We start from the raw sequence: 72,089 nt of genomic DNA on the forward strand, positions 1-72,089 counted from the left end.
TGTATAAAACGTTGGTGAGGCCACATTTGGAATACTGTGTCCAATTTTGGTCACCACACCACCAGAAGGAAGTGGAGACTTTGGAGAGAGTACAGAAAATGTTTACCAGGATGTTGCTTGGTATGGAGGGTATTAGCTATGAGGAGAGATTGAATAAACTGGGATTGTTCTCCCTGGAAAGACGGAGGCTGAGAGGCGACCTGGTAGAAGTTTATCAAATTATGAGAGATATAGATAGGGTGAACAGTTGGAAGCTTTTTCCCAGGGCAGAAATGACAATTACAAGGGGGCACAAGTTCAAGATAAGGTGGAAAGGTTCAGTGGAGATATGTGGGGAAATTTTTACACGGAGGGTGGTGGGGGCCTGGAATGCACTGCCAAGTGAGGTGGTTGAGGCTGTTACGTTAGCCACATTTAAGATTTATCTTGATAGACATATGAACAAACGGAGAATAGAGGGATACAAGCGGTTGGTCTAGATAGGTAAATGTAATCGGCAAAGGCTTGGAGGGCCGAAGGGCCTGTTCCTTTGCTGTACTGTTCTTTGTTCTTTATGATTAGAAGGCAAAAAAACTCATTACCAATTTGGATGATGCTTGACTGTTAGCCAAACAGACTTTTATCCCCATTTTCAATATTTTTACATCTGGTAAAGAGAAATATTCAAAGAAAATTACAAAAAAATCTTTTAAATGCCGCTATGATTTTTCTCCATAGTTGTTCAGAATTTAGTCCTTCCTGGAGATTGACCTTCAATTCTTAAAGACTCCACGCCAATCCTGGAGGGTTGGCAGCCCTACCAGTGTTCTGTGTGCTGTATTGATAGCATATCCATGGAGCCATGGTAGGAAGCTGACTTCAGACCCTTTGATTTTGAAGGTAGGATTCTTAGACTTTAAAGGCCTAGCATACATTTTCCTCTTCTAACATTGGTGTCACCCTTCCAGCAAACTGGCATTGTGAATAGGTGTGTAAATCAGCTTTGTCAAGAAAATTGATTGTTACTTGAACTCAATAAAAGCAGTGAGAACCAAATTAGGACTAATTAACTCCTGAAATGAACATTGGCCTCAGTATCTGGAGGAACACAAATATAAAGCTATTTCCTAACATGTTGGTGGAGAATATTGCAAATTGGTGGCATGGTAGCACAATGGTTAGCACTGCTGCCTCACAGTGCCAAGGACCTGGGTTCAATTCCTGCTTGGGTCACTATCTGTATGTTGTTCGCGTGGGTTTCCTCCGGGTGCTCCGGTTTCCTTCCACAGTCCGAAATTAAGCTGGTTAGGTGCATTGGCCATGCTAAATTCTCCCCCAGTATGCCCGAACAGGCACTGGAGTGTGGCAACTAGGGGATTTTCACAGTAACTTCACTGCAGTGTTAATGTAAGCCGACTAATAAATAAACTTTAATATATCTACCTGCACACATGAATCACACATGTGCTTTAAAGAATGAAATTCTTAAAGTTCAAATCTTGTTGAAATGCTACATCATTTTCCTACCATACCTGTATAGTTTCATGTGTATAAATTGATCATGATGTGGGACAAAACCAGAGCAACTGGAGGAAACCCACGTGGACACAGGGAGAACATGCAGACTCCGCACAGACAATCACCCAACCTGGGAATTAAACCCAGGTCCCAGGAGCTGTGAGGCAGCAGTGCTAATCACTGTGCCACCATGCCACCCCATACTGCACCTATATGAAAACAAAGTCCAAAGATCTGCAGGTTAGGGGTATTAACCATGGGATCATTGGCGGTCCATTAGCGGGAAGTCAATGAGGACATCAGCCTGGAGCTACGGGGTATTGCATGGGGCTGGGCCTGGGTAAGATGCTCTTTCAGAGAGCCAGTGCAGGCTCAATGGACTGAATGGCCTCCTTCTGCACTGCAGGGATTCAATGGATGCTGGAAATCTGCAGAATTCATTGCATTTATATAATTTGTTTCACTGCTTCTGGACATCCGAAAGCACTTTACAGCTTTGTGAGGCAGCAGTGCTAACCACTATGCCATATTTAAGAGAGATAAAGAGAAATTAGATGATGTAAGTTTTCAGTTAACATTTTCAATTTACCTTTCTCGTAGCCTTATGAACAAAATTTAATTGTGAGAAATAATGTTGTTCAATGCAGTGCTTTCAGGCCTGTTTGTGCAACCAGCAGCCAATTCACAGCACTTAACTTTTGGACAATGCTGGTGCCCGGTGGGACCGTCTATTGTGCGTGCCATGGAGCAGTAGGGCACAGATCCAGCCCATGATTCACTTCCTGAAGGGGCTTTGAGTCTTCACTGTGCCATCTGTGAAATGTGCTGGGCAGACACAAAGCCCACACCAGAGGAGGGATGAGGAAGTGAAGGGCAAGTCAACAATCCAGTCTTGTGAGCCTGGCATTAACCATCTCACGAAGAGTATTGGCAGAGGCCTGACAGCTGCTGTTTTTCATCCACTGTCAAGAAAGAGCTAAGGAGAGAAAGTAATTAGTAAATAATAAAAACAATTATTGCCAATTTTCAGTGTGTATATGTCAATCAGTGTGATCTACGTAAAGTAGAGATATTTGACAATACGGTAACGTTGAAAAGTGCTGATAATCTATAATCTGCTACCTTCCAGGGAGGTCTGGATGTTGACACACTTGTAGGGCTGATCAGTTGCTTCCCATATTTCAGCAGGATTCGGAGAGAGGAACAAATGTGCTCCCACATAACTAAAGAGCTAGCCTCCATGAGGCCCTCCCATTGGAGCCTGTGAACTGGAGCGAGCATAGCCATGGGTGAAATTCCAGTGTAGCTGCCAAGAATGCACTCCTTTAGATATTGAAAGCTCTGGTGTTTATATGTGTGTTGAAAACCGGCTGCTATTTCACAATAATTCAAGGATATCACACAGGGGATTGCAATCAAGGTGCCTGAGAAAAACAATAATATAAGTTATGATTTTCCCCCCTTCCCTGAGCTCTCATCTTGTTAATTGAAAACATTTCATGTGCTTTAAATTTAAATTAGCAATAATCTGAATGAAGTAATGTATTCAGCAGCATAGTGGAATTTAATACCAAAAGATTTGAATTATATCTGCATAGGAACATAAGAATTAGGAATAAAAGTAGGCAAATTCAGCCCTTCGAACCTGCTCCAACATTCAATCAGAACATGGCTGATCTCTCCCTGGTCTGAAATCCACCTCCCCACCTGTTTCCCATATCCCTCTTTCCCTTTTGTTAATCGAAATATGTCCAGTTCCCTCTTGAAACCATTCAACGATTCAGACTCCACTGCGCTATGGGGCAATGAGTTCCACAAATTCACCTCCCTCTGCGAGAACTAGTTTCTCCTCATCTCAGTGTTAATTCTACCACCTCTCAACCTATACATGTGACCTACTTCAAAGGATGGGGCTACATTATACAGAAATGATTTAAAAGTAGCACATTGTATTAACGTGGCAATTTTACTGCAAAACAAAATATAACTGTTAAATTTTTTAATTCATTTATGGGATTTTGGTGTCACTGGCCAGGCCAGCATTTATTGCCCATCCCTAATTGCCTTTAAAAAGATGGGCGGGGGGGATGGGATGAGCTGCTTTCTTCAGCCGCTGCAGTCTGTGTGGTGTGGGTGTACCCACAGTGCTATTAGGAAGGGAATTGCAGGATTATGAACCAGTAACAGTGAAGGAACGGCAATATATTTCCAAGTCAGAATGTTGAGTGACTTGGAGGGGAATCTACAGGAAGTGGTGTTCCTATGGTGGGTTTAAAAAGGGCTTACCTTGGAGGTTTCAGCCTCATTGTTCCACAGGAGCAGGCTGAGGGTAAGAGACTTTGCTTCGAGACTTGATTTAATTATTTATTTTTCTGTGATTTTTTTGTGTTTAAAATCGGAGGTTTTTTTCCCGAAACTGGAAGTAGGCCCAGGAGAAACCTGGGAAGGTTTTTTTTTGGTGGGTTTAAAAGCAGGCCGAACTTTTGAGCAGGCAGTGGAGTAAGCAGGGAGCAGAGTGAGAGCTATAAGGGCTGTGGCTCACAGGGCTTCGGCGAAAAACAGGCAGAGGCAAGGAAGGTTGTTGTTATTTTTCCAAAACTATAAAGGAAATGGCAGGTATGAGTGAGAGGCCATGTCGCTGCATTCGGTGTGGGATGTGGGAGATCCTGGAGACAACGTGCCTCCCGGAGGTCCATATCTGTGCTAGGTGCATGGAACTGCAACTCGTGAGTGACCGTGTAAGGGAGCTGGAGCTGCGGCTCGATGACCTCAGTTTAGTCAGGGAAAATGAGAAAATAATAGATAGAAGTTATAAGCAGGTGGTCACACCGGGGCCTCAGACGGAAGACAAGTGGGTCACAGTTCGGAAGGGGAAAAGTCATAAGGGTGTTGTACCAGAAAGTACCCCAGTGGCAGTCTCCCATTATGAGCACTTTGGTGACAGTGATCACAATTCGATTACGTTTACTTTAGCAATGGAAAAGGATAGGTATATACCAAAGGGCAAGAGTTATAGCTGGGGGAAAGGAAATTATGATGAGATTAGGCGAGATTTAGCTGGCATAGGTTGGGGAAGGAAACTGCAGGGGATGGGCACAATTGTAACGTGGAACTTGTTCAAGGAACAGCTACTACGCGTCCTTGGTAAATATGTACCTGTCAGGCAGGGAGGAAGCAGACATGTGAGGGAACCGTGGTTTACTAAGGAGGTTGAATCTCTTGTGAAGAGGAAGAAGGAGACTTATGTTAAGATGAGACGTGAAGGCTCAGTGAGGGTGCTTGAGAGTTACAAGTTAGCCAGGAAGGATCTAAAGAAAGTGTTAAGAAGAGCCAGGAGGGGACATGAGAAGTCTTTGGCGGGTAGGATCAAGGAAAACCCTAAAGCTTTCTATAGGTATGTCAGGAGTAAAAGAATGACAAGGGTAAGATTAGGGCCATTCAAGGACAGGAGTGGGAAGTTGTGCGTGGAGTCTGAAGAGATAGGAGAGACACTAAATGAATATTTTTCATCGGTATTCACACTGGAGAGGGACAGTGTTGTTGAGGGGAGTACTGAGATGCAGGCTGTTGGACTGGATGGGATTGATGTTCATAAGGAGGAGGTGTTAGCAATTCTGGACAGGGTGAAAATAGATAAGTCCCCTGGGCCGGATGGGATTTATCCTAGGATTCTCTGGGAGGCTAGAGAGGAGATTGCAGAGCCTTTGGCTTTGATCTTTGTATCGTTATTGTCTACAGGAACAGTGCCAGAAGACTGGAGGATAGCAAATGTTGTCCCCTTGTTCAAGAAGGGGAGTAGGGACAACCCTGGTAATTATAGACCGGTGAGCCTTACTTCTGTTGTGGGCAAAGTATTGGAAAGGATTATAAGAGATAGGATTTATAATCACCTAGAAAGGAATAATTTGATTAGGGATAGTCAGCACGGTTTTGTGAAGGGGAGGTCGTGCCTCACAAACCTTATTGAGTTCTTTGAGAAGGTGACCAAAGAGGTGGATGAGGGTAAAGCGGTTGATGTGGTGTATATGGATTTCAGCAAAGTGTTTGATAAGGTTCCCCATGGTAAGCTTCTGCAGAAAATACGGACACATGGGATTGAGGGTGATTTAGTGGTTTGGATCAGGAATTGGCTAGCTGTAAGAAAACAAAGGGTGGTGGTTGATGGGAAATATTCATCCTGGAGTTCAGTTACTAGTGGTGTACCGCAAGGATCTGTTTTGGGGCCACTGCTGTTTGTCATTTTTATTAATGACCTGGATGAGGGCGTGGAAGGATGGATTAGTAAATTTGCGGATGACACTAAAGTCGGTGGAGTTGTAGACAGTGCGGAGGGAAGTGGCAGGTTACAGAGGGACATAGATAAGCTGCAGAGCTGGGCTGAGAGGTGGCAAATGGAGTTTAATGCGGAAAAGTGTGAGGTGATTCACTTTGGAAGGAGTAACAGGAATACAGAGTACTGGGCTAATGGTAAGATACTTGGTAGGGTGTGGATGGACAGAGGGATCTGGGTGTCCATGTGCATAGATCCCTGAAAGTTGGCACCCAGGTTGATAGGGTTGTTAAGAAGGCATACGGTGTGTTAGCTTTTATTGATAGAGGGATTGAGTTTCGGAGCCAGGAGGTCATGCTGCAACTGTACAAAACTCTGGTGCGGCCGCATTTGGAGTATTGCGTACAGCTCTGGTCGCCGTATTATAGGAAAGATGTGGAAGTGTTGGAAAGGGTGCAGAGGAGATTTACCAGGATGTTGCCTGGTATGGTGGGAAAATCGAATGAGGAAAGGCTGAGGGGCTTGAAGTTGTTTACGTTAGAGAGAAGAAGGTTAAGAGGTGACTTAATAGAGGCATACAAGATGATCAGAGGATTAGATAGGGTGGATAGTGAGAGCCTTTTTCCTCGGATGGTGTTGGCTAGCACGAGGGGACATAGCTTTAAATTGAGGGGTGAGAGATATAGGACAGATGTTAGAGGTAGGTTCTTTACTCAGAGAGTAGTAAGGGCGTGAAATGCCCTTCCTGCAGCAGTAGTGGACTCGTCAACATTAAGAGCATTCAAATGGTTATTGGATAAACATATGGATGATATTGGAATAGTGTAGATTAGAGGGGCTTTAGATTGGTATCACTGGTCGGCGCAACATCGAGGGCCAAAGGGCCTGTACTGCGCTGTAATGTTCTATGTTCTATGTTCTATAATAGCAAGGACTGGGCAACAGATGGGAGAGGGGAAGGGAGTGAGCAGTCAGTGGAGGGATCCCCTGTGGTTGCCCTCCAAAATAGGGATATTGTTTTGGATTCCGTGGAGGGCGATGACCCTCCAGGGGTAAGCCACGAGGACCAGTTCGCCTGCACAGAGACAGGCTCAGATGCCCAGAAGGGGATTAGGAGAGAAATAGTGGTGGGGGATGCGATGGTGAGAGGCACGGACAGGCGGTTCTGCGGGCACGAACGAGACTCCAGGATAGTAGTCTGCCTCCCTGGTGCCGGGGTACTGGATGTCTCCGAGAGGGTAGGAAGCATATTAAAAAGGGAAGGTAATCAAACAGATGTAATTGTACACATTGGTGAAAATGACGTAGGTAGAAAGAGCAGGGGGGTCATACATAAGAACATAAGAACATAAGAAATAGGAGCAGGAGTAGGCCATCTAGCCCCTCGAGCCTGCCCCGCCATTCAATAAGATCATGGCTGATCTGACGTGGATCAGTACCACTTACCCGCCTGATCCCCATAACCCTTAATTCCCTTACCGATCAGGAATCCATCCATCCGCGCTTTAAACATATTCAGCGAGGTAGCCTCCACCACCTCAGTGGGCAGAGAATTCCAGAGATTCACCACCTTCTGGGAGAAGAAGTTCCTCCTCAACTCTGTCTTAAACCGACCCCCCTTTATTTTGAGGCTGTGTCCTCTAGTTTTAACTTCCTTACTAAGTGGAAAGAATCTCTCCGCCTCCACCCTATCCAGCCCCCGCATTATCTTATAAGTCTCCATAAGATCCCCCCTCATCCTTCTAAACTCCAACGAGTACAAACCCAATCTCCTCAGCCTCTCCTCATAATCCAAACCCCTCATCTCCGGTATCAACCTGGTGAACCTTCTCTGCACTCCCTCCAATGCCAATATATCCTTCCTCATATAAGGGGACCAATACTGCACACAGTATTCCAGCTGCGGCCTCACCAATGCCCTGTACAGGTGCATCAAGACATCCCTGCTTTTATATTCTATCCCCCTCGCAATATAGGCCAACATCCCATTTGCCTTCTTGATCACCTGTTGTACCTGCAGACTGGGCTTTTGCGTCTCATGCACAAGGACCCCCAGGTCCCTTTGCACGGTAGCATGTTTTAATTTGTTTCCATTGAGATAGTAATCCCATTTGTTATTATTTCCTCCAAAGTGTATAACCTCGCATTTCTCAACGTTATACTCCATTTGCCATATCCTCGCCCACTCACTCAGCCTGTCCAAATGTCTCTGCAGATCTTCTCCGTCCTCCACACGATTCACTTTTCCACTTATCTTTGTGTCGTCTGCAAACTTCGTTACCCTACACTCCGTCCCCTCCTCCAGATCATCTATATAAATTAGGAGAGCAATTCAGGGAGATGGGTGCTAGGCTAAAAAATAAGGCCTCTCGGGTAGCAATCTCTGGACTGCTCCCAGTGCCTAGTGCTAGTGAGGCCAGGAACAGGGAGATTCTACAATTGAACACGTGGCTAAAGGACTGGTGCAACAGGGAGGGTTTCAAATTCAAAGATCATTGGGAAGTCTTCATGAGAAGATGGCACCTGTAGGGAAAGGATGGGTTACACCTTAACTGGAAGGGCACAAATCTCCTGGCTGGGAGTTTTGCTAGAGTGTTTCGGCAGGGTTTAAACTAGTGTGGCAGGGGGGTGGGGATCAAATCAGTAGGTCAGTAAGTACTGAGGCTGGGGTCGAGCTGGGGGCCAGGGCAAGGCTAGCTAAGAAGAAGAGCATTCTGGAGCAGGATGACCTGAGTGGGCCTGGAGGTCTGGAGTGCATCTGCTTCAATGCGAGGAGCATAACGGGTAAGACAGATGAACTTAGGGCCTTAATGCTTACGCGGAATTTGGATGTGGTTGCGGTGACGGAGACATGGTTAAAAGAAGGACAGGACTGACAGCTGAATATTCCGGGGTATAAGTGTTTTAGGCGAGACAGAGGAGGGGCTAAAAAAGGTGGGGGAGTAGCAGTATTAGTTAGGGAGCATATTACAGCGGTGCAGAGGGTGGACAATTTAGAGGGGTCATGTAATGAGTCGCTGTGGGTGGAGCTCAGAAACAGGAAAGGTGCAATCACTATGCTGGGGGTATACTACAGGCCACCCAACAGCCCACGGGAAGTGGAGGAACAGATATGTCAGGAGATTCTGGATATGTGCAGAAAAAATAGGGTTGTTGTAGTGGGAGACTTCAATTTCCCTGGTATAGACTGGAAAGTGCTTAGGGCTGGGGGTCTGGACGGGGAGGAATTTGTAAAATGCATACTGGAAGGTTCTTTGGAACAGTATGTAGATAGCCCAACTAGAGAGGGGGCTATACTGGAAATAGTTCTGGGAAATGAGCCCGGTCAGGTTGTCAAAGTTTCGGTAGGGGAACATGTGGCAAATAGTGACCACAACTCTGTTAACTTTAAGATAGTAATGGACAAGGACGAGTGTTGTCCTAAGGGTAGGGTGCTAAATTGGGGGAAGGCTAACTATAGCCGGATTAGGCAGGAATTGGTGGCCATTGATTCGGAGAGGCTGTTCGGGGGTAAGTCCACGTCTGGCATGTGGGAGTCTTTTAAGGAACAGTTGATAAGGCTGCAGGATAGGCATGTGCCGGTAAAAAGGAAGGATAGGAAAGGTAGGATTCGAGAGCTGTGGATAACCAGGGAAATTGAGGATGTGATCAAAAAGAAAAGAGAGGCGTACATTAGGTCCAGGCAACTGAAAACAGATGGAGCTCTGGAGGAATACAGAGAGAGTAGGAAAGAACTCAAACGGGGAGTTAGAAGGGCAAAAAGAGGTCACGAAATGTTCTTGGCAGACAGGATTAAGGAGAACCCTAAGGCATTTTATTCATACGTTAGGAACAAAAGAGTTGTCAGAGAAAAAGTCAGACCTCTCAGGGACAAAGGAGGGGGATTATGGGGGAATAGGGGAGATCCTAAATGAATACTTTGCATCGATATTCACAAAGGAGAGGGACTTGTTGACTGGGAGTGTCTCAGAGGGAGGTGTTGACCCGTTAGAGAGAATCTCCATTACAAGGGAGGAAGTGTTAGGTTTTTTAGGTAACATTAAAACTGACAAATCCCCAGGGCCTGATGGCATCTATCCTAGACTGCTCAGGGAGACAAAAGATGTAATTGCTGGGCCTCTGACGGAAATCTTTGTCTCTTCGTTGGATACAGGTGAGGTCCCTGAGGATTGGAGGATAGCGAATGTGGTACCGTTATTTTAGAAGGGTAGCAGGGATAACCCGGGTAATTATAGGCCAGTGAGCTTGACGTCCGTGGTAGGGAAGTTGTTGGAGAGGATTCTTAGAGACAGGATGTATGCGCATTTAGAACGGAACAATCTCATTAGTGACAGACAGCATGGTTTTGTAAGAGGGAGGTCGTGCCTTACAAATTTGGTGGAGTTTTTTGAGGAAGTGACAAAAATGGTTGACGAAGGAAGGGCCGTGGATGTCGTCTATATGGATTTCAGTAAGGCATTTGACAAAGTCCCTCATGGCAGGTTGGTTAAGAAGGTTAAGGCTCATGGGATACAAGGAGAGGTGGCTAGATGGGTAGAAAACTGGCTTGGCCACAGGAGACAGAGGGTAGCAGTCGAAGGGTCTTTTTCCGGCTGGAGGTCTGTGACCAGTGGTGTCCCACAGGGCTCTAGAGTGGGACCTCTGCTATTTGTGATATATATAAATGATTTGGAAGAAGGTGTAACTGGTGTTATCAGCAAGTTTGCGGATGACACGAAGATGGCTGGACTTGCAGATAGCGATGAACATTGTCAGACAATACAGCAGGATATAGACAGGCTGGAAAATTGGGCAGAGAAATGGCAGATGGAATTTAATCCAGATAAATGCGAAGTGATGCATTTTGGAAGAACTAACGTAGGGGGGAGTTATACAATAAATGGCAGAGCCATCAAGAGTATAGAAACACAGAGGGACCTATGTGTGCAAGTCCACAAATCCTTGAAGGTGGCAGCACAGGTGGAGAAGGTGGTGAAGAAGGCATATGGTATGCTTGCCTTTATAGGACGGGGTATAGAGTATAAAAGCTGGAGTATGATGTTGCAGCTGTATAGAACGCTGGTTAGGCCACATTTGGAGTACTGCGTCCAGTTCTGGTCGCCGCACTACCAGAAGGACGTGGAGGCGTTAGAGAGAGTGCAGAGAAGGTTTACCAGGATGTTGCCTGGTATGGAGGGTCTTAGCTATGAGGAGAGATTGGGTAGACTGGGGTTGTTCTCCTTGGAAAGACGGAGAATGAGGGGAGACCTAAAAGAAGTGTACAAAATTATGAAGGGTATAGATAGGGTGAACAGTGGGAAGTTTTTCCCAGGTCGGAGGTGACGATCATGAGGGGTCACGGGCTCAAGCTGAGAGGGGGGAGGTATAACTCAGATATCAGAAGGACGTTTTATACACAGAGAGTGGTGGGGGCCTGGAATGCGCTGCCAAGTAGGGTGGTGGAAGCAGACAAGCTGGCATCGTTTAAGACTTACCTGGATAGTCACATGATCAGTCTTGGAATGGAGGGATACAAACGAATGGTCTAGTTGGACCAAGGAGCGGCACAGGCTTGGGGGGCCGAAGGGCCTGTTTCCTGTGTTGTACTGTTCTTTGTTCTTTATCAGTAGTTGCTGATGTAGTTTTGCCTTTCTTTATCATGATATGTAAAGTACATGTTTTAAAATATCATTCATGCTAAAGCCAGGTGATTAGGCCTAGTGCTTATGAATCTGCAAATGTTTGTTGATTGGAAGTATTGTGGTATGAGAATGAGGATATTGATGAACTGTAGAGGATTGGGATAGGAGGAGCAATGATTGTTTTGGCACTAACAGTTTCATGTAATATGAGCAGATCTGTCAAGTTTAACAGGTTTTCCTAGAGACTAAAAGATTGGGTAGGGGTGTGTTTCAATTCCAACTGCCTCCTACTCATATCCCATATTAACAAAATGGTTAAAAATCTTTATTTTCCATTACATTACATCCTTCTTTCTCTGCTATGTTTTCCATCCTCTCTTCCTCTCCTAAAGACTAGGAGTCTACTTCATATGACTCGTTTCCACAGCTGGCTTACTGGCAATGCACCCACAGTGTCCACGCTTACTGACTGAGCCTAAACTGTACATGCACACAATCATCTCACTTTAGACCCTGCCAGAATGGCATTGCATGTTAGAGTTTAGAACCGAACTTCCTCAAATATACATCTGGCTCCTGCTCCTTACCAGAGCAAACCAATGAGAATCATAGAATCCTACAGTGCAGAAGGAGGCCATTCAGCCCATTTGAGTCTGCACCGACTACAATCCCAATCAGGTCCTATCCCCATAACCCCATATATTTACCCTAGCTAGTCCCCCTAACACTAAGGGGTAATTTAGCATGGCCAATCCACCTAACCCACATATCTTTGGACTGTGGGAGGAAACTGGAGCACCCAAAAGAAACCCATGCAGACACAAAGAGAATGTGCAAACTCCACACAGACAGTGACCCAAGCCGGGAATTGAACCCGGGTCCCTGGTGCTGTGAGGCAGCAGTGCTAACCACTGTGCCCATGTGCCACCCCTTGCCAGCTTTCCTTTGACCAATTTGAGAGGGTGGGTGGGATGATGAGAGGCGATGGCCGAGTGGTATTACCGCATTCTATTAATTCAGAAACCCAGTTAATCTTTTGGGGACCCAGGTTCGAAACCGGCCAAGGGAGAAGGTGGAATTTGAATTCAATAAATAAGTATCTGGAATCTACTGATGGCCATGAAACCATTGTTGATTGTTGGACAAACGCATCTGATTCACTAATGTCCTTCAGGGAAGGAAAGCTACCATCCTCACTTGGTCAAGCCTACATGTGACTTCAGTGCCACAGGAATGTGGTTGACTCTCAACAGCCTTTGGGCAACTAGGGATGGGCAATAAACGCTGGCTTGCCAGTGATGCCCATGTCCCATGAATGATTTTTTTTTAATTGTCAAAGGAATTATTTCTAATAAGAGAGATGGTGGTGTAAGTTACAAAGGTACAACAGCAATTAGAGTTTTGAAGCTGCTGCAACAAAAGCAATGGAGGAGCTGCCCCCAGGTCTTTCACTCTTGCTTGGAGGTCTTGCTGCAGGCTCTGAGGCATTGGCAGCAAAGTGAGCTCTCCCAAGGCAAGAGGAAGAGGACAACCTCTCCAACTAAGAAGGCATGGTGGAAGTTACCGAGGAAGACAGCTGCAGGAGTGCGGTTTCTTCTAACCTTGAGACAAAGCACCAGGAAGATCTAGGACCACAGGAAGGCAAACCAGTTGAGTGGGAGAACACTTTCAGATGTGGAGATCCACACTTTGCTTTGCCTAGCATCTTCTGCACAGATGCCTCGGGTGGGCACACCTTGTGGGTCCACTCATTCCTCTCCCTGCACATTTCACATCCCCCTCTGCATTGCCAACACTCACCCTCAGCCTATTGCCCTCTCACACTGATGCCTTACATTTCTTCACAAATTGTGTCCTTCCCTCCTCTCCACACAAGCCATCACAAGCACTCGCACTGCTTTCTCACCTTGCAGAAGACAGCACACAACTTAATGAGAGACAGACACAGTGAGGAGTAAACAGTCGGTGCTGTTGTTTGATGTTGTTGCTGTTCTTTTTTAATTCTGTGCCTATGTGCTTTGCATTCTATGGCAATAAAGATAAATAAATAAATATTTTGCTTCAGATAATCAATATCAGTACTGAAGAAGAATGGAGCACAATATACTTAAACCATATATTGCACCAAGACTATAATATGGAATTCATCAACCAGTGGTCCAAGCAGTGGACTGAAAATATTAAGTGTTAAAAGCACGGGATTGAGTATAATGCAGCTTTAGCTTTGCAGAAAATCCCTTCATGGAAATGAAAATTGGCAATTTTTATAAAGTTGATCACAATTGGAGTTTCACACTTGATTGAAATTGGCAAACCAACCTTGATATATCTGGGTAGTGTTTGCGTCGAAGTGTTTAAATATCACTGAGATGATGCGGGTGCTGGGACAATCCTGAAATGAAATTGTGTTTCTTGACAACAGCGTACATCTATACAGTGCCTTTAATGCCGTTGAGTTTTCCCAAAGTGTACCACAACAGAGTTCTCAACCAAACTCTGCACTTGGTTACACAGTGAGATATTAAGACTGATTACCAACAATTTGTCAACAAGGTAGGTTTTAGCGAGTGTCTTAAAGGAGGAAAAGTAGAAAAAATCATCTTGTGAAAGCACCAGCAGAGAATGTCGAGATTTTTGCTGCTGTTGCCATTTGGATCCCTGTGGAACCCAACCCGTGCACATGCAGGGTATCTATCTGGGAATTTCAAGCTTCCAGTGAGTAGAATTATGCTGCCAGGTGCAGCGCCAGGGTGGTGTTTCTTGTCATCATTATCATTCTCCTCTCCCTCTTCCTCCTCCCGCTGGGTGGCCTGCTCCCTAGTGACACCAGGCTGGTCAGCCTCCACATTCTCCTCCTCAAAAAGGTCACTTCACTGCTGTGCACACCACCACAATGCGGGACGATATCAGGGGGCTATATTGGAGGACCCCGCCAGAGTGGTCCAGGCACCTGAACCACATTTTGAGGAGCCCTATGCACTGCTCCACTATTGAACGGGTGGCAATGTGGGCCTCACTGAACTTTGACAAAGGGTCATCTGGACTCGAAACATCAGCTCTTTTCTCTCCTTACAGATGTTTCCAGACCTGCTGAGATTTTCCAGTGTTTTCTCTTTGGGCCTCATTATATCGGGTCTCTGCACAGGCATCATCAGCCAAGTCTGAAGCGGGTACCCCATGCCCCCCACAAGCCACCCCTGCACTCTGGGCTCCCCCTCAAAGACATCCAGAACATCAGAACTCCTCAGTGTGAAGCTGTCATGCATGCTACCGAGATGTCTGGTGCAGATGTGCATGATATTCAGCTGATGGTCACACAGCAACTGCCCATTTATTGAATGGAAGCCCTTTCTGTTCATAAATCTTCCTGGATTCTTCACCGGGGTCTTGAGGGCGACATGGCATCCCTGCAATGGCTGCGAATCCTGCAGCCCGAGCTTCCTGCTGGGCCTGATGTAGGTCAAATTTAATATACTGGCCAGCCCGGGCAAACAGGGCAGCCATGATCTCCTTGACACACTTGTGGATGAATGGTTGAGAAATGCCACAAAGGTCTCCACTGGCGATCTGGAAGGACCTGGTGGCGTAAAGGTTTAAGGCGGCCATCACTTTCACAGCCACCGGGAGTGGGTGCCTCCCCATGCTCCGAGGTGCCGGTCCTGCAACAAATGGCACAAGTGTCACACTGTCTCCATTCGGAGCGGTCGGTGGCACGTGATGTCCAACAGTTGTTCAAAGGACACTTGTTTGCGGAACTGCTGGAGTCTCTGCTCCCTCCTTCTCATGCCCCTCCCTCAGGACGAATGGTGGCCACATTCTGTCTCCGACAGCTGTCTCTCTCTATTCCTGCGAGTGGTAAAGCCTGGGCCTCCTCTGCCCACAATCCATCCTCCTGCTCCTCCTCCTCAGCTCCAGCAACAACCAAAAGAACAGCAAGATCAATGGGTTGCATCGCAAAAGCCATCTCGCCAATCTGACGGGGGGGGGGGGGGGGGGGGGGGGAGGTGGCGGGCGGGGGGGAGTGGAATTTGGGGAAGGGGAGAGACAGATGGAGAGGTTAAAGAACTCTGCTCCCCCGCCCCCCACCCTGCCCAGGCCAGCAACACACACTCCCCATACACCCCCACAGACCTCCCAAACAACGCACATTCTTCATAGCGCCCCACAGACTCCCAGCAACACACACTCCTCATACCCCCTTCACAGACCTCCAGCAACACACCTTCTCCATACCCACTCCACAGACTCCCAGCAACACAAACTTCCCATGCCCCCTCACAGACCTCCAGCAGCACATCTTCTCCATACCCACTCCACAGACCTCCAGCAACACACACTCCCCATATTACCCCTCCCACAGTTCCCAGAGTGGCAACACAGCCGCCCATATTCGCTCATCCCCACTCACAGACACACAGCCAGAACCCATGCTGTAGTGGCTGCAGACAGTGCTGCTGGACAAGTCCTGAGGCTGCGGCACTGCCACTTCAGAAAGTTTCCAGCCCATCCCCCACTTGCAACAGGACTAGGACCCAGAGTCAGCGCTAAGACCTGAAGTCAGTGCTCTGACCTGGGTCCGTGCTGAGAGTCTGAGGTTGGACCCCGTGAGCATCAACAACACCCCACCCACACACATACTCGCAGGCCCCCTCGACCCAAAACACCAACATGGCCACCACAAAACAGTCCTCTCTGAGCAGCACGGAGCAGTTTGAACAAGGAGACCTACCTCCTCACTCACCCTCACTGATCAAGTGCCTAAATCTAACTTTTATAGAGGAGGTGTTTTCCTGACCAATCTGGCTGCAGTGACTGAGATCGTTAAGGTAGGTGAGATCGGGAGGGAAGCTCAATAATTACATTGTGATGAATGCAAAAAAAATGCAAATTGACATTTTGCCCGTTTTGATCGTGCTGATTCTTTTTCTCGGTAAAATGTGAATGGGCGCAAAAACTGGCGCCATTCCCACTAATCGCATCACGCCTGACTTTATGACATTTTCACGCCGCAAAACAGGTGCGATGAAGTCGTAAAATTCTGCCCATTATGAGTGGAACTTAACGTTCAGAACAATGGGCCTGTCACCAGCAGCAGAGTCAATGGAAACTCCATCGCAGACATTCCACACCCCAGAGCTGATTTACTGCCACTCAGACTTTTATCTAGTTGGAGTTGAGGCCCTCATCATCCTCAGGATAATTTTCCATCCTTCATCTTCCACTTTCCATTTTAAAGAATCCAACTTAAAATTTATTCCAGGTCTCACTAAACTGAAAGGGCAACCAATTTTTCTTTGGAGTTTGAGTAACAAACAGAAAAAATAACAATATAATATATTTTGGGACAGTCCCAAAGATAGCTTCATTTTAGAGTACAGTCTTCGAGACAATTCATAAAATGGACATTTGTCTTCCGAGGGCTACAACAAGAGACATCTTCCTTGGGGTGGGACTGTAACCCTAGCCCCCCACAACAGTATGCCACCTTCGCAAGTCATCTCCATCCTCTTTTGTTGGTTGGGCTTAAGCAGCTCTGACTTCTCATACTGCCACCCTTGCACGACCATTTTCTTTGACAATACTGGGTCTCTTTCTGTCATGATTTGGAGATGCCGACGTTGGACTGGGGTAAACACAGTAAGAAGTCGAACAACACCAGGTTAAAGTCCAACAGGTTTATTTGGTAGCAAATGCCACAAGCTTTCGGAGCGTTCCAATCCTTTGTCAGGTGGAGTGGGATGAAGGGGCAGCAGGAGCAGCGCTCCGAAAGCTAGTGGCATTTGCTACCAAATAAACCTGTTGGACTTTAACCTGGTGTTGTGAGACTTTTTACTCTCTTTCTGTCCACATCCTTATGTATTTCGCTGAGATTGTCAAAATCTTTATCATATGGAGTGTAAAAACTATTTTTGCGGAATTGGTGGTGATGCCAGTCTCTGTGGTAGGAGCAACCTGCTGAGCCCATCCACATTTGTGTCCCTGGGCAATGCTGAAAAGTATAATTGTACGCAGCCAATAACAGATTCCACCCCTGCAGTCTGGTTGAAGTAATTGGTGGCACTGGCTTATCTTCTCTGAATAAGCCCAGCAATGGCTTGCGGTCCAAAACTATGGGTAAATGCCGACAGTAAGTGTGTTGATGAAACTTTCTGACTGCATATGTGACCATCAAGCTTTCCTCATCTACCTGGGAATATTTATTTTCTGCAGCTGACAATGTTCTTGAGGCAAAGGCAGTTGGCCTTTCTGCTCCATCAGGCATTCTGCGGGACAAAATTGTTCCCATTCCATATAGCGATGCATAACCCTTTTTGTTGCACCTGAAAGAAGCATAATTTTTACATGGGTCAGCTTCTTGGTGTGTTTTCCCCCAAACTGAAAATAAGATTCTGCCCTCAATGCTGCATCCCTTATATTGGACTCTTCAGTAATCACATTCAGGTTATCCTTCATAATAACTATTTCCCGGCACAAGCAGTTTAACTCATTTGGCGTGCCTTGTAACTCTCTTACACCATGTTCTGCACATTTATTCACCTGGGACCAGCTCTACAACTTTTTCTGGAGAGATTTTGTCTCAGCCAATTACATCTTTTGTATAATTAGACTGTTTATGCCCCAGACCAAACGGTCCCTTAACATTTCTCCTAAAGCTGGGTTGAATTCACAATGCTCTGCTAATCCTTTCAACCTGGCCATGAAGCCTGTCACTGTCTCCAGTGGCTTCCAGACTGCTGAGTGAAATTTGTACCTCAACATAATGATTGAAGGTCAAGGGTTGAAAGGCTCGACTATCTGGTCAAATTACTTAGTGTCAGGCGATGTTAAACTTCTGATTCAAGTATGTCTGTGGGCCACAAATGGTGAGCTGAATAACGTTCTGCTTTTCTTCATGTGTTATCTCATTTGTTGCAAAGAAGTAGCATAGCCTTTCAATATACTGCCCTCAGTTTTCTACTTCGGGGTTAAATTCTTCTAATTTCTCAATCACAGACATTGTGACATGCGCCTGTACCTTGCTTCTTCTTATTTTTGATGTCCCAATCTCTCCCCCCTTTCACTGTGCACTGCGATCCCCAAGGAGTTTGAAAGTTTTTCCTCCTAATCAGTGTAATAATTAGAGCGCAACTTGATGAGCCTAGAGAATATAAGACTTTATTGCGAACGAACAAAGAATTATATTTGCAACAGGATCAGACAGAATAACGATGCACCTGTACACTACTCCTTCCTGGCTCCAACTGCAGATCCTCCCCCGGTCCGTGGTACGCCCCCTCACACTTGATTGGCTCAGCTTCCCACCTTGACACTCCGTAGGGTCCAGCCTGACCATGTGGCCCTTAGGGAACGTCCCCTAACAGGGGCCATGCAACCACAGAAGAAGAATTTACCTTGTTCCTTGTTAATGAATCTGCAAATCCTTTCACTTCTTCATACTGTTCTCCAAGAGTGTAAAAGGTACAAAAATCAACTACCCCCATTTATGTGAATGTCATTGCTACTTTCCAGTGAAGAGCGAATTCTCGAAAACAAGACATTATTGCAGCCAGCATGAGCTCTGTGGATGTGCAATAAAACTTTCCAGAGAACCTTGGCAGAAAATCAAGGCTGATATTTATGAGCTATTTTTATGACTTAAAACTCGATTGAAAGCTAAAAAAAAAGAAAAAGTAGTGCAACCATAGAGTACAATCTGGTTGTAATAAACTTGTTCTTAGCATGTGTTGCAAGAAGAATTGACATTGTGGCAATCTTGTTGCAAGGGAGCTTAATAAATGTCCCAGGGGTCTGATGTCATACAGAGCTGTTCTTCTAAGGCTGAAATTGAAAAGCATTATGAAGACAATCTTGGGGATTGGGGAGGTGGGGGGTGGAGAGATTAGTGGGGTGGGGGTATGGGGGGGGGGGGGGGAGGTGGGGGGTCTTTGTGTATTCAATCTGACCTGTGATTAGAAACATGTTGAATTGAGGTGACTGAAATAAACTGCCGGACAGCTTAATGTCTTTACGGAGGCGAGCGATGGTAATATTCAATGTGAATCTGACACAAAGCTAAAATTTAAATATTTTATATTTAAATATCCCTCACGTTGCCACACCCCCTGAACATTTTATTCAGGTGAGGAACTTAATTCTCCCAACCAACCATCAGTTTAGAGGTGGGGGCATTTAATTGGGGGGAGTGGGGTGGGGGGGGGGGGGGCGGATGGTGGCAGGGGGAGGGGATGATTGGTGAGGATGCCGCCTTGCTGCACCCAGCCATGGCACAGTCGTTAGCACTGCTGCCTCACAGCACCAGGGACCTGGATTCAATTCTGGCCTCGGGTTGCTGTCTGTGTGGAGTTTGCACATTCTTCCCCTCTCTGTATGGGTTACTTCAGGGCGCTCCAGTTTCCTCCCACAGCCCAAAGATGTGCAGGTTCGGTTGATTGGACTTGTCAAATTGCCCCTTAGTGTCAGGGGGGCTAGCAAGGTAAATACATGGGGTTGGGAGATGGGGACTGGGTGGGATTGTTGTCAATGTAGGCTCAATGGGCCGAATGGCCTCCTTCTGCACTGTTGGGATTCTATGATTCTATTCTATGATTCCACTTCATGGTTGAAAGGATCTTGGACTGCTGGTTTTCAGCCAGCAATGGGCATCAGAAAAGGGGGGACGCTGCTAAGAGATACACCCCTGACCTTCTTCTGACTGCCCTCCCTGCAGCCAGCCACCCCCTTCTCAATAACCCTGGCCCGCCCTCACTAGCCTGTGGCCCTGACTCCCTCATTAATTTTAGACCTCTGGTGCATTACCAGCAGCATCCACCATTGATGGGCAACTGAGAACAGTTGTCCTCTGGTTGGCTGCAGTGTGCAGTGGGATGGATTTCTACCTCAAGGTTCTAAATCCCGAGAAAGACACTCTGCTGGTGAGCAGTTAATTCCATTGTGCCTTCATGATGGAGGTGTCATGGGGCTCCGGTCAGTTCTCCAGCTGGTGATAAAAGCCCCGTTGCGGTCCACCCCACATCTCTGTAGCTAGTGATGTATTGTAAGAGTTTTAACAACACCAGGTTAAAGTCCAACAGGTTTATTTGGTAGCAAATGCCATTAGCTTTTGGAGCGCTGCTCCTTCGTCAGATGGAGTGGATATCCACTCCACTCCACTCCATCCAGATATCCACTCCATCTGACGAAGGAGCAGCGCTCCGAAAGCTAATGGCATTTGCTACCAAATAAACCTGTTGGACTTTAATCTGGTGTTGTTAAAACTCCTACTGTGTTTACCCCAGTCCAACGCCGGCATCTCCACATCATGGCTAGTCATGTATCCCAGAGACTGGTATTTGTGGAATCTAATGAAAGAACAGTAAGATTCAGTAAGAATCATTCAGAATCATAACTGCATGTGTTATTAAAATATGGATTCCTTTATTCCTTTATTCGGCCCATTGAGCCTACATTGACAACAATCCCTCTGCAGTTTTATGAGTATGGTAGCCTTACAGTTGGTAAAATGCACGATGCAATTTTCAATACAATATATCCTTCCCCTTCTTAATAAAGCGAGGTGTAGCGTGTTTCAATTATTTGTTTCCAAAAGGGTATACAATAAGCCTGATCATAACTTGAACAGTCAACTTCACCAGTGACACTATTACAGGCGCAAAGCTTTGTGTTAATTTAACAATGAACTCAGTCATGCAGCAAGATGAAATCACCAACTGAAAAGAGTTCATTTTGCAATACAATCACTTAAATATGGTGGACATTTTCCCTCTCATGAGTAGGATATCATCTGACATCAGGTATGGTCATTTTAAATCATGATCTTCATCTGAGATGTCAATGTCTGTGTGAGACTGATGCTTTGAAGAACGATGCATTTCCTGTGATGATTGGCAAACCATGCTTAGCAGTGATCATTAATCCTTTTGTGTGGTCACACAAATGGCTGGGTTTCATAGACGGTTGTTTGCTTTCCAACCCGGCCATCGCGTTTCACAAGCACCTTTATCGGGCTTTGGTGGTGTAGCTCGAAATGTCATGTTCTGTTGCATTTATTACTTCTACGATGAAACTGTGCCTTTAAACAATGTATTTTAATCATGCTCCTTTGCAGAATCGGCACCGTGTTGTCTGAATCCAGTGTCCTCTAATTGTTACTGAAATAATATAATGGCTATCATGCTGATTTTAATCTGTACTAATGCAGTGTTCTGTGTCTAATGGTCCTTTGGGGATTGCTGAGTAGAGCTTGATTGGATTGATTGACAGTTTATGTCATGTGGCTCGGGACAGCTATGCTTCAGAGAAAAGTCCAGTTTTAATTTCATTTCTCAGTAATTGCTGGAAGCTGGTGGAAGAAGGCAGTGTCTCTCTCTCTCTCTCTGTCTCCAGAAGCTTGCTGAAAGTTCCAGGACTGGGAAGCCTCAGAGATTTGATCCAACATTCAAAGGATCAATTCACATGGTAAAAGCTGCAAAATCCAGCATCACGTGAGTGTACTTGTTTCTATGTCAAGGCTGAAGAAGGGGGTGTGTCTGTGGGATGGTGCAGAGATAGCTAGCTCTTAGCAGCCATACTGGGTCATGTTTAATTTTTCTAATTGATAAAAGTTATATTAAATTTTTTTGTTATATTTTAACTGTGTTCTTAAATAAACATTGTTTGATGAAAGCTTCCTAGTGGGTCACTTGAATCATACCTAGAGTGAAACACCTTATGAGGGTGGCATGGTAGCACAATGGTTAGCACTGCTGCCTCACAGCACCAGGGATCTGGGTTCAATTCCTGACTTGAGTCACTATCTGTGTGGAGTTTGCACATTCTCCACGTGTCTGTGTAGATTTCCTCCGGGTGTTCCGATTTCCTCCCACAGTTTAAAGATGTGTGGGTTAGGTGGATTGGTCATGCTAAAATTGCCTCTTAATGTCAGGAGGACTAGCTAGGGTAATTGCATGGGGTTGTGGGGATAGGGCCTGGTTGCGATTATGGCTGGTGCAAACTCGAATGGGCCGAATGGCCTCCTTCTGCATTGTAGGATTCTATTATTCTATGCTCACCAATACCAAATTCAAATGTAAAAACTTAGGGTCTAGGCTAATTTCATAAACACCTTGGAGTTTCTAGCCTGAGTCATAAAACTTCCATTTGATGCTTCTATCCTTGATCACATTTGCGACGTGTTCCTCCACAGGGTAGCTTAGACATATTAAGCAGATCATAAAGATTTGATATTGTTGTTGCTTGATATGACGAAGACTGATTGATTTTAATCTCTGCCATGTGATCAATTCCTGGGAGCCATACATTTTTCCTAAGGAGTTGTTTGACAGATCCCTGGGGACCTTCATGTGCTATATTAACAACATATTCCCTCAGCAATTGAGGAATAATAATACAGTTGCCACGTAACACAGGATCAAGTGTGGTTGTGATTGTGAACTCATTTCAAACATTATGAAGACTTTCTAGTGTGTGAGCGATTTCGTCTTTTGATCACATTGGTCTAGTTTTGGGATAGCTGTCAGATAAAGTTTCAACAACTCAATTCTTGTTGTTTTGATATCAGCTAGTTTTAACTCTTGGGATCCAGGGCAAACACATCTGGAGTAAATGTTTGGCACTGCATTTAGATTTACGTAGAGAAGATGGATTTTGACAATCTTTCCCTCATAACCAGTAGAATTAATTGTGAGCAACAGATGTTGTGAAAGATAATAGCGGAGCAGACTCGGAAGTCTTGCTTCTGCTCCTAATTCATATGTTTCCTTGTTCGTATGATGCAGCCCACTCTCTTAGTGGTGGTCTGTTGTGGGTAATTTGAGATGGCTGGTTATGTCTTAACTTAGACAATGCAAAACTCATGAGGCAAGTATATCTGTATAAAGACGTCACATTTATTTTAAAAGAAAAACACAAGATAAACAAGCAGCTGGCCGGAGACCATCAAAGGGTTAAGTAACTCTAGGATTAGAGTGACAAGACCTCTCCAAAAGATCTAAAGTTTACAATCAAAAACAGATCAATTATAGATTTTCCTATTGATCATTCCTGCTTCTTATTCATTTAAAATCAATTACATTCAGTTAACATACATCAATAATAATTCCTGACAAATAACTCAGCCAATCGCATTTTACCATCCGGCATAATGATATCTCATTCATCCAATTATCCCGGACGCTGACTCCCATACTGGCTGAACTCACTTCCCTTTTGCTATGTAACTATGGATGCTCAACCTAGAGGTCAAAGTGAACATTCCCACCGGCTCATTGCCAAAACTGGATAGACACGTGATCCTGCATCCAGGTACATATCTATTCTATGTCTAGACAATGAATGTCCCTATTCATAAAGTTACAAAATGTGTTCCCTCACCAGAAACTTTCTGATATGAATTCTGCTAACTACTGAAGTTCACAAGCCTTTGGCTCTGAACTCTTCCCTTTTACCATCATACTTTGCAGTAACTTGCTTTTAGTTGAAATGAACCGCAATTCATTCAATCCTTAAAATACATTTAAAGTATTAGCATATATGTTTTAAAATCACAATTATTTATTTAATGATCTTATTGCATCCATATATGTGTAAGCTATTTGTTTCATTAGCTTATTATCTCTGTTTCAAGAATCATTGAACCCTTTGCTGGTAGTGCTGACAGTACCTTATGTATTCTGTCTAAAACCTTATTAGCTGGTTAATAATTCCTTCATGGTCTCTTTTCAGATCTTGTAGACAGGCAGATAATGTGGTGAGGTCAGGAATGAAACAACTACAGTATGTGATAAATCTTGGTAGACTCTGAAATTCCTGCAAGTTTGTAGGATCCTTATTGTTTGCAGTGACTTCCACTTTCCATGGATCAGGGATATTCCTTAACTACTAAACACATGAACCAAGAACGCAATTCTGCTTTTATTGAACAAGAATTTGTCTTTGTTCAGGTTAAGGTTACATTTTCCAACATTGTAGGGCTGCATGTAGAAGTGTCTCCAGTTCTCTTCAGTGTGACTGTTGATGCAAATGTCATCACTGATGTTCAGTGTTGTAATGATCCCAGCTGATGTTACTACTGGACAAGTCAGATCCCAGGATTGATTTGATGGATCCTAATTTTTATTTTTTTGTTTAGATGCATGGATGAGCAGAGTCACAGGACTATAGACAAACTTGTAACAAAAGGATAAAACATTTATTAAACAGGAAAAGATTAACTTTAATTCACTATTCCTTCACCCCAGCTATAATTTTACAGATATATACAGATTTGTAAGGGTAACACAAGTTACTAAATTTATCTTGCACTCTAACATTCACAATCTATGTCGGCCAAAAAGCAAAATTTGATCAGAAATCACACTCTCTGAAACTATGTGCCAGATGCCACCAATACAACTGTGAGTTTCTCATCAATTCCCCCCAGATGCTTGTCACAATGTTAGCAAACAGGTCTCATGGGTACTGTGACTTTCACATGAGGGGTTCCAAACTCTGCTCTCGAAGAACACACTTTGGAATTTTTCCCCAAGCAACGCTTGCTCTTGGATGGTTTCACCTCCAGCATTTCAAACTCACCTTCTGGTATTCCTCTGCCCTGCATAGCCATGTGCACTCAAGCTTCCACGCAATCTCTCAAATACTCAGCCACGCCAAAAGAACACCACTTCTTCACAGGCAAACCTTCTGATTACCTCAGATGTCTGGGTTCTCATAAGCTAACTTTAAATTTGTTTCCTGCAGCTATCTGCTTTAGAGTTATTCTCTGCATCCTATTTTAACTTTAACTGAACATTTTTCCCTTGACTTCATACTTTTTCTCTCTTTGGTCCTATTCCTTAGTTTCTAGAACATTGTTACTTAGCTTGGGACTGGCTTTTAGTCCTTGTGCCTACCCTGCCTATTCTAACAGTTTCTGGGAAAGCTGCTTACTGCTGAGTAACCTTCTTTCAACTGCCCTATTTCTGCATTTCTTTTGGGCCCTGGTTACTAAGCAACAACCTAGTTTTTAAAAACCCTGTATTTGTTTCAATGCCATAAAACCCTCATTACAATGCAGCCATCTAAGCCATCTTGCAAGCAACTTTTTTTGACATGAAGCTAAAACTAAAGTTTTAATCCTTTCTTAGCACATGAATGCAGAAACACAAACTAAGCTTAACCCTATATTTATAATACCCACAAAAACAAATATAAATTAAATTATTTCCTCACAGTGTGCCTTTGAATTCTTGAAAGTGCAGGCTGAATCATGTGCTGAATTACCTCAGTTGCTGAATTGACTGCAATGTTGAGCCTCTTGTATCAAAGAATTCTGATGTGGGTGGAGAATACAGTTGGGTTGTGTAACATTGTTCAGTTTGATTAAACCAGTGAACGTGTCTGCACACAATTCAAGAATGTTGTTGGTATGCGTATACATTGCGTATGTGACGGCAATCATACACAGAGCTATTGCTGTGTGGAAACTGTTAGACATGTCACGTTCTCCAGATTTGACATAGAATATTGCATTCAGTTTGATTTGGTTTATTATTGTCACGTATTAGTATACATACATGTATGTATACTAATATAAGTATTGTTATACTTATATTAGAAAAGTATTGTTTCTTACGCGCTAAACAGACAAAGCATACTATTCATAGAGAAGGAAAGGAGAGAGTGCAGAATGCAGTTTTACAGTTGTAGCTAGGGTGTAGAGAAAGATCAACATAGTGCGACTAACGTTTCTCTGAATGGAAGCTTGTTATGTTGAAATTCCCGGAAATTTTCAGTGGTTGTCATTGTTGTAAAGGAAAAACATGCCTATTTCCTGGTTTGCAGATGTTGGGGCAGTCCTGAGGTTTGTTGAACATTTTGTCTCCCATAACATTGACAGCTGTTCCTGTGCCTATGAGAGTATCTGTATCGAGCAGCCAAAGGTCACTGTCAGATGTGGCTGGTTGCTGTATCCAATACAGAGTACAGAAGTGTACTCTGGTTCATCCATCTCTACATTGGCTACATTTTCTAGCCCTTTTACTATGGTATGCATATGTGGCACCCTTCTGATGGTATTGGTCTCAGTGGCTGAATTCACAAATGAGCAACAAACACAAGCAAAATGGTTAACTTTTCCACAGGTTTCAGTGTGTCCAGTGTGACTAAGCACCACTACAGTTGAAACATTCTTTGAATTCACAACTCTGTTTTTGAGACTGTTATTGTTGCGCTGCAGGTGGTTTCCTGGCACTTGAGTGAAACAGAGTGTTCACAGGAGTTGGACTTGAAGTGTGATAGTTATTGTTGGCAGCCTCATCTTCAATAGCTCTATACTGTCTGAAAGTTATAGTGATCTTGTTAACCTTGGCAGCTCTGACACATTTCTCTCTTTCTCAAGTGCTCTTAGATGTTGTTTAGTAGAGAGACACATATTACGACCAGGTGAGGAGGAATCATAGAACCATTGAATCATAGGATCCCTACAGTGCATAATGAGGCCACTCAGCTCATTGAGTCTGCACTGACTCGCCAACAGAACATCTACCCTATTCCTGTAACTCTATGTATTTACCCCGCTTTTTCCCCTAACCTATATTTCTTGGGACACTAAGGGGCAATTTAGCATGGCCGATAACCTAAGTCCAATGATTCTCCTCCTTGCTCTCTCTTCATTTGAACACAACAGGGTTTTTTGTTTGGGAAGTATGTACTTGCCAATTCAACTGTTTATGCGCTTTGATCTTTAAGTAACTAATAGGACTGGTTTTCTTAAATTAAACAAAGAAGTTAGCTTTATTGTACTTAAATTGATCTAGGTAAAATACTTCTGCATGGGCACCTGTGCACTCAAGGTTCACGCACATGGAAATACAGATTACAGAGTGGGGAAGGATAGTATTATAATGCAGATCAGAAACTCCAAAATGTTAAATGTAGTCCCCCTGGATCATAAGTTTTGCAATTTGAATTTGGCTAGGATGGGCATGAGAAGTTTCACTTTAGATATGATTCAAAGGACCCACCAGGGAGCTTTTTATCAAACAAATTTATTTAAGGATACAGTTAACATATAGCAATAAATTTTACCAATTACATACAAGAAAAAAACAACCATGATATTGTATAAACCATAACAACTATATGAAATGTTCCAACCAAGCAAACTTCTCTATAAATATACACCTGCCACAGGTTTAACACAGAAAATAAGGATGCTCACATGATGTTGGAACTTAGTCCTTTGGTTGGAGAATTGAAACTCTGACTTCTCAGTCTTGTAACTTCCAGCAGACCTCGAGGTAGAGATAATGCCACAGCTGGCCTCTAGCTTTTAGCCAGTGAACCACTGTAGCAGACAAAATTCTCACTCCAGGAAGACCTGCTTCCAGCTAGCCAGCAGAATTTACAATACCAAGGAGAGAGAGCGAGAGAAAGAGAGAACACTGCATCCAGGTTGAAGTTAAAAAAAACCTTCTAAATTAAAAACAGCAGCCGGCATGCCAAAACGGAAAGTAAGAACTCTTGTCACCTGACTGGTCAATCATTCTTCCTCCAACAATTCAGGGTCATAAAAATCCCAAACATTGCATGAAGTCCAGAGTAAAAATAAACAAAACTCCATTTAAACCATTGAAGCAGCAATAAAAGGACTTCTAAGCTGGCAAATAGTGAGCATTAAGTTTTTTAAGTTTATTTATTAGTGTCACAAGTCAGTTTACATTAACACTGCAATGAAGCTACTGTGAAAATCCTGCCACATTAGTTTAAACCCTCCTGAACAACACTAGCAAACCTCCCACCCAGGGTATTGATGTCCCACCAGTTCAGGTGCAACCCATCCTTCTTGTACAGGTCCCACCTTCCCCAACAGACATCCCAGTGATTGATATATCTAAAGCCCACCCTCTTACACCAGCTCCTTAGCCACGTGTTCAACTGTACTATCGCCCTGTTCTAAGCCTCACCAGCACATAGCACGGGGAGTAATCCTGAGATTACTGCCTGAGGTCCCGACCTAATCCCGGAATTGTCTTTGCAGGACCTCTTCCCTATTCCTGCCTATGTTATTAGTGTCAATGTGGACAATGACATCTGTCTCTTTGCCTTCCCATTTCTGGATGCCCTGTACCCACTTAGAGACATCCAGGACCCTGGCATCAGGGAGACAACACACCATCCTAGGGTCTCGTTTGTGGCCACAGAAACACCTGTCTGTGGATCTGACTTTTGAGTCTCCTACCACTATCACTTGCTTGGACTTAGCCTAACCCTGCTCTCCAGCAGAACCAGTTGTGGTGCCATAGGCCTGGCTGCTGTTGGTATTTTCCCCTGAGAGGCTATTCCCCACAACAGTATCCAAAATGGTATACCTGTTTGATGGGAAATAGCCATAGGAGATTCCTGCACTACCTGCCTGCCTCTCCTGGCAGTCACCCATCTAGCTGTCTGGACCTGTGGTATGACCACCTCCCGGAAGCTAGTGTCTATCACACTTGTGCCCCCTGTATGCTCTGCAGTGTGTCCAGCTGCTGTTCCTACTGAACCAAACGGTCTATGAGGAGCTGCAGCTGGTCACACTTCCCACAGACATAGTCATCAGGGATGCTGGAAAGCTCCCTAATCTCCTACACCCGGCAGGAGGAGTATATCTCTGCCCTTGTCCTCTTAAAAAAGATATAAGAATCTTACCTTGCTTTTACTTTTATTTTGCTTGTCCTCCTCACAGTGCTTTTTTTTGACTAGAGGAGGGAGAGAGGGAAACACTAATGTAGTGCCTTGGGCTTAACTGCTCCTTGACACCAGTTCTTCCATTGCCCACAGTACAGTCGAGGTGACTGAGTCGACTTCTCCCAGAATCCTCCTCTGCCGCCTCTGCTGGAATGTTCTTCTAGAAGAGGCTGCAGAGAAATCAGAATAAATATCCTAAGGCTAAAGTAGCACAATCTTAAATCATTCATAATTGTATAATTTAACAGTAGGAGACTAATGAAGTTAAACACCAGTTGTGATTATTTTAAAAATTAAATTTGTTTCTCATTATTGCCACACATTAAATTCCCTTGTTTTTATGCATTGATTTTTGAAATATTTGTCATTTTTAAAAAAAACTTTGAAACATTATTTTGTCGTCCTTTGGACAAAAGAATGTGGTTTACAATCAAGTTACTGCACTTGAATTTGTATTAGTATAAGGAGATGAGGAGACCTGTCTATATTTCACTTGTTTTCAAATTTCAATTGGAACAATTCTAGTATAATAAATGCAAATGTTCACTCGTCCCTTTGTTGTCTAGTCAATTTCTTTCCATTTTGCACCATTCCCCCAGCTGAGAAGGCAGGACCACCAGCTGCTCCCAACTCTCTGCCAGCCTCCGACTGACCACCGGGTGGTGGACAAGAGCCCGTAGAATACTCCTTTATTTGTGATGGGAAAATTCCTGTCTCTACTTTCCCTGTGGTGTCACCAGCTGAATATGTGAGACAACTTTAGCTACAAACTTGTCTTCTGCCACAAACTGAATTTGTGGCACAGCACAGGACCATCACTCAGTCTTTACATTCACTTCCAAACATTCAGTAAAGAATAAGTGTTAAAATGGAAAACAATTCCAAGCGTTATAAATGTGGCACCGTGACACAGTGGTTAGCACTACTACCTCTCAGCGCCAGGGACCTAGGTTCACTTCTGGCCTCAGGTGACTGTCTCTGTGGAGTTTGCACATTCTCCCCTGTCTGTATGGGTTTCCTCCGAGTGCTCCAGTTTCTTCCCACAATCCAAAGATGTGCAGGACAGGTGGATTAATCATGGTAAATTGCCACTTAGTGTCAGCGGGACGAGCAGGATAAATACATGAAGTTACGGATATAGGGCCTGGGTGGAATTGTGGTCAGTGCATACTCGATGGGCCAAATAGCCTCCTTCTGCACTGTAGGGATTCTATGATATCTATGACACACATCTTCCTCAAATGATGTTTGTCTGTCCTATTCTACCTCAATTTTAAATATATTTGTAAAGCGGCAACGTTATTTTCTTCTAACTTACGACATAATTCCCTGTACATTTTATCTCTCTCCAAGATATGATGGTACTTCCTCAAAGACAAAACACCTTCAGATTTAAAACCCACAACGTCCATCCACAGCTCCACCTGATGGAATCGCTCAGAACCACAGCTGCCAAGTATAAAAGCCAGATTGCAACCCATTTTTCACCAACTTATACTCATAAGGCACATTTAATATACATTTTATGAATGAATCCATTCTGCAGTGAAATATGCTGAAGTTATTTCGGTATGCAACGGTGACCAGCAATTTAGTTACAAGAGTTACAACAAATCTTTCTGCTTGAAGTAACTAATAAATTGTCCCAGTTGGTTAAAATTGATGCCAGATGCACAAACTTTACAGCACTCTTCTAAGAGTGTGGATATTACTTGCAAAGCTGGCATTTATTGTCCATTTGCAATTGCCTTGAAAGCAGTTTGATATAACCGAGTGGGTGACTAGGCTATTTAAAAATACAATTGAGTGTCAATGATATTTTCAGAATGTATAGGTATGGCAGGTTTATTTCCTTCAAGGACGTAATTATATCGGCTCAGCTTGTTTGACAGTCCATCAGCATTGCGGTTACTCTTGCTGTTACCACTTTTATTATTTCCAGATTTTTTTTCAAGGAAGTCTTCTATTTCTAAAACTGCTATGGAGGGATTTCAACTCAGCTTCCTGGATTGTCAACCAAGTTAACAATACTAACGCACAGTAGGAGATCAGTTCTTAAAACAATAAAATATTAGATTCTTAAATCTAAAGACTTGGGCCATAGAATTGCCATTTAAATTTCAGCTTCAGATCATTTATCAGAAGTTTTGATTCTGACAGAAGACAACTCCTGTAGTGACTTTGGAAAATAAGTTATGATTAACATTACTGAAGGTAAATATGTTCCTAAAGTTAAGTCCTGTGTGATATTTTTCAAGTGGTATAATTGCAAACACATTAATAGGGTTCCTCTATGGAGCTCTACATCCCTGTTTATTTTATTTGATAAATACTATCGTAATTGTGATAATGAAAGAGATTTCCACCTAGTGCATCAAGTCATAGAGTCAGAGTCATAGGGCAATACAGCACAGAAACAAGCCCTTCGGACCAACTGCTCGATGCCAACCATGGTGCCCTCTCTCCATCATGTTCAGTAAATTTGGTCTCCTTAGGAAGTGATATTTACCCATCTCTGTTTGATGTCCCAGTATCTGCAATGCAGGCATTGCAGATACTGGGACATCAAACAGTATTGATGGGAATTTTCAGGCTGCTCCCACTGGCGGGTTCTTCTTACCCCCGCTGACAGGGATTGCCCACTTTGGGATCTCTGGTGGCGGAGGGTGCAAACAATGGAAGACCGTGTTGACATTGGTGCATTGGTGAGACCAGTGGCAGGAAACCAATGTGCGTCTACCACAAAACGCACAATACACCCCAGGATGGGAGGGGAGTGGAGGGGGGGGGGGGGGGGCGGTGGCGGAGGGAGGGGGGGGGAGGGGGGGGAGGGCGTGTGGAAAATCCTGCCCCACCTCTCTTGCAAAAATACAGCAGCCAACCGGCCCATGAGTAGGTAAACACTAAAATCTGATTCAGCATGTTTGAAAACCATCTATGCCCAATATCCAATATGTCCAGAGGAAGGCCAGAAGTAGCCTTCTGTGTTTACTACAAATTTACTACAAATTTTCCTCTAACCGACAACATAATTCCGTGTACATTTTATCTCTCTACAAGATACGATGATACTTCCCCAAAGACAGTGACTTGAAGGGGAATTCCAGGTGGCTCATCCTTGTCGATGGTCTTGGATTGCGACGGTGCTGACTAAGGAACCTTGGTGACTTCCTGCAGTATGTCTGTTTTAAAGTTTGTTTATTAGTGTCTCAAGTAGGCTTACATTAACACTGCAATGAAGTTACTGTGAAACCTCCTGTTTGGGTATACTGAAGGAGAATTTGCAGGCCAATGCTCCTAACCAGCATGTCTTTCAGACTGCGGGAGGAAACTGGAGCATCTGGAGGAAACCGATGCAGACATGGGGAGAACATGCAGACTCTGCATAGACAGTTAACCAAGCCGGGAATTGGACCCAGGTCCTTGGGGTTGTGAGGCAGCAGTGCTAGCCACTGTGCCATGGTACACATGGCTGTCACTGTTAGTCAGTGATGGACAGATTGAATGCTTATGGAAGGGGTAGCAGTCAAGCATGCTGCTTTGTCCTGGATGGTGTTGTGCTTTGAGTGTGGTTGGAGCTGCACTCATCCAGGCAAGTGGAGAAGATTCCATACACTCCAGGCTTGTGTCTTGCAGATGGTAGTCAGGAAGTGAGATTCGCCGCAGGATTCCTAATCTTTGACCAGCTTGGTGGCCACAGTATTTATATGGCTAGTTCAGTTTCTCATCGATTCAGCAATGGTAATGCTACTGAATGTCAACAAATGTTACTTACCACTTGTCAGCCCAAGCCTGGATATTGTCTAGTCTTGCTGCATTTGGACATGGATTAACTAATGATCAACTAATTCAAATTATCCCTCCTCAAAAGGTTCAACTTCACCTGAAAATGTTCTCTAATTGTTCACTTGGGTGTACTTTTCCTTTCTGCACAAATCTGTCCATCACCATTTGGGCCAATAAATGTGCTGTTACTCTCTGGCACTGCTGCTATGACAGGGAAAAGATGAAAACCTGTCAAATTAATGGCAATTTCACACAGTTTTCACTCATAACATTGCTGTATTACAAGTTGGAACCAGCAGTTTCCTTGCTCTCATTTTGTTATTGCCCATCCTGTTAAGATTTTTAATGCTGGCATCTAGATTTGACTACCTAGAAATACTGTTGCTTAGAATTTTAGAATGAAGTGCACAAAAAGTAGTAGGAAACAATTTAAAATTAAGTCTGTTGAAAGAAATAACTGAATTTATCAACTTAAGTAGTGAAGTGGCAAAATTTTGGTATTTTCAAGTCGTGTGCATCAAGTTCACTGATTTTTTTCAACCACTGTTTGTTTTTTGTAGGGATTTAAGCAAAAATCTATAGTGGATCAGATATAATACCAATATTTTCTGAACAGTGAGGAGTTGATTTTATTTAATTGGCACCCAAATGCAAGATGGGCATTATTATGGTATTTATACTGAGTTACAAATGACTAGTGAGTTGAATATTCATCTCAAATCCTATATATTCATGCTCTATAATAAATGAAATGGGTCCTCTTAATTGTTGTTCAGTTCGTTTTATGATGATTTGACTCAGTTAGCTCAGTTTGCTCAAAGTGGAAAACTAACTTGCTTATTCCTGATTTGATAATTAGCTCTTCAAAATGGTCATTCTTAAAATGATTGTCTTTCTTCCAAAATACAAATTTTAAGAAAGTAAGGTGTAATGACAATCTGGTTCATAGAACTACCAGGAGGATTTTGAACACTTTAACTGAAAGATTATTTTTATTATTTGAATTGGTGACAAGAAATGCAGACTGAAGATTAACAAAGTTAAAACAATTAGAAAGTTAAAACAATTTTTGTTTCATAATTTTAAACATGAAATGGTTTGTTAGAAATGGCCTAAATAGGTGATTTAAGAAAGAACTAAATAACTGTTTATACAATGCCATTCAAAAACCTCAAAATTCCTAAAAGCACTTCATTGAAGTGTTTTCACTGTTACAATGTTGGACAATTAGGCAGAAATAAGTGGGAAGAGGTAGGCAGAGAAATGGGTTAGAATTGGATAGTTAGAGTTTAAATGCTGGCAAAGGTACTATTTGGCTAAATGGCAGCCTTCTGTGCAAGCAGCATCTTTGTACAAGGATATAAAAATATAATGATGGCTACACTTTTTTCAGTAGTTTCTATAAAGCCATTAAATTAAGAACTTTCTATCTTATAAGCACATTAATAAGCACATTATCTTTTGTATCATCCTTCAAAATGAAAAGTGATAAATATACTTGGGCTACTGTCAGTGAGCCTATTTTGCTCAACACTGCTGATTTCATAAGCTGCCATCGCAGTCATAACCTCAGACCAGGAATGCCTCTGCCTCAAGTTCCAGACTTCGCTGTTGCCAGGTAACAGAAGGCTATCTTTACTTCACCTTTTTTCTTGCATACTGCCCCACCTTTCAGTTTGTTCAGTGCTGCTCCTGACTGCACTGTATTCCCTGTTTGTTCAGTTCATCTTCCCTTGTTTAATTTCCTAGTTGACTATTGTATGGTACGTAATACATGATAATGCTACACCGTCAACTAATAATATTTTTGAAGCAGTACATGTGTTAAGAGCCCATTGGCGCTCTTTGGAGAGGGAACGGGCGGCACGGTAGCACAGTGGTTAGCACTGCTGCTTCACAGCTCCAGGGTCCCGGGTTCGATTCCCGGCTCGGGTCACTGTCTGTGTGGAGTTTGCACATTCTCCTCGTGTCTGCGTGGGTTTACTCCGGGTGCTCCGGTTTCACCCCACAGTCCAAAGATGTGCGGGTTAGGTTGATTGGCCAGGTTGAAAATTGCCCCTTAGAGTCCTAGGATGCGTGGGTTAGAGGGATTAGCGGGTAGATATGTGCGGGTAGGGCCTGGGTGGGATTGTGGTCGGTGCAGACTCGATGGGCCGAAAGGCCTCCTTCTGCACTGTAGGGTTTCTATGATTTCTATGTAAAACACCTTCAGATTTAAAACCCACAAAGTCCATCTCTAGCTCCACCTGGTGGCCTTAAAAAGAAAGAAATGTTAAATTCTTTGATTATCCTTGAGTAATTTCACTACCGTAGTTATCAATTGACATTGCAGAGATAGTTCAGTACAATGCATAGCTTAACTTGGATAAATGTGAAACAAATTGGAAAATTGATCATAATTCTCATTTTGTAAACTTGTGCAAATATAACAGCAGTCCTTTTGTATGCAAAATGTGGGGTCAAATTGACAAGTGTATAAACAGTCAGAATGACCAACTCCTGCACAAGTAAAATAAAAGATAAATCATACTCATATGGATTGCTCTATTGAAAAGCAAAATTAAATCCTAGCTGAGAATTCTGATAGCTTTCACTCAAACGACAGGATAGTTTTCATTACATGCTAATTTACTTTTATGAAATTAGTTTTTAAAAACAGGAAAAGCATCTTCGTTATACTCTCTATTTAGCTATGAGCTATCGAAGCTGAAATATATGGCTGTCCGGTGGTTGGAGTGGGGGTGTGAGATTGGACCAGCACATGCTTTCCTCTGTTAATGTCAGCTGGCTTACCTACACTGGATATCTGAGCTTACATACAAAATGGACACTTGGCACATGGTCCAGGAATCTGGATTTCCTGTTGTACTTTAGCATGTACTGACGCAAGACCTTGAGAAAACAGTGGGGTCAAAGTGACAGAATTAAAAGAAAAATAACATTGTATAAAATACTGGATTCGAATGTTCCATATACAATGTAATTTGCATGAAACTGATGAAACAGGCACTCTCTTGCCCACAGTATATACCACTATGGGTCCAGAACCTTTTGCACTACAAGTTTTTAAACAACTTGTACAAAGTGAACAAATGACTTTGTCCAAAACATCATAAATAGGTCAAACAGTAAAATTAAAAATGGAAAGTGATCCTTTTTGTTTTTTCTGTCAGCCTGCAAATTTGTTACAAAGAACAAAGAACAATACAGCACAGGAACAGGCCCTTCGGCCCTCCAAGCCCGCGCCCAACTAGACCATTCTTTTGTATCCCTCCATTCCCACTCCGTTCATGTGGCTATCTAGATAAGTCTTAAACGTTCCCAGTGTGTCTGCCTCCACCACCTTGCCCGGCAGCGCATTCCAGGCCCCCACCACCCTCTGTGTAAAATACGTCCTTCTGATATCCGTGTTAAACCTCCCCCCCCCTCACCTTGAACCTATGACCCCTCGTGAACGTCACCATCGACCTGGGAGAAAGCTTCCCACCGTTCACCCTATCTATGCCTTTCATAATTTTGTACACCTCTATTAGGTCACCCCTCATCCTCTGTCTTTCCAGTGAGAACAACCCCAGTTTACCCAATCTCTCCTCATAACTAAGCCCTTCCATACCAGGCAACATCCTGGTAAACCTCCTCTGCACTCTCTCTAAAGCCTCCACGTCCTTCTGGTAGTGTGGCGACCAGAACTGGACGCAGTATTTCAAATGCGGCCAAACCAATGTTCTATACAACTGCAACATCAGACCCCAACTTTTATACTCTATGCCCCGTCCTATAAAGGCAAGCATGTCATATGCCTTATTCACTACCTTCTCCACCTGTGACGTCACCTTCAAGGATCTGTGGACTTGCACACCCAGGTCCCTCTGCGTATCTACACCCTTTATGGTTCTGCCATTTATCGTATAGCTCCCCGCTACGTTAGTTACTATGTTGCCCCTCATGATAGAAATGTCCAATTTCAAACATGTGACTGATAACAATGTCTGTAACTAATAATGTGTGGCTGGCATGGATTGGTTGGTTGAATGGCCTGCTTCTGTGCTGTATTTCCTAGTAATAGAACATGCTGAATCCAAATGTGCTGAATCCTTTATTTTATGTCATCTCCCCACCTTTGGTGAAATGATCTGTGTCAATAACATGTACAAAATATATCATAGACTCAACCACTCCAATGGTTTCCTGACAAATCTCTTCTCATCCACACACTGGAAACTTTAGCACTTGCAAAATTTGCAGCCTGTACCCTAAACCACACCAGGTCATTCAAACACATCACCTTTGTCCTTACTGACTTAAAATGGTTCACAGTCCCCCACAACACCTCAAATTAAAAATTCTCACCTAGTGTTTAATTGCCCTCATGGCCTCAACCACTTGCTTCATTCTTCCCATTTTTCTCCAAACCTCCATTCTCTACAAACTTTCCACTCCTCTGACGCCAGTGTCACATGTTTCAGTAAAAAATATATATAAAATATAAATACAAACAAACTAATTCTCTAAAGTAGATTGCTACATCACAAACTGTGGAAAGTAAGTTTCATTTGAATTTCCATTAAGTCGACATAATGTTGTGAAGAAAGGCAATGAAATGCAAAGATTTCAAAGGCTCAGGATTTTTATTCTTGACAATTCTACTCTACTCTCAGTCAAACCCAACTTGGCATCAATGTCCACTTTACATTATCTTTATTCTTCTGGACATTTGTGAGTGGCCTGCTCTCCTCAGCAAGGCACTGGCACCCTCCAACCACCTGTTTCATCATTGGCAGTAGATGTAATTGAAGATCAAGGTCAAAATCAATCTTTGTTGGAGAAAACCTCTCCTCCAACTCAGGTCCTTCCTAAGGTTCGGAATGTTTGGGTCAAGGAAGGGGGTGTTTTCTTTGGAATGGGAAACCAGTGGTTAAGTTGGATTTGTAAATAAATGAAAAACAAACACTACATATGAGTTTCATAGAATTTGAACATGGTGTAACTTTCTCATGAAGCAGTGAGGTGTGTAATCGTGTAATAGCACCCTTTCGTTGCCATTTGTGTATGTACGTGTCTATATAGTCAAACTAGACTAAACTAGTCTCAGTTAGTACTTGATTTTACATGTGGTGATGAACATGTCCATTTTCTGTCATGCAAAAGTCTTATGTCAGACAGGTGGTTGACATCTCCTGGATGCACCTGGTGTTTGGATCCAAAACTCAACTTCTGTCCAGTCAGCCTATTTACATTTAAAGATAACTGTTGGAACCCTCCAACCTTGCATGCGGCTGGGATTCTCCCTGGTCGCTGCAGCGAATGATGTTTTGGCTGAGTGCCAACTCTTCCATTCTTGCTGGTATGAATGGGATCGGAGAATCCCGCTCAACAACACCACAGTGACATGGTTCAGGCATGGGCTGAGGACCCATAATTAATCTGGGTTTTGGGTTCCTGACTTCCTTTTGAAAATCCAACCCATTGTGTTACGATAATAACCTGAGCCACTACTTGTAAAATATATGTGGATAAATCTGAGGGAACAGGAAATGCAGAAATAAACTCTAGTCCTTTGCCTGGGGCAACATGGAAATTAAAAGGATAAATCCTATATTGCTGACCATTCATGCTTTTCTTTTCAGATTGACATTAACAGGAGGATTTATGCAAGAAAACCTATTTCAGTTGAGAAGACACAAATTTCTGCAAGGTACAATAAACTTCTGGAAAATTTAATGACTAATGTTAGGGGCCAAAAATGAAACTCAACCATCAAAGGACAATCAAGCAGGGTATTTACCAGGAACTGACCCATTACCACCAATGTTTTGCTCCCACTGAAGTTGGAGCTAACGTAAGCCTGTTATTCAGAAAGGGAGGTAGAGATAAAACAGGGAACTACAGACCAGTGAGCTTAACGTTGGTACTGGGAAAATTGCTGGAGTACATTATCAAGGATTTCATAGCTCACCATTTGGAAGGCAATGTATATCAGACAAAGTCCGCATGGATTTACAAAGGGGAAATCCTAATCTATTGGAATTCTTTGAGGATGTAACTAGAGTTGACAAAGGAGAACCAGTAAATGTCATCTATTTAGACTTTCAGAAGGCTTACGACAAGGTCTCACATAGTAGATTACTATGTAAAGTTAAAGAGCATGACGTTGGCTCACTAGTCTATAGTTCCCTGTTTTCTCTCTATCTCCCTTTTTGAAAAGCGGGCTTACATTATCTTCAACTTCACTGGGAGCACAAAATTAATGGTAATGGGTCAGTTCCTGTTAAATACCCTGCTTGATTTTCCATTGATGCGGTAGTGTCTTGAGATGGATAGAAAGCTGGTTAGCAGATAGGAAGCAAAGAGTTGACATAAATGGGTCTTTTTCTGATCGCAAGGCAGTGAGTCGTGGGGTACCGCAGGGATCTGTGCTAGGACCCCAACTGTTCACATTATATATCAATGATTTGGAAGAGGGAACTTAATCTCCAAATCTCCAGATGATGCAAAGTTGGGTGGGAAGGTGAACTGTGAGGAGGATGCAGAGATGCTTCAACGTGGTTTGGACAGACTGAGTGAGTGAGCATATGCACGGCAGATGCAGCATAATGTGAATAAATGTGAAGTTATCCACTGTGGTAGCAAAAATAGGAAGGTCTAGAAGTAAATAAAGAGAGGTGGATACTCAGCAGGACCTTGGTGTCCTTGTTCATCAGGCACTGAAAGTAAATGCAGGGGTATAGCAGGCAGTAAAAAAGACAAATGGTATGTTGGCCTTCATAGCAAGAAGATTTGAGTATAGGAATAGGGATGTTTTGCTACAATTGTATAGGACATTGGTGAGGCCACACCTGGTCTATTGTGTGCAGTTCTGGTATCCTTATCTGAGGAAAGACGTCCTTGTTATAGAGCGAGTGCAGCGAAGGTTTACCAGGCTGATTCGTGGGATGACAGTCTGTCATATGAGAACAGCCTAAGTCGGTTAGGGTTATATTCACTGAGAGAGAGGGGATATCATAGAAGCTTATAAAATTCCAGCAGAATTAGACAGGGTGGATTCAGAAAGAATGTTCCCAATGATGGGGAAGTCTAGAACTCGGGGTCATAGATTGAGGATAAGGAGTAAATCTTTCAGAACTGAGGTGAGGAAAGATTTCTTCACCCAGAGAGTGGTGAATCTGTGGAATTTACGATCGCTGGAAGTAATTGAGGCCAAAACATTGTGTGAATTCAAGAAGAAATTAGATAGAGCTCTTCGAGTTAAAAGGATCAAGGGATAATGGGGGAAGTGGGGCTCAGGATATTGAATTTGCTGATTAGCTATGATCATAATGAATGGCGGAGCAGATTCAAAGGACCGAATAGCCTACTCATGCTTCTAGTTTCTTTGTTTATATGTTTCTATGAAGATTATAGGGAGTAGGCAGGGAAGTGGAGTTGAGGCCACAGTCAAATCAGACATGACCTTATTGAATGGCAGAGCAGACATGATAGATCAAAAAGTCTACTCCTGCTCCTATTTCTTATATTCTGAATCTGTGTTACGTTAAGAATGTTGCCTGGTTCAAGAATATAAAAGTGTTGCAATCAAGATCTTTTTGTAGGCTGTTATTATCCAGGCTTTTTATTCTACAATGCCCTTTGTCCAATGAATATAGAACTCACATTCTACTTTCAATCATTGTTTTGCACCAAACATTACCAGACCGGATCATTAAGAAGCAGAATTGAATATTCTGAGGTTATGAAATATTCTGCCACCTACTGGCAATTTTCAATTGCAGACATGACAACATCTCACCTTTATTCAAAGATGTTGTGGGTCACTTTTTAAAAATCATTGGGTGGAACTTTCCGCTCTCACCAGCCGCAGGAATCATGGCCAGTGGAGGCACTAAATTTGGCATGATGGGAAAAGTCAGTTTCCCACTGGCAGGAATTCAGTTTGGAATTTTGTTCTTGTGACTTTAATGGCGGCTTAAAGGTGGGTCAAGTTTCCCGCTAATCTATGTTGGGAACCACATTTGCATTCATTTCCATCTCATATATGCGCATTAAAAGGTCCAGTAAGAAGTCTCACAACACCAGGTTAAAGTTCACCAGATTTATTTGGAATCACAAGGGTTTGGACTCACCTGAGGGAGGAACAGCGCTCCGAAAGCTCGTGATTCCAAATAAACCTGTTGGACTTTAACCAGGTGTTGAGAGAGTTTTTATTGTGCCCACCCCAGTCCAATGCCGGCATCTCCACATCATTAAAAGGCCAATGCACCAGAATTATGGCCTCCCTCCAAATTAAATGTCCCATGTGCAGGTAAATAGAACCGTCTATTTCACGACTCTGTTTAAGTGCTGTGCACCTGGCAGTTTCACTTCGTCAATGAGGGATGTAAATGCTGTGAGATTTTGGTGCTTATCAGAAGCTGTACCAGTACTTGGCATGGGAGGCAATACCAGCAGAGGGGGGAAGCTGGAAGCAGGAGGTGGGGAGGTTGGCTAGTGGAACTCTGGAGGGAAGGGAAAGACCAAGGTAGGAGTGGGGGTTGGGGGAAGGAATAGAGTGGAGTAGTGAAAGACTGTCCTGGGGCAAGAGTGTACAAGAGGAGTCAGAGACTGTCCCGGTGCTGAGGAAACACTGTCGGGGACATATTGAAAAGACACCCCTAGGGCTGAGGCCTCACTGAGCCATGGAGCAGTTGGTTTAATTTGTTTCATTGCCATGGTTTGTCTCATCAGCACATACCTGGCCTGCAGTAAGTAAGTGTGCCTGCAGGTGTTGTTAAATATGACCCAAGACCTTCAACCCAATGAGGTATCAGCAGGGCAGATGAATCACTGCCAACCGCATCATGAAATTCGATGAACTCCTCACTGACATATAATTAATGAGTTGAAAAGCAGAAGATTGGGTGTGAAAATCCACCCTACCTTCCAGAGGGAATCATACCGATTTTCTCACCTGCTGCCGCACTTAGTTTCCAAAATGGAAAATGCTGCCCATTGTTCCAAACTGCGACAATGTATTGTTTTTGGCATTTAGACTCATTAATTAACGACACCCAATTGATATCTTTTCACCAAAAGTATTTCTGAGGATACAGGGTAGGCCATTTAGGATGGATATGAGGAGACATTTCTTGACCCAAGGACTGGTGAGCCTGTCGAATTCATTACCACAGGAAGTAATTGATGCCAAAATATTGAATGTATTCAAGAGGCGGCTAGATATAGCATTTGGGGTGAACGAGATCAAAGGTTATGGGGAGAAAGTAGGATTAGGCTATTGAGTTGAACGATCAGCCATGATCGTGATGAATGGCGGAGCAGCCTCGAAGGGCCGAATGGCCTCCTCCTGCTCCTATCTTCTATGTTTCTTACATGGTTTGATGATCAGCACCAGTTATAAAAGAAAACGGTATTTTTTAAATTTCCCTATACAATGTTTGTACATAAACCAGACTTACTTATTGCACAGAGACCGATCATCACATTACACCCAACAGAAGCCAAACTTTTAGTTGCAGGAAAGGTTGCCTTATTTATTCACAACTTATTCCTCTGAATAAAGCAGGAAATAGTTTACTTCCATGTTTTACAGTCAAAAACGGGAGAATTCATAATGGAAAATAAAGAAATGGCTGAGGAATTAAATTCATACTTTGCTTCAGTCTTCACAAAGGAAGACATGAATAATTGAACAAAGAACAAAAAATATTATAGCACAGGAACAGGCCCTTCAGCCCTCCAAACCCGCACCGACCATGCTGCCTGACAAATAGAAATCATAGAAATCATAGAAACCCTACAGTGTAGAAAGAGGCCATTCGGCCCATCGAGTCTACACCGACCACAATCCCACCCAGGCCTTACCCCCATATCCCTACATATTTACCTGCTAATCCCTCTAACCTACCCATCTCAAGACACTAAGGGGCAATTTTAGCACAGCCAATCAACCTAACCCGCACATCTTTGGACTAATGTATCAGAAGTTCTGAGAGAAACAAGTTTTAATGAGGAGCTGAAGGAAATCAACATTAGTAGAGAAATGGTTTTGTAGAAATTGATGGGATTGAAGGTGGATAAATCTCCAGGTCCTGATAATCTTCATCCCAGAGTACGTAAGGAAGTGGCCCTGGAAATAACAGATCCATTGGTGGTTTTTTTTCAAAATTCTTTGGACTCTGGACTGGTTCCTACAGAATGGAGGGTAGATAATGAGAGCCTGCTATTCAAAAGGAGATGATGTGGAGATGCCGGCGTTGGACTGGGGTGAACACGGTAAGAAGTCTCACAACACCAGGTTAAAGTCCAACAGGTTTATTTGGTAGCAAATACCATAAGCTTTCGGAGCACTGCTCCATCTGACGAAGGAGCAGTGCTCCAAAAGCTTATGGTATTTGCTACCAAATAAACCTGTTGGACTTTAACCTGGTGTTGTGAGACTTCTTACCGTATTCAAAAGGAGAGGCAGGGAGAAAACAGGGAACTATAGACCTTAGCCTAATTAGCCTAATATCGGTACTGGGGAAGTTGCTAGAGTCCACTTTCAAGGATTTCATAACTCGGCATTTAGAAGGCAATGGTATAATCAGACAAAGTCAGCATGGATTTACAAAAGGAAAATCATGCTTGACGAATCTATTGGAATTCTTTGAGGATGTAACAAGTATAATTGACCAAGGAGAACCAGTAGATGTGGTTTATTTAGACTTTCAGAAGGCTTTTGACAAGGTCTCACATAACAGACTACTATGTAAAGATAAAGCACATGGGATTGTAGGTAATGTCATGACATGGATAGAAAGCTGGTTAGCAGATATGAAACAAAGAGTTGGCATCAATGGATCTTTTTCTGATTGGCAGTCAGTGACTAGTGGGGTACCGCAGTTATTTGTGCTAGAACCCCAAATGTTCACATTATATATTAATGATTCGGAAAAGGGAACAATATATTACCTCCAAATTTGCAGATGATACAAAGTTGGGTGGTAAGGTGAGCTGTGAGGAGGATGCAGAGATGCTTAGCATGATTTGGACAGGCTGAGTGAGTAGGCAAATGCAGCATAATGTGGATAAAGGTTATCCACTTTGGTAGCAATAATAGGATGACAGATTATTACTTGAATGGGTGTAAATTGAGAGAGGTGAATACTCAGTGAGACCTTGGTGACCTTGTGCATCAGTCACTGAAAGTAAGCATGCAGGTGCAGCAGGCAGTAAAAAAGGCAAATCATAATTTGGCCTTCATAGCAAGAGGATTTGAGTATAGGGATAGGGATATTTTGCTGCAATTGTATAGGGCCTTGGTGAGGCCACATCTGGAGTGTAGTGTGCAGTTTTGGTGAGGAAGGATGTCCTTGCTATAGAGGGAGTACAGCAAATGTTTACCAGTTTTCTGTGGATGACAGTCTGCCATATGAGGAGAGACTAAGTCAGTTAGGATTATATTCACTGGAGTTTAGAAGAGTGAGAGGGGATCACACAAAAACTTGTAAAATTTTAACAGAGTTAGACAGGGTAGATTCAGAAAGAATGTTCCCAATGGTGGGGGAGTCAGAACGAGGAGTCATAGTTTGAGGATAAGGGGTAAACCTTTTAGAACTGAGGTGAGGAGAAATTTCTTCACCCAGAGAGTAGTGAATGTGTGGAATTCACTACCACACAGGCCAAAACATTGTGTGATTTCAAGAATAAATTAGATATAGCTCTTGGGGCTAAAGGGATCAAGAGATATGGGGGAGAAGGGAGATCAGGATATTGAATTCGATGATCAGCCATGATCAAAATGAATGGCGGAGCAGGCTTGAAGGGCTGAATGGCCTACTCCTCCTTCTAGTTTCTATGTTTTAAACCAGTTTATACATATTGCCCGGAATTCTTCAACATTGCACCTAAACTGGAGGGGTACGAATATCCTAGCTGGGAGTTTTGCTAGTGTGGTTCGGGTGGGTTTAAACTAATGTGACAGGAGGGTGGGGATCAGAACAATAGGTCAATAAGCATAGAGGCTGGGGACGAGGCTGGGGCCAAGACAAGGCTATCTAAGAGGAAGGGCATTCTGGGGGAGGATAACCTCAGTGGGCCTGGAGATCTGGAGTGCATCTGCTTCAATGCAAGGAGCGTCACGGGCAAGACAGACGAGCTTAGAGCCTTAATGCTTGCGTGGGACTTGGATGTGGTTGCAGTGACGGAGACTTGGTTAAAAGAAGGACAGGACTGGCAGCTGAATATTCCGGGGTACAAGTGTTTTAGTCGAGACAGAGGAGGGGCAAGGAGAGGTGGTGGAGTAACAATGCTGTTTTGGGAGCATATTACAGCGGTACAGAGGGTGGACAATATGGAAGGGTCAGGTAACGAGTCACTGTGGGTGGAGCTCAGAAACAGGAAGGGCATAGTCACTATGCTGGGGGTATACTACAGGCCTCCCAACAGCCCACGGGAAGTTGAGGAACGGATATATAAGGAGATTCTGGACCGGTGCAGAAAAAATAGGGTTGTTGTTGTGGGAGACTTTAATTTCCCTCACATAGACTGGAAATCGTTTAGGGCTGGGGGCCTGGACGGGGAAGAATTTATAAAATGCGTACGGGAAGGCTCTTTGGAACAATATGTTGACAGTCCAACTAGAGAGGGATGCTATACTGGACCTAGTACTGGGGAATGAGCCCGGTCAGGTCATCAAAGTTGCAGTAGGGGAACATGCGGCAAATAGTGACCACAATTCTGTAAACTTTAGGATAGTAATGGAAAAAGATGAGTGTTGTCCTATGGATAAGGTGCTGAATTGGGGGAAGGCTAACTACAGCCGGATTAGGCAGGATTTGATGGCTGTTGATTGGGAGAGGCTGTTCGAGGGTAAATCCACATCTGGCATGTGGGAGTCTTTTAAGGAGCAGTTGATAGGACTGCAGGACAGGCATGTGCCTGTGAAGAGGAAGGATAGGAAAGGTGGGATTCAGGAGCCGTGGATAACCAGTGAAATTGTGGGTCTAATCAAAAAGAAATAAGAGGCATACATGAGGTCCAGGCAGCTAAAAACAGATGGAGCACTGGAAGAATACAGAGAAAGTAGAAAATAATTCAAACAGGGACTTAGAAGGGCAAAAAGGGGTCACAAAATGTCCTTGGCAGACAGGATTAAGGAGAATCCTAAGGCATTTTATACATACGTTAGGAACAAGAGGGTTGTGAGGGAAAGAATCGGACCTCTCAGGGACAAAGGAGGGGAATTATGCTTAGAACCAAAGGAAATAGGAGAGATCCTAAACAAATACTTTGCATCAGTATTCACAGAGGAGAGGGACATGTTGACTGGTAGTGTCATAGAGAGATGTGTTGACCCGTTAGAAAATATCTCAATTACAAGGGAGGAAGTGTTAGGCTTTTTAGGAAACAATAAGACAGACAAATCCCCAGGGCCAGATGGCATCTATCCTAGACTCCTCAGGGAGGCGAGAGATGCCACTCAGGGAGGCGAGAGATGCCATTGCTGTGCCTCTAACAGAAATCTTTGTCTCTTCACTGGACACAGGTGAGGTCCCAGAGGATTGGAGGATAGCAAATGTGGTCCCGTTATTTAAGAAGGGTGGCAAGGATTAGCCGGGTAATTATAGGCCGGTGAGCTTGACGTCCGTGGTAGGGAAGTTGTTGGAGAAGATTCTTAGAGCTAGGACATATGCACATTTAGAACTGAATAATCTCATTAGCGATATTCTATGATTTCTATGATAGACAGCATGGTTTTGTACGAGAGAGGTCATGCCTCACAAATTTGGTTGAGTTTTTTGAGGAGGTGACAAAAACGATTGACGAAGGAAGGGCCGTGGATGTCGTCTATATGGATTTTAGTAAAGCGTTTGACAAGGTCCCTCATGGCAGGCTGGTGCAAAAGTTAAATCTCACGGGATAAAAGGTGAGCTAGCTAGATGGGTGGAGAACTGGCTTAGCCATAGAACAGTAAGAAGTCTCACAACACCAGGTTAAAGTCCAATAGGTTTATTTGGTAGCAAATACCATAAGCTTTCAGAGCACAGCTCCTTCGTCAGATGGGATGGATATCTGTTCTCCAACAGTGCACTCTTGCAACTCGGCCAACGTTGTCTACCTGAAATTGCTGGACCTCTGACGGAAATCTTTGTCGCTTCTTTGGACACGGGTGAGGTCCCTGAGGATTGGAGGATAGCGAATGTGGTCCCGTTGTTTAAGAAGGGTAGCAGGGATAACCCAGGAAATTATAGGCCGGTGAGCTTGACGTCCGTGGTAGGGAAGTTGTTGGAGAGGATTCTTAGAGACAGGATGTATGTGCATTTAGAACGAAACAATCCCATTAGTGACAGACAGCATGGTTTTGTAAGAGGGAGGTCGTGCCTTACAAATTTGGTGGAGTTTTTTGAGGAAGTGACAAAAACGGTTGATGAAGGAAGGGCCGTGGATGTCGTCTATATGGATTTCAGTAAGGCATTTGACAAAGTCCCACATGGCAGGTTGGTTAAGAAGGTTAAGGCTCATGGGATACAAGGAGAAGTGGCTAGATGGGTGGAGAACTGGCTTGGCCATAGGAGACAGAGGGTAGTGGTCGAAGGATCTTTTTCCGGCTGGAGGTCTGTGACCAGTGGTGTTCCGCAGGGCTCTGTACTGGGACCTCTGCTATTTGTGATATATATAAATGATTTGGAAGAAGGTGTAACTGGTGTAATCAGCAAGTTTGCGGATGACACGAAGATGGCTGGAATTGCGGATAGCGAAAAGCATTGTCGGGCAATATAGCAGGATATCGATAGGCTAGAAAATTGGGCGGAGAGGTGGCAGATGGAGTTTAATCCGGATAAATGCAAAGTGATGCATTTTGGAAGAAATAATGTAGGGAGGAGTTATACAATAAATGGCAGAGTCATCAGGAGTATAGAAACACAGAGGGACCTAGGTGTGCAAGTCCACAAATCCATGAAGGTGGCAACACAGGTGGAGAAGGTGGTGAAGAAGGCATATGGTATGCTTGCCTTTATAGGACGGGGTATAGAGTATAAAAGCTGGAGTCAGCTGTATAGAACGCTGGTTAGGCCACATTTGGAGTACTGCGTCCAGTTCTGGTCGCCGCACTACCAGAAGGACGTGGAGGCATTGGAGAGAGCGCAGAGAAGGTTTACCAGGATGTTGCCTGGTATGGAGGGTTTTAGCTATGAGGAGAGATTGGGTAGACTGGGGTTGTTCTCCTTGGAAAGACAGAGAATGAGGGGAGATCTAATAGAGGTATACAAGATTATGAAGGGTATAGATAGGGTGAACAGTGGGAAGCTTTTTCCCAGGTCGGAGGTGACGATCAGGAGGGGTCACGGGCTCAAGCTGAGAGGGGCGAAGTATAACTCAGACATCAGAGGGACGTTTTTTACACAGAGGGTGGTGGGGGCCTGGAATGCGCTGCCAAGTAGGGTGGTGGAGGCAGGCACGCTGACATCGTTTAAGACTTACCTGGATAGTCACATGAGCAGCCTGGGAATGGAGGGATACAAATGATTGGTCTAGTTGGACCAAGGAGCGGCACAGGCTTGGAGGGCCAAAGGGCCTGTTTCCTGTGCTGTACTGTTCTTTGTTCTTTGATACGCTACAGGAATGGATGTCCCGAGGCATGGTACATTGGGGAAACCATGCAGACGCTACGACAACGGATGAATGAACACCGCTCGACAATCACCAGGCAAAACTGTTCTCTTCCTGTGGGGGAGCACTTCAGCAGTCACGGGCATTCAGCCTTGGATCTTCAGGTAAGCGTTCTCCAAGGCGGCCTTCACGACACACGACAGCGCAGAGTCGCTGAGCAGAAACTGATAGCCAAGTTCCGCACACATGAGGACGGCCTAAACCGGGATGTTGGATTTATGTCACATTATCAGTAACCCCCACAGCTTGCCTCCTGGTCTTGCAGAATCTCACTAGCTGTTCTGTCTGGAGACAATACACATCTCTTTAACCTGTGTTTAATGCTCCCTCCACCCACATTTCTGTACCTTTAAGACCTGGCTGGCTGTAGAGATTTGCATTCTAATTAGTATTCTGTAACTTGATTTCTGTGTCTGTGCACTGTTGGAGAACAGATATCCACCCCATCTGACGAAGGAGCTGTGCTCCGAAAGCTTATGGTATTTGCTACCAAATAAACCTGTTGGACTTTAACCTGGTGTTGTGAGACTTCTTACTGTGCTTACCCCAGTCCAACGCAGGCATCTCCACATCTTAGCCATAGAAGACAGAGGGTAGCAGCGGACAGATCTTTTTCCAGTTGGAGGTCTGTGACTAGTGGTGTTCACAGTAAGAAGTTTAACAACACCAGGTTAAAGTCCAACAGGTTTATTTGGTAGCAAAAGCCACACAAGCTTTCTTGTGTGGCTTTTGCTACCAAATAAACCTGTTGGACTTTAACCTGGTGTTGTTAAACTTCTTACTGTGTTTACCCCAGTCCAACGCCGGCATCTCCGCATCATGACTAGTGGTGTTCCGCAGGGCTCTGTACTGGGACCTCTGCTGTTTGTGATATATATAAATGATTTGGAGGAAGATGTAGCTGGTGTGATCAGTAAGTTTGTGGACGACAGAAAGGTTGCTGGAGTTGCGGATAGTGATGAACATTGTAAGAGAATACAGCAGGATATAGATAGGCTGAAACATTGGGCGGAGAAATGGCAGATGGAATTTAATCCAGATAAATGCGAAGTGATGCATTTCGGTAGATCTAATGTAAGGGGGAGCTATACAATAAATGGCAGAACCATCAGGAGTATAGACACACAGAGGGACCTGGGTGTACAAGTCCACAGATCCTTAAAGGTGCAGCACAGATGGAGAGGGTGGTGAAGAAGACATATGGCATTCTTGCCTTTATTGGACAGGGCATAGAAGATAAAAGTTGGCATATGATGTTGCGGCTGTATAGTACGATGGTTAGGCCACATTTGGAATACGGCGTCCAGTTCTGGTCGCCACACTACCAGAAGGATGTGGAGGCTTTGGAGAGAGTACAGAGAAGGTTTACCAGGATGTTGCCTGATATGGAGGGTCTTAGTTATGAGGAGAGATTGGGTAAACAGGGGTTGTTCTCCCTGGAAAGACGGAGGATGAGGGGCAACCTAATAGAGGTGTATAAAATTATGAAGGGCATAGATAGAGTGAACAGTGGGAAGCTTTTTCTCAGGTCGGAGGTGACGAACACAAGGGGTCACGGGTTCAAGATGAGGGGGGCAAGGTTTAACACAGATGTCAGGGGGACGTATTTTACACAGAGGGTGGTGGGGGCCTGGAATACACTGCCCAGCAAGGTGATTGAGGCGGACACGCTGGGATTGTTTAAGACTTATCTAGATAACCACATGAACAGACTGGGAATAGAGGAATACAAAAGAATAGTCTAGTGGGCACATGAGCGGCGCAGGCTTGGAGGGCCAAAGGGCCTGTTCCTGTGCTGTATTGTCCTTTGTTCTTTGTTGCCAGCAGCTGGGATTCTCCGGTCCCGCTGCAGTGAATGGAATTTTGGCTGAGCGCCAAATTCTCTGTTCTCACTGGTAGCAGTAGAGGGGCAAACATGATCGGAGAATCCTGGTCATTGTCTGCCTTTCTTGAGGCTGGCTGATGCAGCAAGCAGTGTGCAGTTGGACTTCCCTTCATGCCACAACCACTGGAGATATTAAATTTTCTCACAAGGTTGCATTCTGTGTTAGAAATCAAAACCATTTCTCTTTCATGATTGAGATTTACAAATAATAATCCTATTGTCATTCAAGGAGCAATAATTTATTAACTCAGTTCAAAGCCGATTGGAGTTTCACTCTAGACAACCTGTCTGCAGTCTAAATAACATTTCATTATTTTATCCCTTAATGCCACAGGCAGTGAAAAGGCATGATTTAGATTTGAATTTGCATTAATGTTTTAAAGGCAACTTGAAACCCAGCCTAGTGTTTTCCAATTAAAGGATTAGCAGCCTTGGAAACAGAATTCATGTAGTAAAGTTTTAGCATTGCCTCCGGCACTGAAATATTTCTGTTTTGTGATCTATTATTTGGCTGAATTAACCCTTCTCAAAATCAGTCAGTCATCAGAGTTGAGTGTCAGGCTTTCTTTTACAACTTAGGAAACGAGTTAATAATACCCCGATAAATATATTTGACATCCCTGAGCTTTCTAAATTATTGAAAACACCTTCAATCACCATTTAACTTGTATCAAACTTAGTTATAAACTGAAAAAAATTGTTGTTCTTTAAGTATCAGATAACTTGTGCTGTCAGGTTGAATGCGATTACTTAGTGTTTGGAGAGAAAAATAGTCTTTTGAAATGGGCTGAATTGACAAATTAAAATCAAAGCAAAGCAAACTCCATAATATGTTTGCATGGGGTGTGAAAGATTTGAAACAGGGACACCATCCTTTTCACAGTGAGCTGTCTCCTGAATGAAGCCACATCATCTGAAACTCAATCCCCTGTTTCTCCCCTGACAGAAACGGAAATCTAATTCAAGTTCAGTGATCTTTTAAAGTTTGATGGTACAGTTGTACTCTTGCATCCCTGCATGACAGTGTTAATTTAGGCTGGGATTCTCCCCAAAAAAATTTCTAAGTGTTAATTTGATTCCAGAGTGGAATGCTGCAAAAGCACCTCTAGGGGGCATTTCACACCATTTGGATATGATACTGCACATTCTTTGGACCTAGAAACTTTATAATTTTACCCAGTGTTGTTTCAAATTCTTTAAATTTTTCTCTCATTTTCAAAATATTTAGAATTTAAAGAGTGGGAGTAGAGATCTGGGCATCACCTTTTTTGTAGGCCCTATATTATTCGAGTCCTGATAATTTGATTCACAACCAGACAGTATAATGGAAATCTGTCAGGAGTATTTCTGTATCTTTTAATTTGAGACAGTAGAATTTTATCCCCTTGCCAGCCTCAGCATCGGGGAGGGTGAGGCTTGCAGAACAATATTCTCCATTGGCCTCGGGCAGGGTCTTCCGAGTCTTGGGCAGGTGAGGCGGTAAAATTCCGGCAAGTATTCTAGGAGTCGACTGTAAAGGAACAGTGCTTTATTGCACAAAATAAAGTGAAGTAAAAATTACAAGCCTGTGGTGAATACATCAGTTCCTAACTGGGACAATGGAATAATGGACCCACTTAGGGGCCTGCTTTATACAGGGCTTGGTATACGAGCTCCAGCTGCTTCGTTAATTACCAAGCTCGTATTCAATGAGTCCTACAGTGATTCCCCATGCAAGTCATGGGAGTTATAACAGCCAGAAAGGAAGTTAATAACAAATTGCTTGCTAACTGACCAAAAAGATAAACTTTGATTTTGGACAGTATTGCTAAGTTAATTGTATAAAAGAGAAACAGAATTTGTTTCTTTGCTTACCTGCTGCACTTGGTTTGTCAATAAGTGGGCGAGGTACAGGAGGAGTGAAAGACTGGAGACAAAAACCAAGCAATTTTGGCAGGTCAAATGGGATGAAGGCATACAATATTAAGGGAATGACTCTTAGTACTGTAGAGGATCAGAAGGACCTTGGGGTCCGGGTCCATAGGACTCTAAAATCGGCCCCGCATGTGGAGGAGGTGGTTAAGAAGGCGTATGGTGTGCTGGCCTTTATCAATCGAGGGATTGAGTTTAGGAGTCCGGGGATAATGATGCAGCTATATAAGACCCTCGTCAGACCCCACTTGGAGTACTGTGCTCAGTTCTGGTAGCCTCATTACAGGAAGGATGTGGAAAAGATTGAAAGGGTGCAGAGGAGATTTACAAGGATGTTGCCTGGATTGAGTGGCATGCCTAATGAGGATAGGCTGAGGGAGCTCGGTCTTTTCTCCTTGGAGAGAGGTAGGATGAGAGGAGACCTAATAGAGGTATGTAAGATGTTGAGAGGCATAGATCGGGTGGACTCTCAGAGGCTTTTTCCCAGGGTGGAAATGGCTGCTACGAGAGGACACAGGTTTAAGGTGCTGGGGGGTAGGTACAGGGGAAATGTTAGGGGGAAGTTTTTCACACAGAGGGTGGTGGGCGAGTGGAATTGGCTGCCATCAGTGGTGGTGGAGGCAAACTCAATAGGGTCTTTTAAGAGACGCCTGGATGAGTACATGGGACTTAATAGGATGGAGGGTTATAGGTAGGCCCAGAAGGTAGGGATATGTTCAGCACAACTTGTGGGGCCGAAGGGCCTGTTTGTGCTGTAGTTTTTCTATGTGTCTATGTTTCTAATGATCATAATTCAGTCACAGCAATTCAAAGCGATGAATGTAATGGATTGATCTCTCAACACCAGGGCTTTCAAGGGACAATAAAATCTCATTTACTATAATTTATTTGCATCATAATTAAGAAATGCAAACAATCCACTTAATAGACCTAGCTTCAGGTGTGCTTACTTTATTCAAGAAGAATCCGAAATGGATTGAGAGCTTTTCATTTACCCATACAGATGAAGGGTGCATTTCACTGATGAATTCAAGTGGAGGTTCACATGACTGCCAATTTGGATTGTGTGCTTATTATTTTCTGTGAAGTATTCTCATTGAACTTGATGGAACAACTCATAAAAGATACTTTTAAATCTCTGCTGAATCCTGCCCAGGTAAACATACAAGGCTAAGGTTGCTATTTACAGAAATTCACAAATAACTATATGTCCCAAGGCACTTCACAGTAGTGTAATTAAAACCAATTAATAACTTTCAGAAACACGATCCACTTAAAAATCACACCATAATTTATGTGTGTAAGTGATTTCACTCTAGCTCAGTGATGGAAAACCTAGGCTAGTGAGTGGACTACATGAGTGGCCCTCCTTCATCTCAGTGGGCCGCAAGATTGAAGTCAGACTTGTTGACTAACTATGACCCTATGAATAAGATTCAATACATTTAATACATGCTGAATATTTCTGTTTAAAGTTTATTTATTAGTGTCACAAGTCGGCTTATATTAATATTGCAATGAAGTTATTGTGAAAATCCCCTGGTCGCCACACTCTGGCGCCTTTCGGGTACACTGAGGGAAAATTTAGCATAGCAATGCACCTAACCAGCACGTCTTTCGGATGAATATCATGACAAATTACAGGAAGTGATTCATCATTTATATATTAATGGAACTGTCATCAATTTCAAATGGTAAAAACAAAATAAGTAGTTATTATAAGTGCATGGCTCGCATAGTCAACGTTGTGAGCAATCAGCATGCACCTCTCTTCACTTGCTGTTGTCTTATGTGCATATGACTCCGGTCATACAGATAGGCAAAAACCTTTGCAGATGGAAATCAGCGGAATGTGGCAATGCTACACATAGGCAATGGTCAATACAATGTCTTGTGGGCCGCACTCAGAACCCAGATGGGCCGCATGTGGACCCCAGGGCTATAGGTTGCCCACCACTTTTTGACTCTTCATAAGAACTGAATCTGATCGAACACATTCTGCCTCCCTTCAGTTCTGATGAAGGGCCAAATGGACTCAAAACATTAACTCTGTTTTCTCTCCTTATGGATGCTGCCAGACTTGCTGAGATTTTCCTCTGTCCTTATTTCAACTCTGAGAGACTGGATGGTGAAGAGGCAGGTAAGGTTCAAAGTTCATTTGTTTTTCCATTATCTATAAAGGAGAACATTCTAACTTTTACCTCTTGTATCTAATCTATCACTTAGCAAAAGTACAGAGAGGAAACTCAGGGAGAGTGAGGGTGGGTGCAGGGGCATGGTACACCCATAATGGACCACCCCAATTCTCCATTCATGAATGGAAGGAAGATTTAATGAGCTATGAGATGGGTATGTGACCTTTCTCATTTGATTTTCCTCTTTGCATTTTGCACTGGCAATGTTTTATGCCCAGATGGTGAAGACAAAACTCAAGCTCATGTATTTTTATTTGTCTGTAGGTGTACGAAATGAAAATGCTTCCTGCAATGTATTACATTTAGTGTCCAATTTCATCATGCTGTCCTTGATATGTACTCATAGAGCAGACCTGGTTTCTGACAAGAATTTGTGCCAGGACTTGGAGCTGAAATGCTGGGTGCCACTGTGGGCCTCAGCTGCTAGGCTTGGGGCCTACTGGCACTAGGCCTTACACTGAACGTGTTAATTAAGGAGTTATGACATGTTTCTCAAAATTTCTTCAGCCTGATATCATAAGTTGTTTTTAAATGGATAATCCAGTCACTAAAAAAAAGGAATGACTTGCATTTATATAATACTTTTTGCAGAATTTCAAGGGTGGCACAATGGTTAGCACTGCTGCCTCACAGTGCAAGGGACTCAAGTTCAATTCTGGCCTTGGGTGACTGTCTGTGACTGGTGTTTGCACATTCACCCCGTGTCTGTGTGGGTTTCCTCTGGGTGCTCCGGTTTCCTCCCACACTCCAAAAATGTGCGGATTCTGTTGATTGGCCATGCTAAATTGCCCCTTAGGGTCAGGGGAAGTAGTGGGGTAAAGACATCGGTGATGAAGGTAGGGCCTGGGTGTCATTGTTGTCGGTGTAGGTTCAATGGACCCAATGACCTCCCTTCTGCTCTGTATGGATTCTATGATTCTGTGAAAGTGCTTTGCAACCAATGAGTATTTTCAAGCTGTCATTACTGTTGTAATGTAGCAAGAGAGGTAGCTTATTTGTGCACAGCAAGCCACCACAAAGAGAAATGTGAAAATGACCAGGTAATCTGAAAAATAAAAGTTAAAGGAATGCCACACAAACGTTTGGCTCTGATAGTTAAGGGGAGGTAGGGAAGGTCTGCATGAGCACAATAGTGCTAAAAGGTTGGAGGACATGAAGGTCCAGCCAATACTAATGGAGGTGAAGGGGTAAGGTTCTCAACCTTCCTGGAATGACGAGGAGTTACCTGGAATCAGGAATTGCTCCTTACTGAGCTCAACCTCGAGCGGATCAGGAGGCCAGCAATTTAAAGTCACTCCCCACACACACCCTTCCTCTCCCTCATTCCGTGACCTCACCTGCTGTGATTCAGAGAAGTCATGTAGTCTGTTTCCCAAACTGTCAGCAACTCATCAGGTTACTGAGGAGGGTGTACAGAGCTGTGAAAGCTTTGGTCAGTTACAGTGAAGTGTGACAACCTTGGCCAATGTCAGGCTAGTGATCAAAGTATCGCTTCCCAGAGATTGGTTTTGCAGCTTGAAGGGTGATGACCAAGGTTTTGGAAGGCACTGCACTTGTTGAACTTGTCACACACCTTCAGCTGCCAGCCTGCTGCCAGTCTTCACCATGGCTTGGCAGCACGCCCCTCCACAGAGGAAAGGGGTTGGACACTGAGATCCAACTGGAAGGAGTTGATAGCTCCTAAATGTACAGGCAGAGAGTCTCAAAATGTCGGAGCATTTGTCGGAGGTTCTGAGAGGGCAATAGGAGGGTGGGGAGTGTGAGTATCAGCTATTTGGTTGGGGATATGAGATGCCTGTAGAGAGAGGAATGAGTGGTGCTATGAAGTGTCTTGTTCTGAGGAGATTGTACAGGATAATGTTGGAAAAGTCTGTGCTCAGTTCTGGTCGCCTCATTACAGGAAGGATGTGGAAAAGATTGAAAGGGTGCAGAGGAGATTTACAAGGATATTGCCTGAATTGAGTGGCATGCTTTATGAGGATAGGCTGAGGGAGCTCGGTCTTTTCTCCTTGGAGAGAGGTAGGATGAGAGGAGACCTAATAGAGGTATATAAGACGTTGAGAGGCTTAGATCGGGTGGACTCTCAGAGGCTTTTTCCCAGGGTGGAAATGGCTGCTACGAGAGGACACAGGTTTAAGGTGCTGGGGGGTAGGTACAGGGGAAATGTGAGGGGGAAGTTTTTCACACAGAGGGTGGTGGGCGGGTGGAATTGGCTGCCATCAGTGGTGGTGGAGGCAAACTCAATAGGGTCTTTTAAGAGACTCCTGGATGAGTACATGGGACTTAATAGGATGGAGGGTTATAGGTAGGCCTAGAAGGTAGGGATATGTTCGGCACAACTTGTGGGGCCGAAGGGCCTGTTTTGTGCTGTAGTTTTTCTATGTTTCTATTATCTATTCCTGCTCAGAGGTAGGATTTACCAGTGCCGCTGAAGTCAGTGGCTGGCCATATTTGGTCAGAGGCAGAAAATCTGGACAGAGTGTGGGTCTTGGCACATAAATGTATTCATGCCTCCTGAAATTTTGGTTCCCTTTGTTGCACAGTCTCTAGGGTGGAGAAAGCTCACTTTGGTTGCTGACTTCCTTGGCCACTTCCATCCATGCCTGCATGACTGGAGAAGTTGTTCTTTTTTTCTCCTTGGGAAAGCTTACCTTGCTGCAAACCCTCAACAGTAACTCCAGCTGGGAGTGAGGGACCAAGGGACAATGAGTAAGGGAGGCAATCTTCCCTGGACTCCTCTCTATTCCTTTGGTTGGTGCAGCCTGAAAAATCCAATTGCTGCTTAGTCTTGTAACCTATGGCATGATCCCTTTGATTAGAAATTCTTCCTTTGACAGAATAGCATCTGCTACTGCCACGTAAAATTCAGGCTTTTCTTTCTCAGTGGAATACATTTTTGTTGCGAGCTATGAAATATCTCCTTAAATGTTTGCCACTGCTTCTCTGCTGACTTACCTTTTACCCTATTTTTCCAGTCCACTTTAGCCAACTGTGGGCCAGGGAAGCACGCCAGCACCTCCTGCCCTATATGGAATGTTGTAAAAGGAACATCCATCACCGTTTTGCTGCTGAGTTTCCTGAGCAATTGAACCAGGAGATTGCTTTTAATGAGGTGTTTTGCCTCTCTTCAAGCAGGTACACAACCAAAAATACACTGCTATAAAAATCACAATGGGTTTGTACATATATTGAGGACACATTCACCAATTTTCAATGGTTAACCTCACTTAGGGGGCAGGGGAGAGGGTTATGTTTGAGGCAATTTGATCGTTTTAAGATATTGCCAACAATAACTTCAGCTGTGCGAGATGAGTAACAGATAATTTGCCTAAAATGCACGTTTTTCATCTTCAAAACTTTTAAATGCAGCTCAATGAAGAACATTGTAATAGCAGGCATGAAAAATCTTGACAGTTCATTTCCTAAATGTTCCAGTTCAGTAATTCAGTCCACAGAAAGGCCATCGGAAAATTTGCAAACTTTTTTATTAGTCATACCTGCTCTTTGTAGTTTAAAGATTCATGTAGGACAATGCTGCAAACTCTAGAAATGGGATAATTTCATCAAAATTGTATATTTCTTTTAGCTCCTTTCATAATAATCAGAAGAAATTAGGCAAATTCCAAATATTATCCACTTTCATTCTCTTCCTTGTAACCAATTTACTGGATGGTATGTAATGTTTAATATAAGCTCAGTTATTTCATTATTGACAGTATTGAAATTTATTTTTAATTGATTATTTTTTCTTTTAATAATGATGTTCCTATTAATATTTTCAATATAAGTGCTTGCTTTGAACATAAAATTGATTGCTGAACGGAATATTGAACAGCTTTGCTTTCCTTCTGACAGGTCAAGAATGTCTTTCAGCTACTGCACTGCTTGAACTTGTAGGATTAAACACCAATGTCAGGAAACACTTCTGTGGAGGAGTCTGCATGCTTAGCATGACAGGATAATGTGAGCGCATTCACACTTCAGGCAAGATTGAGTCAATCAAGAACACTGTAATCAAAGAACAAAGAACAGTGCAGCACTGAAATAGGTCCTTTGGCCCACCAAGTCTGTGGTGCCACAGATGCCTCTCTAATCTAATATTTTCTTGCCTCTACGTTGTCCATATCCCTCTATTTATCTATCTATCCAGATGCCTCTTGAGTGTTGTCATAGATTCTGCTTCCACCACCTCCTCTGGCAGTGCATTCCAGGCATTTATCACCCTGTGTGTGAAAAACCTGCCCCTTACATCTCTTTTAAACTTCCCCCCCTCCTCACTTTCAACCTATGCCCCCGAGTAATTGACCCTGGGAAAAAGACACTGACTATCCACTCTATCTAAGCCTGCCATATCTATCACTATACTGATGCTCAAGTTGCTCAACATCCACATTTTCAACTGGACCATTGCCATCATCTTCTAATTTGGTAAAGACAGAAGCAAAGTACTCAGTTAATAGCTCTGCCATACCCTCTGCTTTCGTGAGCGGTGTATCCTGCTTGTCCCTTATGGGTCCTACTCTATCCTTCACTAATCTTTTACCATTTTACTATTTGTTTTAGCATAGCCTGCCATCCTTTCCTTTTGCTTCCGCTTAGCCTTCCTTATTCCAGCCTTAGCTGGAATAAGGAATTCCAGCTAATGAGGTACGCTTCCTGATTTCTATAGATATTATCATTTTGGCATGCATCATATGCCTCTTTTCTTGCCTTATTTTCCCATCAATATCCTAAGTCATCCAGGTTAGTCTAGTTTTGGATCGCCTGTATTTATTTCTCATTGATATGTACCTAACTTGCACCCTATTCATTTCTCCTTTAAAAGTCTCCCTTCAACCATTGTTTCATCTGCCAAAATGCATTTCCAATCAACCTGCTCCAATTCAACTTTTAGACCACTAAAATTTGCCCTTTTTCAATCTGGGATCTTAATCTGTGACTGATTTTCATCCTTTTCCAACTTAATATTGAACCCAATTATATTATGGTCGCTATTTCCCAACTGTTCCCCCACTCTGATGTTCTCCACTTGGCTTATCTCACTTCCTATGATTAGATCCAGCACAGCTTTCTCCCTAATGGACTGGTAATGTACTGTTCCAGAAAGTTCTCCTGCATACACTGCAGGAATTACTCCCCTTCCATGCCCCACATCCTTTTTCCAGTCTACCTTAGGGTAATTGAAATCCCTAACGATCACAATCCTGCTTGTCCTGCAGGTTCCTATAATCTGCCTACAAATGCTCTCTTCTACTTCTCCCCCACTATTTGGAGTCATAGAGTCACAGGGGTTTACAGCAAGGAAACAAGCCCTTCGGCCCAACTCGTGCATGCCGCCCTTTCTTTTTTAAAACCCCTTAAGCTAATCCCAATTGCCTGCATTTGGCCCATATCCCTCCAGACCCATCGTACCCATGTAACTATCTAAATGCTTTTTAAAAGACAAAATTGTACCCGCCTCTACTACTACCTCTGGCAGCTTGTTCCAGACACTCACCACCCTCTGTGAGAAAAAATTGCCCCTCTCGACACTTTTGTATCTCTCCCCTCTCACCTTAAACCTATGCCCTCTAGTTTTAGACTCCCCTACCTTTGGGAAAAGATATTGACTATCTAGCTGATCTGTGCCCCTCATTATTTTATAGACCTCTATAAGATCACCCCTCAGCCTCCTACGCTCCAGAGAAAAAAGTCCCAGCCTCTCCTTATAACTCAATCCATCAAGTCCCGGTAGCATCCTAGTAAATCTTTTCTGCACTCCTTCTAGTTTAATAATATCCTTTCTATAATAGGCTGACCAGAATTGCACACAGTATTCCAAGTGTGGCCTTACCAATGTCTTGTACAACTTCAACAAGACATTCCAACTCCTGTATTCAATGGTCTGACCGATGAAACCAAGCATGCCAAATGCCTTCTTCACCACTCTGTCCACCTGTGACTCCACTTTCAAGGAGCTATGAACATGTACCCCTAGATCTCTTTGTTCTGCAACTCTCCCCAGTGCCCTACCATTAACTGAGTAAGTCCTGCCCTGGTTCAATCTACCAAAATGCATTACCTCGCATTTGTCTAAATTAAACTCCATCTGCCATTCATCAGCCCACTGGCCCAGTTGATCAAGATCCGTTGCAATTGGAGATAACTTTCTTCACTGTCCACTATGCCACCAATCTTAGTGACATCTGCAAACTTACTAACCATGCCTCCTATATTCTCATCCAAATCATTAATATAAATGACAAATAATAGTGGACCCAGCATTGATCCCTGAGGCACACCACTGGTCACAGACCTCCATTTTGAAAAACAATTGGATCCTGTGAGATTTAACCTTATGCAACAATCTACCATGCAGTACCTTGTCAAAGGCCTTGCTAAAGTCCAGGTGGACAACATCAACTGCACTGCCCTCATCTACCTTCTTGGTTACCCCTTCAAAAAACTCAATCAAATTTGTGAGACATGATTTCCCACTCACACAGCCATGCTGACTGTCCCGAATCAGTCCTTGCGTCTCTAAATGCCTGTAGATCCTGTCTCTCAAAATACCTTCCAACAATTTACCCACCACAGATGTGAGGCTCACTGGCTTGTAGTTTCCAGGATTTTCCCTGCAGCCCTTTTTAAACAAAGGCACAACATTTGCCACTCTTCAGGCACCTCACCCGTGACTATCGATGATTCAAATATTTCGGCTAGGGAACCCGCAATTTCCTCCCTATCCCCCCACAATATCCTGGGATACACTTCATCAGGTCCCGGAGATTTATCTAACCTGATGCGCTTTAAGACTTCCAGCACCTCCTTCTCTGTAATATGTACACTCCTCAAGACATCACTATTTATTTCCCCAAGTTCCCTAACATCCATGCTTTTCTCAACAGCAAATACTGATGAGAAATATTAATTTAGGATCTCATCCATCTCTTGTGGATCCGCACATAGATGACCTTGTTGATCCTTAAGAGGTCCTACTCTCTCCTTTGTTACTCTTTTTCCCTTCATGTATTTGTAGAAGCTCTTTGGATTCTCCTTTGCCTTATCTGCCAAAACAATCTCGTGTCCCCTTTTTGCCCTCCTGATTTCTCTCTTAACTCTACTCCTACACCCCCTATACTCTTCAAGGGATTCATTTGATCCCAGCTGCCTATGCATGTCATGTGCCTCTTTCTTCTTCTTGACCAGGGCCTTAATATCCCGAGTCATCCAGGGTTCCCTACTTCTGCCAGCCTTGCCCTTCACTCTAAGAGGAATGTGTTTACCCTGAACCCTGGTGAACACACTTATGAAAGCGTGCCACTTACCAGACGTCCCTTTGCCTTCCCACAGACTCCCGCAATTAACTTTTGAATGCTTTTTAAAAGACAACATTGTTACCACTATGGGTACTTGTACATATGTTACTCTTGTTACTGTTGGGGTGTTCCACCTGTTAGCATTGTTCTGTGGTACACTCCGTTTGGCTCCGCCTTCTTACAGGAGTATAAAGGTCAACTGCTACTTCCTAGTGGCCCTTAGTCTGGGATAGTATTGCTAAGCAGTATGCTCTATTCTTGTTGTGAATAAAAGCCTTTATTCCCGGGTACGTCCTAGCCTCCCGAGTGAATTAATCGCGCATCACCTAGTAAATCTTTTCTGCACTCCTTCTCGTTTAATAATATCCTTTCTATAATAGGGTGACCAGAATTGCACACCGTATTCCAAGTGTGGCCTTACCAATGTCTTGTAGAACTTCAACAAGACATCCCAACTCCTGTATTCAACGTTCTGACCGATGAAACCAAACATGCCGAATGCCTTCTTCACCACTCTATCCACCTGTGACTCCACTTTCAAGGAGCTATAAACATGTACCCCTAGATCTCATTGTTGTGTAACTCTCCTCAGTGCCCTACCATTAACTGAGTAAATTATGCCCTGGTTCAATCTACCAAAATGCATCACCTCGCATTTGTCTAAATTAAACTCCATCTGCCATTCATCAGCCCACTGGCACAATTGATCAAGATCCCGTTGCAATCGAAGATAACTTTCTTCACTGTCCACTATGCCACCAATCTTGGTGTCATCTGCAAACTTACTAACCATGCCTCCTAAATTCTCATCCAAATTATTCATGTAAATGACAAATAATAGTGGACCCAGTACTGATCCCTGAGGCACACCACTGGTCACAGGCCTCCAGTTTGAAAAACAGCCCTTTACAACCACCCTCTATAATAGTCTATAATAAATACCAAACAAGGTTACTGTTCCCTTCCTGTTTCTCACCTCTAGCCATATAGATTCTAATTTAGGAACTGCATCTTGTTCAAGGACTATGTCACTATCTTTGATCAAGACTGGTATACCTCCTCCATTTTTACACACCCTGTTTCTATTAAAAACCTTATAAGTATCCAGTCCTGTTCTAGCTTGAGCCATGTTTCTGTTAATGCTACAATGTCAAATCCCCTTGGAACAATTTCTGCCTCCAGTTCCTCTGTTTATCACTATACTCCATGCATTTGCATACATACAATTTAACCCTGCCCTTAACTCTTTCTTGCCCTTTGGGAGGCAACCACTTCTTTGTCACTGTCAACTCTCAAGCCTTCCCTCACTTCAATTGCCCTTATTCTCCCTCTCTTTGAGAAAGCTTCACCTCAGAGAGAATCAATGGCACACACAATTGATAGTATCATAGAATCCCTACAGTGCAGAGGAGCCCATTAAGCCTCCACTGACAACAATCCCACCCTATCCCCGTCATCCAACATACTTACCCTGCTAAACCCCCTGACACTAAGAGACAATTTAGCATGGCCAATCAACCTAACCCCCACATCTTTGGACTGTGGGAGGAAACCGGAGCGCCTGGAGGAAACCCACACAGACACAGGGAGAATGTGCAAACTCCATAAAGTCACCAAAGGCTGGAATTAAATCCCAGTGCTAACCGCTGTGTCACCCTTAATTGCCAGTAAAAAAACCACACTCGATTTGGGAACAGACCTTCCCTTAAACAGCTTTAAATTGATGGCCAATAAGTAAGGAACCATCTTGATGGTAGGAGAGGTAGATCACAATAGCTGAATTTTAGATTGGACAGTGCATTTACCCAATGGGGCATTGAAGGAGATCTTAAGGCTAGTTACAATTGATTAAATTATGCTGTTGATGGTAACTTGGAATTGGCAATAAAATACTTGCAGTACTTAACTGATGATGTTGAGTAGTTTCACTGAAGTTGCTGCAAAGAATAAATAAATGTGCAATTGGTATGAAGTGATACTTAACAGGAGCAAGAGAATTCAGTGAAGATACCAGTCATATCTTGAAAAGGTCTCATCCCACATTCAACACTGTAATATCCCTTCAGCTGAAAAATCCTGCTCACTATGTGACTCAAATGATGTGGAGGGTGGACTGTTCCTCTTACTCACAAATACCACAACACCCAAGAGCAGATGTTCCACAATCACTCCCTAAACAGTAACTTTCACACCCCATACTGGGGAAGAATTAATTTTACTTCTGTCTTGTTCAATCCTGTCTGTTCTAGAGCAAACATTTAGGACTGAAGTGAGGAGAAATTCCTTCATTCAAACGGTTGTGAATTTTTGGAATTCTGTACCCATGACGGTTGTGGTTGCTCCATCATTTTAAGACTTTAAAGGCTGTAATAGACAGATTTTTGGTCTCTTAGGGAACTAAGGGATATGGGGAACGAGCAAGGAATTGGAGTTGAAGTCCAAGATCAGCCATGGTCGTATTGAATGGTAGAGCACATGCAAGGGGTCATATGGTCTACTCCTGCTCCTATTTCTTGTGTTTTATGTTCTTGTGTTCAATCAGTTTCAGTTCTGCTGAGCACAATCATTTCCACAAATAGAACAAAGAGGAAGGAAATTTGGCATTTGTATAGCAATTTATCATGTAAAAATGTCTTTAAATGCTTCACACAATGTGGTGATCATCAATTTAAGGACAACACAGCAGAGGATGGTCACCTGACTTGGGGGAGCAATTGGGGACTGAGAGTGGGTAATCACCCCAAGGGTTGGAATCCTCTCTTAGACAGAAGACATCTAGAAGATATGTAGGGACTGAGACTACCAGGGAGCTGCACTGGGACAGTCGGGGTTTTTGTTTGACTCTGTGTAGTTTTTCCTTATTAATAAGTTCCCCTAGTGTCCTTGACAAAGTCTCTGAGCGTGCATCATTACATAGGAGTAATTTCATTTTGATATTCAGGGAATTGTCTCAGGCAAATGTGTAATCTTTGAAGTTTCTTTTTTTGATGGTTTGGTGAAAGGGAATATTAGTCAGGAGCTCATGCTCTTCTCACTTCCACATTCCAAGGTAAATAACTTAGCTTGTTGGTTGCAGGTATTCTGTAGAAATGATTTCCTTGAGTGCAGTCAGGCATATTGCTGGTCATTTTAAACCATTGTTGAAGTGGGGACCCGAACATGAGAACAAATGGAAGAAGAGCTGGAGTAGGCCATTTGGCCCTTAGAGTTTACCTTGAATAAAACTTCCCAAGCTATCCCCATATCCCTTAATCCTGTTGTACCCAAAAATCTATGGTTATTATTATTGCTCTCTGTCCTGATTATACCTCATGACCAACAGTTGTTAGGCCCCTTATTTTGATAAGCAACCCATTAGTGCCAGCTTCATGCATGGGGAGAGGAAATGCATGTTGGTCCAAATCCAGAATAATGAATGGTGTATATCTAATTTTCAGAATGATGGTGAGTGAGAAAGGACAGAGGTAGATGATGGACAGTTCAGAAGTAGCAATTATTAGTTTGGGTGGTAAATAAAGAAAGGGTCATCAACCTGAAATGTTAGGGGCAATCCTTCGGGGCTGCTAGTTGCAGTCCATGTTCAAATGCAACAAGATCTGGACAATATCCAGGCTTGGGCTCACAAGTGGCAAGTCACATTCGCATCACACAAATGCCAGGTAATGACCATCATCAATCACAGACATTCTAACCACCATCCCTTGACATTCAATGGTGTTACCATCACTGAATCACCCACTGTCAACATCCTTGGGGTCACCATTAACTAGAAACTCTGCTGGCCTCGCCACATAAACATAACGGCTACAAGACAGGTCAGAGGAATGCTGCAGCGAGTAAAAGTTAAAAAAAAAAGTTTATTTATTAGTCACAAGTAAGGCTTACATTAACACTGCAATGAAGTTACTGTGAAATTCCCCTAGTCGCCACATTCCAGTGTCTGTTCGGGTCAATGCACCTAACCAGCATGTCTTTCAGACTGTAGGAGGAAACTGGAGCACTGTGAGGAAACCCACACAGACATAGGGGGAACATGCAAACGCCACACACACAGTGACCCAAGCCGGGAATCGAACCTACGTCCCTGGCACTGTGAGGCAGCAGTGCTAACTACTGTGCCGCCCGTAACTCACTTGACTCCCCAAAGCCTATCCACCATCTACAAGGCACAAGTCAAGAGTGTGATGAAATATTCCCCATTTGCCTGGATGGGTGCAGCTCCGACAATATAAAGAAGCTTGCCACCATCCAGGATAAAGCAGCCCATTTGATTGGCATCACATCTACAAACATCCACTCTCTCCACCACCTACACTCAGTAGCAGCAGGGTGTACTATCTACAAGGTGCATTACAGCAATTCATCAAAGATCCTTAGACAGCATCTTCCAAACCCACGAACCACCTCCATCTAGAAGGACAAGGGAAGCAGGTACAAGGGAACACCACCACTTACAAGTTCTGCTCCAAGCCACTCACCATCCTGAATTGAAATATATCATCGTTCCTTTGCAATCGCTGGGTCAAAACCTTGGCATTTCCTCCCTAATGGCATTTTGAGTCAACACACAACACCTAGACTTCTGCAATTCAAGAAGGCAGCTCACCACCGTCTTCTCAAAGGGCAACTAGGGATGGGCAATAAATGCTGGCCAGCCAGCATGTCCCATGAATGACTAAAAAAAAATTTTTTTAAAGAAAAAAAGGCGGGATTCCCAATGGCTCTTTGAATTGGTCGTGAGGGCCATAGTGGGAATCTTGCCCATTACATGTCTCCGGGGCCGCTCTGCTAGCCCCAATCAGATTCTCACCCAGAGCGGGCGTGAGCCTGATAAATATTCAAAATTATTCATTGAAATGTGTTTATTGGTTTGAAGCCAGGTGTCCCAGCCTCTCAGTATGCTCCGCCCCCCAAGGGGTAGTCCAGCGGGCACCAAACAATAAAGGTCCTGACAAGCGTCAATCAGGCGCCTTGGACTCTGACGAGGGGGGGGGGGAATCAAGGAGGCAAATGCTTTGCACGTGTGACCCTCTACCACTGCCAGTCTGTAGAGGACAGGTCCCCCAAGAGACCTGGGGGTTGGGTGGGCTCGGGCTGGGGGGAAAGGGTTGACTTCGGGATTCTCCCATGGGATGGGGCTCTCTTGGCTGGACTTTCACTTCTTTCCCTGGGAAACGTGGAGACCAATCTTTGCATGATGATTTCAGGCAACTTTCTGTTAAAAATCTTAATTATTGTCTGTGTCCAGTAAAACCTTTGAAGTAGCTTGGCTACATTAATATCTATGCCCCCTGAACATCTGGAAGCCTTCAAGATTACAACAGCACTCCATTCTATAGGAAGCCCCAGGTGTGACTAAACCCCTTTAATGTAGATAAGTGTGAGGTTATCCATTTTGTTCAGAATAATATAAAGACAACTTATAATCTAAATGGAGAGAAACTTCAGAGTGCTTCGGTGCAGAGGGATTTAGGTGTCCTTGTGCATGAATCACAGAAAATTATGTAGGTGCAGCAGGTAATATGGAAGGCAAACAGAATTTTGACAATTATTGCTAAAGCAATAGAATGTAAAAGTAGTGAACTGTTTCTGCAACTGTACAAGGCATTATTGGGACTGCAGTTGGAATACTGTGTACAGTTTTGGTCCCCTTACTTGAGGAGGGATATAGATGCATTGGAGACAGTTCAGATGAGGTTCACTAGATTGATTCCAGAGATGGGCTGTTTGTCTTATGAAGAGAGATTGAGCCGTTTAGGCCTATAATGTCTAACATTTAAAAGAATGAGGGGAGATCTAATTGAGTTATACAAGATGCTTAAAAGTAGATGTAAAGAGGATGTTTCTTCTTGTGGGACAATCTAGAATGAGAGGTCATAGTTTTAGGATAAGGGGTAGCAGATTTAAAACAGAGATGAGGAGAAATTACTTCTATCAAAGGGTCATGAATCTGTGGGATTTGCTGCCCCAGAGTGCAGTGGATGCCACGACACTGAATAAGTTTGAGGAGGAGATAGACAGATTTTTAATAAGTAACGGTTTGAAGGGTTATGGAGAACGGGCAGGAGAGTGGAGTTGAGGTCAAGACAAGACCGACACGGTAGCACAGTGGTTAGCACTGCTGCTTCACAGCTCCAGGGTCCTGGGTTCGATTCCCGGCTCAGGTCACTGTCTGTGTGGAGTTTGCACATTCTCCTCGTGTCTGCGTGGGTTTCCTCCGGGTGCTCCGGTTTCCTCCCACAGTCCAAAGATGTGCGGGTTAGGTTGATTGGCCAGGTTAAAAATTGCCCCTTAGAGTTCTGAGATGCGTAGGTTAGAGGGATTAGTGGGTAAAATATGTGGGGTAGGGCCTGGGTGGGATTGTGGTCGGTGCAGACTCGATGGGCCGAATGGCCTCCTTCTGCACTGTAGGGTTTCTATGATTCTATGAAGAGCAGCCATGATCGTATTGAATGGCGGAGCAGGCTCAAGAGGCTGAATTGCCTACTCCTGCTCCTCGTTCTTATGTTCTTAAACACTGGAGGTAGTTTTCAGCTACAGAGGATGCTGGCAGCACTCCCCTGACACCTCGGCAGTGACAGTGCCACAGTGACACACTGGTGGTGACAGCATCACAGTAACACCCTGGCAGTCCTGCCACATCCAATCATGAATGGTGGTGGACAATTCAACAATTAACAGAAAGAGGAGTAAAAGCAAATTACTGTGGATGCTGGAATCTGAAACCAAAAGAGAAAACACTGGAAAATCTCAGCAGGTCTGGCAGCATCTGTAAGGAGAGAAAAGAGCTGACGTTTCAAGTCCAGATGACCCTTTGTCAAAGCTTTCGCAAAGGGTTATCTGGACACAAAACATCAGGTCTTTGTCAAAGATTTTCCAGAGTTTTCTCTTTTGGTAACAGAAAGAGGAGGCTCGACAAATATCCCGATCTACAATGCTAGGGTGACAGCATTTCATTGCAAAAGACAAGGCTGAAGTGCCAAATTGATGATTCATTTCCACTTCCTCCTGAGCTCACCAGCATCACAGTTGTCAGTCCTGAGCCCATATGATCCACTCCACATAATATCAAGAAATGGCAGAAGGCACTGGATACTGGAAACTACTGGATAAAATGGCCCCTGACAATGTTCCAGTAATAGTACTGAAGACTTTTCTTCAAGTACCAGCCGAGCTCCTATGCCAAGCGGATTCAATCCAGCTACTGACATTTACCTGGCAATATTAAAAATTACCCAGGTATGTCCTGTCCATAAAAAGCAGTGATGTGGAGATGCCGGCATTGACCTAGGGTAAGCACAGTAAGAAGTCTCATAACACTAGGTTAAACTCCAACAGGTTCATTTGGTAGCACAAGCTTTCAGAGCCTTGCTCCTTCTTCAGGTGAGTGAGGAGTTGTGTTCACAAACAGGGCATACACAGACACAAACTCAATTTACAAGATAATGGTTGGAATGCAAGTCTTTACAGGTAATCAAGTCTTAAAGGTACAGACAATGTGAGGGGAGAGAGCGTTAAGCACAGGTTAAAGAGATGTGTATTGTCTTCAGCCAGGACAGTTAGTGAGATTTTGCAAGCCCAGGCAAGTCGCGAGGGTTACAGATAGTGTGACATGAACCCAAGATCCCGGTTGAGGCCGTCCTCTTGTGTGCGGAACTTGGCTATCAGTTTCTGCTCAGCAATTCTGCGTTGTACTTCACTGTACTGCAAGCCCATGGATAACCTTACGATGCTCCACTTCTCCAGATTCCACCCTAAACACGTTAAAGAAGCCATCCCCTACGGACAAGCCCTCCATATACACAGGATCTGCTCAGATGAGGAGGATCGCAACAGACACATACAGATGCTGAAAGATGTCCTCATAAGAACAGGATACAGCGCTCAACTCATTGATCAACAGTTCCGATGCTCCACAGCGAAAAACTGCACCGACCTCCTCAGAAGACAGACACGTGACACGACGGACAGAGTACCGTTCGTCATCCAGTAGTTCCCCGGAGCGGAGAAGCTACGGCATCTTCTCCGGAGCCTTCAACATGTCATCGATGAAGATGAACATCTCGCCAAGGCCAGCCCCACACCCCCACTTCTTGCCTTCAAACAACCACACAATCTCAAACAGACCATTAACCGCAGCATACTACCCAGCCTCCAGGAGAACAGTGACCACGACACCACACAACCCTGCCACAGCAACCTCCGCAAGACGTGCCGGATCATCGACACGAATGCCATCATCTCACGTGAGAACACCATCCACCTGGTACACGGTACATACTCTTGCGATTCGGCCAATGCTACAGGAAAATATGTCTCGAGGCATTGTACATTGGGGAGACCATGCAGATGCTACTACAATGGATGAATGAACACCGCTCAACAATCACCAGGCAGGAGTGTTCTCTTCCTGTTGGGGAACACTTCAGCAATCACAGGCATTCAGCCTCTGATCTTCGGATAAGCGTTCTCCAAGGCGGCCTTCACGACACATGACAACGCAGAATTGCTGAGCAGAAACTGATAGCCAAGTTCTGCACACATGAGGACAGCCTCAACCGGGATCTTGGGTTCATGTCACACTATCTGTAACCCCACGACTTGCCTGGGCTTGCAAAATCTCACTAACTGTCCTGGCTGGAGACAATACACACCTTTTTAACCTGTGCTTGGCCCTCTCTCCACTCACATTGTCTGTACCTTTAAGACTTGATTACCTGTAAAGACTCGCATTCCAACCATTATCTTGTAAATTGAGTTTGTGTCTGTATATGCCTTGTTTGTGAACACAACTCCTCACTCACCTGAAGGAGGAGCGAGACTCCGAAAGCTTGTGCTACCAACTGAACCTGTTGGACTTTAACCTGGTGTTATGAGACTTCTTACTATAAAAAGCAGGACAAATTCAACCTTGCTAATTACTGCCCCTTAGGTTTACTCCCGATTATCAGCAAGGTGATGGAAGGCTTCATCAACAAGTGGCATTTAGTCAGCAATAAACTGCTCACTGATGTTCCATTTGGGTTCCATCAGTGTCACTCAGCTCATTACAGCCTTGGTCTAAGTACAGACAACAGGACTGAATTCAAGAGGTCAGGTGAGATTGACTGCCCTTGACATCGAAGCAGCTTATGATTCAGTGTGACATCAAGGAGCCATAGCAAGTCAATGGGAATGAAGGGACAAAATTTCCATTGTTTAGAGTTCTGCCTATCAGAAAGGAAGATAGTTGTGGTTGTTGGAGGTCAATCATTTGAGCCCCAATGCATCACTGCAGGAGTTCCCCAGGATAGTGTCCTAGGCCCAAACATTTTAAGCTACTTCATCAATGACCTTGCTTCCATCCTAACCTCAGAAGTTGGGATGTTTATTGATGATTGAACAGTTTTCAGCACCATTCGCAACTCCTCACATACTGAAGCAGTCTGTATCTATATGCAGCAAGACTTGGACAATATTCAGGCTTGGGCTGAAAAGTGGCAAGGAAAGTTTGTGCCACACAAGTACTAGGCAACGATCATTTCCGACAAATGTGAATCTAATCATCTCCCCTTGACAACATGACCATTACTCAAACCTGCATTATAAACACAACCAGCATGATATCAGCTGTGTTCAGAGCAAACCTATTTGGTAAAGGGAACACCAAACAGGGTTTAGGCCATTTCTTTACACATGCAAAGAGCATAATGTTTACTTTAGATGAAGGCTCCAAACATCTCCTAAAGTAAAATGGTGAACAATGTAATTCTGGCCCAGCATGTTGCAATGCACGTGCTACCTCCCTTATTGGATTTGTTTGTGGCCATTTAATTTCTGAGCCATTTTTAACAAGGTTTATTTGAGCCCTGTAAGATAACTGGTCAACAGTTTCTTTAACCTCAAAATTCTTCACATAATTTTGTTTTACTCAGCAAAGCTCTCACTTTCATTTTCACTATTTCATCTGATCAAAATCTTTAAACTCATTTCCATCTTTTTATAACCTCCTAATTAGTTACTCTGCTGAAGGCAGTGAATCAGGTTAGCCTGAGTTCCCCAGGCACCAGTTATAACCCCGGTCTCTCACTCAAGTAAACACTAGGAGTGGGATTTTCCAGCCACACTCGCCCCAAGGCTGCAAAATCCCACCCAAGGTCAATGGACCTCCGCGTGGTCTGTGTTCCGCTCGCTATGATTCCTGTAGCTGGCAGGATGGAAAATCCCACCCTGGGTCGTGCCAATGAGTGTTAGTGAGATATCTCTTCCTTTACTTTTAAGATATTCTCTGATAAGAAA

This window comes from Mustelus asterias, chromosome 25, assembly GCF_964213995.1.
Source record: "Mustelus asterias chromosome 25, sMusAst1.hap1.1, whole genome shotgun sequence".
Taxonomy (NCBI): domain Eukaryota; kingdom Metazoa; phylum Chordata; class Chondrichthyes; order Carcharhiniformes; family Triakidae; genus Mustelus; species Mustelus asterias.